The sequence below is a fragment of the Psittacula echo genome, assembly GCF_963264785.1.
Source record: "Psittacula echo genome assembly, chromosome: 8".
NCBI lineage: Eukaryota > Metazoa > Chordata > Aves > Psittaciformes > Psittacidae > Psittacula > Psittacula echo.
This window is the reverse complement of record NC_137744.1, coordinates 1,209,282-1,279,216: the sequence shown is the minus strand read 5'-3', so window position 1 is coordinate 1,279,216 and position 69,935 is coordinate 1,209,282. Positions and strand designations below refer to the sequence as shown.

The following is a 69,935-nucleotide window of genomic DNA, read 5'->3' as shown; positions in this document are numbered from 1 at the left end:
CCCAGTTGGAATTGAACTTGGCTAGGGATTTGAAGGATAACAGGAAGGGATTCTATAGTACATAGCGAATGAAAGACAGACTAGGGGCAACATAGGCCCCCTCCGGAAGATATCGGGAGAACTGGCTACCCTGGATTTGGAGAAGGCTGAGGTTCTTAATGATTTCTTTGCCTCGGTCTTCACTGGCAACGTCTCTGACCACACCACCCAAGTCTTGGAAGGCGGACGCATGGACTGTGAGAATGAAGGCCCTAGGCCCACTGTAGGACAGGATCTGGTTCGAGACCATCTTAAAAACCTAAACATGGGACCTGACGAAATCCATCCGTGGGTCCTGAAGGAGCTGGCGAATGAAGTTGCTAAGACACTGGCCATCGTATTTGAAAAATCATGGCAGTCAGGTGAAGTTCCCGACGACTGGAAGAAGGGAAATATAACCCCCATTTTCAAGAAGGGGAAAATGGATGACCCGGGGAATTACAGACCAGTCAGTCTCACCTCCGTGCCTGGCAAAGTCTTGGAGCCGATTCTCCTGGAAGGCATGCTAAGGCACATGAAAAACAACAAGGTGCTTGGTGACAGCCAGCATGGCTTCACTAAAGGGAAATCCTGCCTGACCAATTTGGTGGCCTTCTATGATGGGGCTATGAAACTGATGGACGGGGGCAGAGCAGTTGATGTCATCTACCTGGACTTGTGCAAAGCGTTCGACACTGTCCCACACGACATCCATCAATTTGATGGATGGACCACTCGGTGGCTAAAGAACTGGCTGGATGGCCGCACGCAAAGAGTTGTGGTCAATGGCTCGGTGTCCGGCTGGAGACCGGTAACGAGTGGTGTCCCTCAGGGATGGGTGTTGGGACCGGTCTTGTTCAACATCTTTGTCGGTGACATGGACAGTGGGATTGAGTGCACCTTCAGCAAGTTTGCCGATGACACCAAGCTGTGTGGTTCGGTTGATACACCGGAGGGAAGGGATGCCATCCAGAGGGACCTTGAAATGCTTGTGAGGTGGGCTGATGCCAACCTTATGAAGTTTAACCATGCCAAGTGCAAGGTCCTACACCTGGGTCGCAGCAATCCCAGGCACAGCTACAGGTTGGGCAGAGAAGAGATTCAGAGCAGCCCTGCGGAGAAGGACTTGGGGGTGTTGGTCGATGAGAAAATGAACATGAGCCGGCTGCAGTGTGTGCTCGCAGCCCAGAAAGCAACCGTATCCTGGGCTGCATCAAGAGCAGCGTGACCAGCAGGTCGAAGGAGGTGATCCTGCCCCTCTACTCTGCTCTCATGAGACCTCACTCGGAGTATTGTTCTGGTGTCCCCGACATAAAAAGGACATGGAACTGTTGGGACACGTGCAGAGGAGGCCACAAGGATGATCAGGGGACTGGAGCACCTCCTGTATGAAGACAGGCTGAGAAAGTTGGGGCTGTTGAGCCTGGGGAAGAGAAGGCTGCGTGGAGACCTCAGAGCAGCCTTCCAGTACCTGAAGGGGTCTATAGGGATGCTGGGAATGGACTGTTCATCAGGGACTGTAGTGACAGGACAAGGAGTAACGGGTTCAAACTTAAACAGGGGAAGTTTAGATTGGATCTAAGGAAGAAATTCTTTACTGAGAGGGTGATGAGGCACTGGAATGGGTTGCCCAGGGAGGTTGTGAATGCTCCATTCCTGGCGGTGTTCAAGGCCAGGTTGGATGAGGCCTTGGGTGGCATGGTTTAGTGTGGGGTGTCCCTGCCCATGGCAGCGGGGTTGGAACTTGATGATCTTAAGGTCCTTTCCAACCCTAACTATTTTATGATTCTATGATCTAGATGAGAGGGTCAAGTGCCCTCTCAGTAAGTTTGTGGAGGACACCAAGTTGAGTGGGAGTGTTGATCTGCCGTAGGGCAGGAAGCTCTGCAGAGGGATCTGGACAAGCTGCATCAATGGGCTGTGGCCAGTGGTATGAGGTTCAACAAGGCAAAATGCTGGGTCCTGAACTTGGCTGGGAGCATCCTGGCCTGTATCAGCACCGGTGTGGCCAGCAGGACCAGAGCAATGATTGCCCCCCTGTACTGGGCTGCCCCTCGAGACCTGTGTTCAGACCTGGGCTCCCGCTACAGGAGGGTCATTGAGGTGCTGGAGCTGGGCCAGAGAAGGGCAAAGGATCTGGTGAAGGGCCTGGAGCACAGGTGTGATAAGGAAAGGCAGAAGGACTAGAGGAGGTTTAGTCTGGAGAAGAGAAGGATCAAGGGGGACCTTATTGCCCTCTACAGCTACCTGAAAGGAGGCTGGAGCCAGGAGGTGCCTGGTCTCCTCTCCCAAGGAACAAGGGATAGAACAAGAAGAAATGGCCTCAAGCTGAGCAAGGGGAGGTTTAGACTGGAGATCAGGAGATCACTTCAGGTGTAGTCAGGCATTGGAACAGGCTGTCCAGGGCAGTGCTGGAGTCGCCCTTCCTGGAATGTTCACATGCTGTGTAGACGAGGCCCTCAGTGCCATGGGTCAGTGGTGGCCTTGGCAGTGCTGGGGAACGTTTGGACTTGATGATCTGAAAGGTCTTTTCCAACCCGGTTGACTCTACGACTGCCTGGAGCAGCCCTGGTGTGCCCAGTGCTCATTGACACAATGGAAACGTCTTCCCGACCCCACAGAGATGCTGACGGCCGGGCGGCGGGTGCAGGAGGGAGCAAGCTGAGCCCCCCGTGCCGTGCCCCGCAGGCTGCTCGGGCATGCCGCAGGGGCTCTGGGCAGTGGCCGTGGGCTGCGGGTGGCCAGCCCTCTCCCCAGCCGGCTCTGGGAGCAGGTGGCAGCCGCCTGTGGGGCTGAGTCCTGCCCTGGGGCTGGCAGGGGAGCCCAACTGCCTGAGCTCAGCCAGCTGGGATGCGGGCGCAAGGGACACCATCACACAGCCTCTCTGCTCGGCTTCTTTTGCAGATGGGCAGCCTTGGGCACCGAGTGGTGCTGTCCAGCACCAGCGGGTTGAGACAGGAGCAGACACTCCATCTGTCACCATTGGTGACAATGGCACCCCGGCCGCCACCTTCGCTCAGGGAGAGCAGTCAGCAGCTGCTGCAGGCTGCCACCTATAACACCAGCAGCCTCTGCGGCTTCTGGCAATGTGAGCAACTCGGCTGTTGGCAGCGCAAGCAGCAACCAACAGCAGCTTCTCAAAACTGCTGCCCAGCTGTGCCGTGTCCCCCGTTACGGCAGCAGAGATACATGGCCAGAGACCTGTCAGCCTGCTCTAGGCAGGTCCAAAGCCTCTGCTCCCACAACTAAGAACTCAGGCAGCACGAGCACAGTGCCGCACAGGTACAGCACTGGGAGCCAGGGACCCCACCAGCAGCCAGTTGCATGCCAGGAGCCAGCACAAGGCAGGGCTGCAGGGACACAAGCAAGAAGAGACACTATTCGTGCAGCCGACAGCAGCAGGGCCCCAGTCACTCAGCCCACACTGAGAAACACTGGGCGAGCAGCAGAGCACCTGCCAGCAATTCAAGCGGCACGCATCGCTATGTGCAACAACAACAACCTCCTCAGTGTGCACTCCAGGCCTGTTGCACAGCATCTGCTCTCTCTGCCCAGCAAGATCAGGCCTTTGGAGTAGATGAACAGGAGCTGCCTGGTCAGAGCTCCTGAGAAAGAGAAGCACCAGGCACATCTCATTCCCATGGCACCGGCACGGGCTTCTAATAACATTGGCAAGAAGGAGGCAGCACCAGAGAGACAGAGACATGCACCTGACCTACAGAACGTCGAAGTCAGGGACGCAGCTGTGCAGGTCACGTCCACGTTCAAAAAGATGAAGCCACTGCTCCCGCCTGTGGCTGTGGTCCAGAGAACCACCAAGAAGCAGGAGGAACAGCAAGAGAGAAGCCAAAGATTGAATGTGGCGATGGCAGCGTTGTCACATGCAGCACTTAAGGACATGGAGACTCCTATGGCTGCAGAGCCTCGAGGAAAGCCCAGCTCAGCCCCTTTCGCCCCAGCAGCAGATGAGGCTGGAGAAGACACGGTGTCTCCCGTGTCTGGAGACCATCAACAGGAGGCCAGCAGAGCCATTGTCTCCCCAGCACAACATGAGGAGGAAGTTCTGGCTTCAATGACAATGATCCCTGGGGCAGAGTCTGGGATACCTCACCTTGCGCCTGGAGCCCATGATGAAGGTGAAGCAGCAGCTTCACCTTTGACTCAGGGCTCTCAGCCCCAGGTGAGTGACACCCATGTGGCTGGCACTGGGGATCCCAAGGTGCTGGAGGCAGCCGCGGATCCCAAAACGCATGTGCCAGGGACATTGCTGGTGCTCCCTGTGCCATCCCGCTGACATTCCCTCCCTCCCCTGCCTGTGCTCTTGCTCTCCCATCTGGCACCCCTCCTCTGGAGCAAAGGCACTGAAGGAGAGCAGCCCGGGAGGGACCTCCCCAGTCAGCAGCCACCAGCAGCAGCCCCAGAGCCCAGGTGATGGGCCAATGCACCACCCAGCCCTGGTGCTGGTCACAGGGCAGCAGGGGAGAAAGCAGCCCACGGCACAGCACCCACACAGCTACCTGCAGCCCTGGGAGGGACTGGGCTGGGGAGAGCTGTCAGCTCCTGAAGTTCTGCTGTGTGTTTACAGGAGGAGCCAGCAGCCTTCCCTGAGGAGAAAGATGAGGAGGTGAAGGAGGAGTTGGAATGTGTTAGTGACAAAGAGCTACCCCAAGGGGAAGCCGTCACCATGTACAACATCTGCATCAGCCCTTTGGTGCCAGAGCTCTTCCAGGACCCCCGAGCGGACATCCAGGTGGGATCCAGCATCCGCAGCAATGTGGGCACAGATGCGACATCAGAGGCAGCTGGAGACCTGCAGAGCGTGCCTCCTGTCCTGGCCGGTCCCACGGACACCGAGCTGGCAGCTCCTCCCCTGGCTGGAGCTGATGAGGAAGAGCAGCGCCGCGCACCTTTCGCTTCCGTGGAACAAGAGCAGAAGGAGGCACCGGCACCACCTTCCCCTGGCTTTGGCGAGCAGGAGGCAGAAGCAGAGGCCCGGAGAAAGTCATTTGCTCTGCTCAGCCCCACTGCCTACGAGCTCTTTATGCAGGAAACAGCCAGGCGCTTTGTGATGGACGTTGTCCTCAAAGCTATGTCTGCCATGCAAGAAACAGATGAGCAGCCTCAGGAGAAGGAGGATGTGGCCCAAAGCCATGTGGATGTGTCAAAGACACCAGTGATGCCACTAACACTTGAGGACATGGAGACTCCTATGGCTATAGAGCCTCGAGGAGAGCCCAGCTCAGCCCCTTTCGCCCCAGCAGCAGATGAGGCTGGAGAAGACACGGTGTCTCCCGTGTCTGGAGACCATCAACAGGAGGCCAGCAGAGCCGTTGTCTCCCCAGCACAACATGAGGAGGAAGTTCTGGCTTCAATGACAATGATCCCTGGGGCAGAGTCTGGGATACCTCACCTTGCGCCTGGAGCCCATGATGAAGGTGAAGCAGCAGCTTCACCTTTGACTCAGGGCTCTCAGCCCCAGGTGAGTGACACCCATGTGGCCGGCACTGGGGATCCCAAGGTGCTGGAGGCAGTCCCAGATCCCAAAATGCATGTGCCAGGGACATTGCTGGTGCTCCCTGTGCCATCGTGCTGACATTCCCTCCCTCCCCTGCCTGTGCTCTTGCTCTCCCATCTGGCACCCCTCCTCTGGAGCAAAGGCACTGAAGGAGAGCAGCCCGGGAGGGACCTCCCCAGTCAGCAGCCAACAGCAGCAGCCCCAGGGCCCAGGTGACGGGCCAATGCACCACCCAGCCCTGGTGCTGGTCACAGGGCAGCAGGGGAGAAAGCAGCCCACGGCACAGCACCCACACAGCTACCTGCAGCCCTGGGAGGGACAGGGCTGGGGAGAGCTGGCAGCTCCTGAAGTTCTGCTGTGTGTTTACAGGAGGAGCCAGCAGCCTTCCCTGAGGAGAAGGATGAGGAGGTGAAGGAGGAGTTGGAATGTGTTAGTGACAAAGAGCTACCCCAAGGGGAAGCCGTCACCACGTACAGCATCTGCGTCAGTTCTTTGGTGCCAGAGCTCTTCCAGGATCCCCGAGCGGACATCCAGGTGGGATCCAGCATCCGCAGCAATGTGGGCACAGATGCGACATCAGAGGCAGCTGAAGACCTGCAGAGCGTGCCTCCTGTCCTGGCCGGTCCCACGGACACCGAGCTGGCAGCTCCTCCCCTGGCTGGAGCTGATGAGGAAGAGCAGCACCGCGCACCTCTCGCTTCCGTGGAACAAGAGCAGAAGGAGGCACCGGCACCACCCTCCCCTGGCTTTGGCGAGCAAGAGGCAGAAGCAGAGGCCCAGGGAAAGTCATTTGCTCTGCTCAGCCCCACTGCCTACGAGCTCTTTATGCAGGAAACAGCCAGGCGCTTTGTGAGGGACATTGTCTGCAAAGCTATGTCTGCCATGCAGGAAACAGATGAGCAGCCTCAGGAGAAGGAGGATGTGGCCCAAAGCCATGTGGATGTGTCAAAGACACCAGTGATGCCACTAACACTTGAGGACATGGAGACTCCTATGGCTATAGAGCCTCGAGGACAGCCCAGCTCAGCCCCTTTCGGCCTGGCAGCAGATGAGGCTGGAGAAGGCACGGTGTCTCCCGTGTCTGGAGACCAAAAGGAAGCCAGAAGAGCCCTTATATCTCTGGCAGAAGACAAGCAGGAAGAAGCAGCTGCCTTGACACAGATCCCTGGGGCAGAGGGTGAGAAACCCCACCTTGCCGCAGGAACAGATGAACAGACAACATCTGTGGCACAAGAGCAGAAGGAGGCACTGGCATCAGCCTCCCCTGGCTTTGACGAGCAGGAGGCAGAAGCAGAGGCACAGAGAAAGCCGTTTAGCCTGCTCAGCCCTACTGCCTCTGAGCTGATACAACCGGAAACAGCCAGGAGCTTTGTGAGAGGCGTCCTGCGCAAGCCTTTGGCTGTCATCCACGAAACGGAGGAGCAGCCCCTGGAGCAGCAGGACATTGATGAAAACCATGTGGGTGCACCAATGGCAGCAACGAGGCCTGCAGCAGTTGTGGACACGGAGTCTTCCGCGGCTGCAGAGCTTCAGGCAGAGCCCGGCACAGCCCCTCTTGTCCCAGCAGCAGGTGAGGCTGGAGAAGACATGGTGTCCACCGTGTCTAGAGAACATCAAGAAGAGCCTGTAAAGGCAGATGTCTGTCCAGCTGCTGAGGAAGGGAAGCATCACGCACCTCTCGCTGCCGTGGCAAAAGAGAAGCCACCGGCACGAGCTTCCCATGGCTTTAGCGAGCAGAAGGAAGAAGAGGAATCCCAGAGTACGATACTTTCTCTGCTCAGCCCCATAGCCTCTGATTTGGTTCCACAGGAAGTAGCCAGCCACTTCGCAAGGGACATCATTCGCAGGAATTTTGCTATGATCGAGGAAACTATCCAGTAACGTCTGGAAGAGCAGAACATGGCTGAAGCAGTGCATGTGTCAATGGCAGCAAGGAGACCTGCAGAAGTTCAGCACACCAAGTCTCCTGTGCCAACACTAGCACAGGCCCAGAGAGAGACATCAGCACAGGCCAGGCGCCTGCGCACAGACAGGAAGGGACCAGGGCAGGCCTGGGCACAAGGACCAGTACCGAGCTGGAGCCAGCAACCACCACAGGCCCCGAGACAGGACCCACAAAGTGTCTTAGTTGTTGACAGAGCTCTGCAAGTTGTATTCAGGCGCAAAAAGAGGAAAACACCTGAAGAGCATCAAGGAGAGGCCAGCAGAACCTTTGCCTCCCCGCGATTCTACAGGGATGAAGAGGCAGTGCCTGCAGCAGCTCAGGACACCAAGGAGGAGCCAACTACATCCTCGACTCGAGTGGCACCCAGGCCAGGCTGGTGGCACCGTTTGCGCAAGTTCAACAGTGCCAGGGCCTCCCCTACCTGGGAGAGGACTGAAAGCCAGCAGTGGAAAACCCCCATGAAAATGCAGAAGTGGCAGCCGCAAACACAACGTAACCTGCTACCCGTCTATCCCCGCTCCACCAGCCATACTTGGGGAACCGCCAACCCAAACGAAGCATTGTATGACACCAGTGAGAAACACGTCCAAGAGCAACAACTATCCCGCTTCAGAAGGGCGCTGAAGGCTCTGCGCAGGGCTTTCCGCAGATCCTGAATCAGCCCCCAAGTGGAGACATAGTGCCCCACTGCCAGCTGCAGGCGCGAGGGAGCTGCGCTGAGGACATCGTGCTGCAGCCTGCGCTCACTGTGGACCCTTTCTCTGAACAATAAACCAGATCCCTTTCCCCGCAGTGCTCGCCTCTGCCTGCTCCAGCTTTTCCCTTGTGTCAGTAGCAGAGAAGCCTGCGGAGCGACCTCTTTCCTTGCAGCACTTCCCAGCTGCTGAGCTTGCAGTCCTGCTGGCTCTTGGCAGCGCATGCTGCCCATGTAGGAAAAGTGCATCCCGATGGGATGAAACAGTGTGTGATGCAGTGGCTCCCACGTCAGCTGGCTTTTGAAGCCCCGTGCATGCTGCAGCCTGGTGCCCGCAATGAGACGGGTGTAGTAGGGATGGGAGGAATAAGGAGCGAGGCTTGGAGTTGCTAAGGCCAGAGATAAGGGACGAGAGATTGTGATTCTCCTGCTCCTCCTGCTCGCGCAAGCACTGGAGCAATTCAGTGAGAAGCTGGCAGTGTTTCTAGAAGCAGAACTGTAAATGGGCAGCAGATGGGTGACCCCGCTCAATCCCCCCTGTCCCCATCCTACAGCTTCCGACCAACCAAGCGCGGGGGGTCTTGCAGCTGCCCTGAGTGCGAGCCCCTGGGTCACTCTCTCCACACCAAACACCCCCATTGGCAGACTGGTGATCTCTCCATTTCTCTGCCTCCCCACCATCCCCCTTTCTCTCTCTCTCTCTCTCTCTCTCTTTTTTGAAAGCTGCTGAGTAACACAAGGCCCACCTCGATTTCTCATGAAGCCGCAGAGCTCAGGTGGAGTCTAACTGGGAGAGGGTGACCATTTACAGAATATTTGTTCCATTAAAGCTGGTGTTTATGGAGGGACCTCGGGTGTTATCTCAGCTGAATCCACGCAGAGGGGCTTTTGAGGGAGACTCTCATTAAGACATTAGGCAGAAGCGCTTTCCTGTGAGGGTGCTGAGTCGCTGGCACAGGGTGCCCAGAGAAGCTGTGGCTTCCCCATCCCTGGCAGTGTTCAAGGCCAGGTTGGACACAGGGGCTTGGAGTCAGCTGCTCTAGTGGAAGGTGTCCCTGCCCGTTGCCAGGGGCTGGAACTGGATGAGCTTTAAGGTCCCTTCCAGCCCTGGTCTCTTCCACCAGAAGGGATGGAGTATTTTAATTTGTAGAAGTCATTAGGAACTCGCCAACAAAGTTTATGTTGACAAGCAGGTATTCTTTATTGCAGTGCTGGGAGACATAGGGGAGATCTCCTCCTAACGTGTCCAGTCTGAGCATCAAATAGACCATGATTTTATTGTTGCTTAACATACATATTCATTACATTTCTGGTAAACATCATTCATATTCAGTAGTTTTCCAAGAACCGTTTTGCATAATTTTGGGCTGTTTTTGCATGCGCAGTAGATAAATGCTTATGCCAACTTAATCGGTTCAGTAACACTGCTGACATAAGTGAATGACTTTACAGATTCATAGAATCATAGAATAGTTAGAGTTGGAAAGGACCTTAAGTGGTCCTTAAGAGATTCAGATTAGACATCAGCCAGAAGTTCTTCCTTGTGAGGGTGCTGAGGCACTGGCACAGGGTGCCCAGGGAAGCTGTGTCTGCCCCATCCCTGGCAGTTTTCAAGGCCAGGCTGGCCACAGGGGTTGGAGCAACCTGCTCTAGTGGAAGATGTCCCTGCCCGTGGCAGGAGCTTGGAACTGCAGGAGCTTTAAGGTTCCTTCCATCCCAAGCCAGGCTGAGATCCAATGATTCATGAATCAATATCTTGTTGAGGAGGGGATGCCCTGGAAGGGAGGATTGAAAGGGAACTCCCAGGCTTTTCCAGAGCACACAGAGCATCTCCCAGTCTGAAATATAGGTAATATTGGACCAAGACCATACAGCCAAAGGGAGGCAGAGCAGTGCTGATGGGCTGCAGGTACAGGGCACACCAGCACTCCCAGGACCAGGTGTCTGTCCAGTGGGGATGGTGCCTCCTTCCAGAACCATCAGCCCAGCCACAAGCACTCAGCCCACATGGCTTCTGGAGGAAACCAGGCGAGGTCAGGAGCTCTGGAGCACAACAGTCACATCCAGCCCTGCCAGGGATGTGCTCGGTGCCAGGGGAGGAGCAGGACAGCACAGGAACAGCCCAATCTGGGGGTTTTACACAACAATATTCGTGGGGTTCAGCCCTTGAGCAATTCAGAGGTGAGCCCAGAAGAGGATGGCCAGCATCAGTCGTCCGGCGCTCTGCAGGCAGCACCCACCATCAGCGGAAGGCAGCAAGGGCCCAGCTCTTCAAGCTCTCTACCTGCAAGGAGAAGAGACATCTCCATCCAAGGCATCTCCTGGGTGCAGATCCATTCACTCAGATCCCATTGGTGACTTCCCAGCACTGCAGTGCTGGCACTGGCAGTGCTGGGAAGGTCTGGGCTTGTGCTCTACTCCAAATTCCAGGGGCTACCTTGGCCAGCTTGTCTCCATGAGAAGTTACCTACGACCTGGCTGCACAAGACAACTGAGAGCTCTGATTTTCAACTAGCCATGGTGTGGTTTTCCATCCTTAGGGGATCACACCCTTGTCCTTACTCTCAGCCCGAGTTTGCTGTGGTCACAGAGAGCGAGCACAACCCGAGAAGGTTTCGAGACTCACTTCCCAGAAACCTCCAGAGCCCTTTGGAGAGTTCAAAGCAACCCACCCAATAAGGAGCATTTTTCAGAGTGGGTCTGCTCATGCTCTGCATCTGCTGCACCCTGGAGGCAGCTTTCTTCCTGCCACTCTGGCAAGTGTTAGTGGAAACCAGAGTGTGGCCTCTTTGGGAAGTGGAATGCTTCCCCTCCAGGCAAGGTTCCACTCTCCCCAAAACCACAGCACGAGCTGATGACTACTTTTGCAATAGCAGGAACTGGGACAGGACCATCACTTCCCCCAGCACATCCCGCTGCAGAAAATGCACAACAGGAATTAAAAAGCCAGCACTGATGGACAGCAGGTGATGGAGCAAAGGGGTGATGGGCTGGCAGCAGCTCAAAGGTTCCCCCCTGCAGAGGTGCTCAGCAGAGGCTGCTGGTGTCACAGGAGACAGCCTGCAAGAGGCCTGTAGTGCACACCAAGGAACTTGCTGTTGAGGCAGGAATTGACGGTTGCTGCCGGCATTGCTGGCAGGTGCTCTGCTGCTTGCCCCATGTTCCTGCTCTGAGAAGCACCGCTGCTGCCATGGGTGTGAGAATGACGTGTCGGCTGAGTGGCTGGGGCCTTGCGGCTGTCGGCCACCAGGATAGTGTCTGTTATTGTTCCTGTCACTGCAGCCCTGCTTTGTGCTGGCTCCTGCTGAGCTGCAGGCTGCTGGCAGGGCCCCTGGCTCACCGTCACAGGAGGCAGCCTGCAGCACCTGCTGACAGTTCTCTTTGAGTGAGGTGGCGGCCGGGGTACCATTGCCAACAGACAGAGTACCTGCTCCTGCATTGTCACGCTGCTGCGGGGCAGCACCACTCTGTGTCCCACTTCCAGAGACAGTGATTCCACTGCTGCCTTGGACAGCCTGTTCCAATGCCTGACTACACCTGAACTGAATAAATGATTCCTAAACTCCAGTCTAGACCTCCCTCGGCTCAGCTTGAGGCCATTTCTTCTTGTCCTATACCTTGTTCCTTAGGAGAGGAAACCAGGCACCTCCTGTCTCCAGCCTCTTGTCAGGTAGCTGTAGAGGGCCATAAGGTCCCCCTAAGCCTTCTGTTCTCCAGACTAAACCCCACCTGACCTGGTCCCTCAGCCGTTCCTCATCACACCTGTGCTCCAGGCCCTTCTCCAGCTCCATTGCCCTTCTGTGGCCCCACTGCAGCACCTCAATGACTCATCTGTAGTTGGAGCCCAGGTCTGAGCACAGGATTCAAGGGGCGGCCACACCAGTGCCCAGTACAGGGGGACAATCAATGCCCTGGTTCTGCTGGCCACACCAGTGTTGATACAGACCAGGATGCTCCCAACCAAGTTCAGGACCCAGCACTTTGCCTTGTTGAACCTCATACCACTGGCCACAGCCCATTGATGCAGCCTGTCCAGATCCCTCTGCAGAGCTTCCTGCCCTACAGCAGATCAACACTCCCGCCCAACTTGGTGTCCTCCACAAACTTACTGAGGGTGCACTTGATCCCCTCATCCAGATCATCAGTGATCTGGTTCTGTGTTTCTATGATTCCTATGACGATATTAAGCAACACTGATCCCAATACCAAGCCTTAGGGGACACCAGTAGTGATGAGTCGCCAACTAGATGTGATAAAATTCACCGCTGTTCTTGGGGCTCAGCCATCCAGCCACTGTCCAACCGAGAAAAGAATAAACCTCTCCTGGTCACGAGATGGCTGTATGGCCAAAAGCACCACAACAGAGGAACAACCTGCTCCCGCACCAAGGAAGAGGAAAACTGCTAGTGCAGCCAAGAACCAGTGGCAGTGGATAGCAGTAGGAGATTCTACTTTGAAAGGCACAAGAACTGCAACAGCTTGCCCACAGAACTGGTAAATGTTTTGTCCCTTCCTGTGGAAGAGACCAGGGTTGGAAGGGACCTTAAAGCTCCTGCAGCTCCAACCCCCTGGCAATGGGCAGGGACACCTTCCACTAGAGCAGCTTGCTCCAAGCCCCTGTGTCCAACCTGGCCTTGAACACTGCCAGGGATGGGGCAGCCACAGCTTCTCTGGGCACCCTGTGCCAGCCCCTCAGCACGCTCACAGGGAAGCGCTTCTGCCTAATGTCTTCATGTGAGTCTCCCTCAAAAGCCCCTCTGCGTGGATTCAGCTGAGATAACACCCGAGGTCCCTCCATAAACACCAGCTTTAATGGAACAGATATTCCGTAAATGGTCACCCTCTCCCAGTTAGACTCCACCTGAGCTCTGCGGCTTCATGAGAAATCGAGGTAGGCCTTGTGTTACTCAGCAGCTTTCAAAAAAGAGAGGAAGAGAGAAAGGGGGGTGGTGGGGCGGCAGAGAAACGGAGAGATCACCAGTCTGCCAATGGGGGTGTTTGGTGTGGAGAGAGTGCCCCAGGGGCTCGCACATGCCCCTGTTTATTGGCCCCGGTTCCTGCACTTCTGGAAGCTTCTCTCGCCCAGTTCCAGGAGTGACTGACACAGCAGTCAGTCAAGAGAAGCTGCTCCAGGCCCCTCCCCATGACTTCCCTTTCTGCCTTTGGGGACCTTCTGTCGATGCATTCTGTCTCTGCCTTCACAGCCACAGAGCCCGAGCGAGGAAATAGCCGGGCATATGAGGGCAGGGAGGGAAGCGAAGGCCATGCGCGAGCTCACGCTACAGCTTCCCAGACGCAGTCTTTAGAGCTGGTTTCCAGGATGCAGGGGTGTCGGTGGGCACTGCACCGGGGCAGCAGCGACAGCGGTCCGGCCCGGCCCTTCCCGAATCTCCACGCTCATTCCGGGGCCTCGGTGGTGGCCAGGCCCCCTTCCCCTTCCCGTTGACACCAGCCTGGGTCCATGGCACGGGCAGCGGAGACTGGCGGCTGTGGCAGCACCACCGTTACTGAGATCGGTGCTGCCGAGCCAGAGAACTCCAGCCTGACGCTGAATCTGTGCAAGCGGAAGCTGGGCAAGAAGGTGGAGTGGTCAAGTGACACCGTGGACAACGAGCACCTGTGCCGCTGTTCCTCCAAGGGCTGCTGTGTGGGGGTTGGAATGTATTGAGACTGCCAGAGACCAGGCAGAAGGGGATGTAGAGTGCTTGAAAGCGCTCGCCATGCCTGTCCTTTTACAAGCAAATGGGGCAGCGGAATGGGAAGGATTCCAATGGAGCCTGATTAAGGAGATTCGACGTGGTGTAAAGGAGTCTGGGCTCCACTCACCATAAATGAAAGGTCTCATTCAGTCAGTTTTTAATACCATCTTGATGCTTCCCAATGCCTGATGCACTTTGGCGCAGATAATATTAACCCCGACTCAACATATGATGTAGCAGCAGGCTTGGAGGGATACCTGTGAGCGTGTTGCCACAGAAGATGTGGGGCGCCAGCAGGGGGATCCCCGATAAGGTATCGGGCCCAATGTTCTACTGGGTGAGGGACCCTTTCGTGAGCATAATGTACAGTTGTGGATTGTTAGAGAGGCTCTGGTCCACGGACAGAATGAAGCGTTGAAAGCCATGTTTAGCCTTCCTGAGGGACATGGGGGTGATTCAAAGTCCTTCGCCACTATAAAACAAGAAGCTACCAAACCATATATGAGGTTTATTGACCGGCTAAATGATGTGTTAGAGTGACAGACTGAACACCCTGAAGCCCGTCAAGTTCTTTTAAAGAAACTTGTGGTAGCCAACACTAATGTCGATTGCAAAAAGATCCTTGATTCGCTACCAGCGGCTAATCCTGATGCAAATATCCCCCAGGTGGTGGAGGCTTGTAATGTAGTGGGAACCCAGACGTGGCAAATGCAAACTGTGACCCAAGCCTTTGCCGCTTGTCAAGTACAGGGGGCTTGTTCTTCCTGCAGCCAGATGGGCCATATGAGATGGGACTGCCCAAAGGGCCCCCGAATATCCCCAAGGCGCGGAAAAGGCAGGCACTATGCCAATCACTGCAGGTCAAGGTACGACAAGGAGGGGAAATTCCTACCAGAATCCCTGGTGTAGGGAAACTTGACACCGAAGCACCAAGGGGAAGGGCGCGAGGATACCAAGTGTTCCCCAGGGCCCCCAGGGCGCGTGGATAGGGGTGACAGCAACCAACTCAGGGCAGCCAGCCGAAGCAGTGCCAGGTTGGACTTGGCCCCTCCCAGTCTACACACTTAGTAGATTCAAAGCCTGTAGCTATACCCACTGGAGTACAAGGGCCCCTGTCGGAAGGACAAGCCCCGCTCCTGGGACGCTCCTCCACCACCCTTATGGGCCTGTTCGTGCTGCCAGGGGTAATTGATGCGGACTATAAAGGGGAAATAAAAATTACGGTGTGGACCCCTCAACCCCTGTGTTTTATACCAGTGGGATCCCAAATCGCCCAGCTCATCCCGTTTTTTGCGATGCAGGATGAGAATCAAAAAACTTTGACTGATTCCCAAAGACTAGAGAAAGGTTTCGGCTCCACCGGGGTCCCAATGGTTTATTGGACTGAGGACTTAAAACCAAAAAGACCAATGTTCAGCTGTAAGGTCTGTAATTCCGTCAATCAGGAAATAACTGTCAATGGTCTGATAGATACAGGCGCGGATGTTACCATCATTGCGGTCCAAGATTGGCCTCTGCATTGGGATTCGGAGCCGGCCCAGACCTCGGTGACTGGGATAGGCGGCCACATAAGTCCCTACCAGAGCAAATCTCTGATACTAATTGTAGGTCCTGAGAACCGAGCGGCAACGCTTAAGCCTCTGCTCCTCCCAATTCCGGTGACACTGTGGGGACGAGAGGCACTATCCCAATGGAACGTGCGGCTACAGAATTTTATCTAGGAGCCACTGATGAGCAGCTTACCCTAAAACTGACATGGCTTACGGCTACACCTGTCTGGGTTGATCAGTGGCCTCTGACTGCAGAAAAGCTGTGACATCTCAACGATCCTGTGAATGAGCAACTGCGGATGGGACATACAGTTCCAACTCAAAGCCCTTGGAACACACCGATCTTTGCTATCCAGAAAAAGTCAGGAAAGTGGAGGCTTTTGCAGGACCTCTGGGCAGTAAATGCTGTTCTGGAAGACATGGGCCCTTTGCAGCAAGCCTGCCCTCACCCACTGCTATTCCTCAGGACTGGCCGCTCATTGTTATAGATTTAAAAGATTGGTTTTTTACAATTCCACTGCACCCTGACGATGCTCCGCTTTTTGCCTTTTCTGTCCTGTCAATAAATATGGCTGAGCCTAGCAAAACTGTATCACTGGACAGTTCTACACCAGGGAATGAAAAACAGCCTAGTAAGGCTGTTATATATATAAATATACTTCGAGAGCTCTGCAATCTTCAGCTCTGGAGTGGAGAAGCAGGTGGGGCAGCCACAGCTCCAGTGTTGAGAAAGCATGGAGGAAAATCACAGGTCTTCGATAAGGAAAGCTCCCCGAGTCTGTGTCTCCCCAGTGGTGCCACATTTCTGTGCATTTGAGACCAAAGCGCTGTTAAATCCTGCTAGGTTGAGACCTGCCCTCCAGGAATGGATGACCAGGACAGGGTGCTCTGTGTGGCTTCACATCTTAATGCTTGGAAGGTTTTGCCCTTGAATTGAGGAGTCGTTACAGATCTCCCTCTGAGAAATGGTCCCATGATCTCCAGGCAAAGATTAACCCTGGTTGGATTCTCTTCCGTGCTGGTGGTGTCCTTCAGCGGCAGCAGAGATCCTCCTCGTCCTCCTCCTCAGTGTTTTGGTGCTCTTCTAGAACTGACCTAATCCCTGGATTCCTCCAGTTCCTGTGCCTCTACCCAAGGTCACTTTCCCTCTGTCCTATAGCTCTGTAGTTCTGGCCAGGAATGGGGAATTCAAAGTGGGGAGGCCAGAGAGAGGCCAAGACCTGCAGCAGATGAGGCTTTGGCAGCACGTTGCAGTCCCTTCTGGAATTGCTTTGCCTGGTAAATCCTGGGCGTTCATTTGTTTCCCAGGACTGTTTTCTGCTGTGATTTGTGGGAGTCACAAAGCAGGAGACACCCTGTGTCTGTTGCTGCTGCATTGGATGGGCTGAGGTTGGTGAGAGAGCTCCCTGAGCCCCTGACAGTTCATTGCTGTCGGTGAGTGATGGGCAGGAGCTGGGGGCAAGCAGGGCTCACGTGCAGCACCAGCTTCCCTCCTGCTCCTCTCCTGCCCTTATCCCAGAAAGGGGGGGAGGCCAACAAGAGAGAAGAGCCTGAAAATGGGCCTCCCAGCTCTCATCAGCCTTTCCTTTGATCCCACCCACTTCTCCTCTCCTCAGTGCACGAGCTCTCTCTCACCTCTTGTGTCCATCAGTGGTGATTGTGGGGATGAGTCCAGCTTTCCCAGAGTGCTGCCAGTGCCTGGCATGGGGATGTGGGGCTGGGGGCCAGGCTGGGCAGCAGCAGCAACCCCCGTGTGTGTGTGTCCCTGTGTGTGTGTCACCCCCTGTGTGTCACCAGTGTCACCAGTTCTGTCCCATCTCTCCCAGCAGCTCAGGATGTGGCGTCAGAGGCTGGTGGGGCTTCTCCGGCTGTGTGGCAGCTCCAGCCCTGCCTTGCTGCGGCCGCCCGGTGACACCAGGCCCGTCCTCGCTGCTGGCACTCGCTGCCACCACACGGTGCCAGAGTCCCTCAAGTGTGCCTGGCAGTTACACCACGACCACCTCGGTACGTGCTGGCTCCCGTGTCCCTGCTCCCAGCCAGTCCCTGGGAGTGATTTCAGTTACCTGTGTTCTTCTGAAATGGGCTGTGCTAGAGGGGTGCACGCTGGTCTCTGTGTTCCATGTTCCTTCTGGGAATTCCCAAAGGCAGGACTGACTTTTGTCCTGGGTTTGGAGGTGACTTGGCAACCGAGGCACAGATTTCCCCGGGACCTGTTTGGTCTGGTCCAGCCTCTGTCTGCTGAGGCCAGTTAGATGTTGGTACTTGGGTCACTCAGAAGCAAGGGGAGTTGTTTGTTCTTTTATCCCACACAGTGTCCCCAAGAAAGGATATTGTTGCTTTCCCACTGCAAAGTGACCTTGGATACTTGGATTCAGAGCTGAGTGGGACTCGAGCAGGAAGCGCTCTCCTCTTTTCCCTGCTGGCTCCCCCTTCTGAAGGGCTTTGAGCATTCCCAAGCTGTCCTGGAATGGAACGAGGAGGAGAGGCTTTAACACTAAATGGATATCAAGGCCTTGCCTCAAGGTCTTGGTGGGGTTTGTAGCCTTTGTGTAGCTTGGATGTTGGGGTGATTATTTGTTTGACTCTTACCTGTATTACTGTACTGGGATCTGCAGCTAGGTTATGTACAGCTCTGAATTTACTACTTGCAGAGAAATGAAAGAGGTAATTACGTGAGCAGCATGTTAGCTCTACTCCTTCCTGCTGCAGGGTGAGCTAGGTAAGAAGGGAGCCCATGGTGAGCTCAGTGACAGCCAGGCCTTCCATGAAGACACTGCGTAGTGTGACAAACCAGCTGTGCATCCCCTGTCAGTCAGTGGGATCCTAACCTGTGGGCTCAGTTCTGGGTGATGGTTCCGCCTGTTGGCACCAGTGCAGCTCTGAGCCCGGCCTCCTCTGCAGAGCTCAGGTACGCCAACACACTGATGCGGTTGGACTTTGTGTGGCTGCGGGACCACTGCTGCTCCGGCTCCTGCTACAATGCCAAGACCAACCAGCGCAGCCTGGACACAGCCAGCGTGGACCTGGCCATCAAACCTAAGGCTGTGCGAGTGGATGAGACCACGCTCTTCCTCACCTGTAGGTAGCAAAGCGCCTGCTCCATGGGTTCTGGGCCACCAGCCCTGCTTGGAGGGAGCCTCGGTGATGGATCCTGGTCTTAGGTGTGCTGGGAGAGGACAGCCTTGTCTCTAAATCAGTAGCTGTTTTGGGAAGAGATCTGGCCCTAAGCAGATTTTAAACAGTTGGGGTTGCTGTAACATGTCTCGGTCTTAAATGTGTGGCTGTGTTTTCCTCCCCCTCCTCGCCAGCCATTTTTGGGTAGAGATGTGAGTATCTTCAGTGTCTGGTGTTTCACTGGTTGGTTTGAACCCAGCAGCAATGCAGGGAGTGAGCAGACTGGTCAAGAAACGGTTGGGTTCCTTTTTCCTGCTGTTTGAGCGGGTATCCCTGGTCAGAACTCACGTTTTCTGTCCGTCCTTCTCAGTTGCTCTCTCCCTTCTGTTGTAACTTACCCTTAGTTATGGGCTGGTCTTCAGTGCTCAACTTCCTCATGGAGTTCTGTCAGCAAAGCCCAGAACCACTGAAGTTGAGGCCCTTGGCTCTGAATTTGGCTCCTTGCAGCAACAGTGATGCTTTCAGGACTTGTAGCCTGAACCAGACATTAGTGTGGGTGGCATCAGGGTGCAAAGAGTCTGTCACCAGACAAATTAACAGGGTGAGGACTGTCTGAGGCTGGGGGGTGTGCTGATCATGACCTGGGGCTGTGGCATGCACTGGTGGTGACTGTGACTCTGGTCCCTCGCCTCAGGGCCGGATGGGCACGTGACGCGCTATGGGCTGGCGTGGCTGGTGAAGAACAGCTACGAGGGGCAGAAGCAGCAGGTGATGCAGCCCCGCATCCTCTGGAATGCTGAAATCTACCGGCAGGCCCAGGTGCCCTCCGTGGACCGCCGGAGCTTCCTGGAGACAGATGCGGGGCTGAAGGAATTCCTGCAGAACTTCCTGCTTTATGGCATCGCTTTTGTGGAGAATGTTGCGCCCACCAAAGAGGACACAGAAATCGTGGCAGAAAGGATCAGCTTGATCAGGTAACAGGGGCTGCCCTGGGAATGCCAGTGACAGCTTTGTCAGGAGCTGTGAAGGGCAGACTGCTCAGCTGGTTGGGAAGGTGCTGCTGCCTTGTCCTGTGTGTCGTGCAGTGTGGCCTGGTTTGCAAAGCAAACATCTGCGTCTTCCACAGCCTTGGCCACTGTGCTGGAACCGAGCTGGAGTGTTGCACTGTGGGATCTGCCTCTTCCTGGGTGAGAGCTGGATCATGAGGCTGTGCAGCTGCCTCGGGAGCGTGTGGTGACTTTTGTGACAGTGGGGCTGTGCACAGAGAGGAGGAACTGGAGGAAGTGGCCTGTTTGGGAAGAGCAGAGCTTTGCCCAGAGAAGCATTTCCTGTTATGACTTGGAAGGTCAGGAGGGCAGCCGTGGCCCTGGGAGCCAGGGAGATCAGAACCAGTTTGTAGCTCTCACTGAAGAAAATCAGTGAGAAATGTTTCTGCTGTGTTTAAAACAGCCCAACAGCATGGCAGGACAGGGTTTGTGTTTCAACTCTTGTCCAAGCTGCAGAAACACTTTGACTTGCCTTACGCCGCTGGGAGAGGAGGGATTGCTTCTAATGAGTAGAAATAAATAGAAATGAGGGGTTCCAAGGAATATGCAGGCAGCTTTTTGCTCCAGGTACCCTCCCCCTTAGCCCCTGAGCACAGTTTGTCCCTCTGTCTGTCTCCTTCTGTGCATGTTGTAGGGGGGAAGGTGGCAGAAAACACAAGATCCTGAGAACAGAAGCAGGCTTGGTGGTGGGTGGGTGCAGGCAGGGGCTGGCTGTGCCCTGGCAGCTCCTGGTGCTGCTCAGGGGCTTCCTTGGTTTGACAGTTCCCATCAGTCTTTTGGGGAGGAGAGTGAGAAGTTGAACACTGGAGGAGGCACAAGAAGCACCAGCTCTTGGCAGTGTGAATGTTGTTGTTCTGCTTTAATTTCCTCTGTGCAGAGGCTGGAGGGGAGTGACCTCAAAGCAGGAGGGGATCTGCTTTCCCACCCGCTGCTCCCTCAGCCCATGCTGTAACTGCCTGTCCCTTTTGCAGGGAGACCATTTATGGTAGGATGTGGTACTTCACCTCGGACTTCTCCCGGGGAGACACTGCCTACACCAAGCTGGCTCTGGATCGTCACACAGACACAACCTACTTCCAGGAGCCCTGTGGGTGAGTGCTTCTGCTGGGGCTGTGCTGTCTCCAGTGCTGATGCTGGGATGTACTTTGATTCAGAGACAACTCCAGGAACAAACTTGCCAACAAAGTTTTCAAGTTGACAAGCAGGTGTGTGATGTACTCTAGGTTACCCTGCTCTTGCAGGGGGCTTGGACTAGATGATCTTTTGAGGTCCCTTCCAACCCTCGGGATTCTGGGATTCTGTGATTCTTTATTGCGGCGCCGGCAGACACGGGGGATAGCTCCCCCTAACGCGTGTCCCTGTATTGCTGCACAAGCCGTCCTTATACAGCCACTGGGCATACATACATATTCATGAGGCTACGGATGGATTACATCGTTTTCTAAAAAGTTCCCCACATGCATACAAAAATGTGGTGGTGGTCTCTGAGGGTCGTTTATTTCTTCCAAGAATCTTCATCACTTCTGGCAGCCTTTGAAGCACCCAGTAGATGTTTATACCAGCTTAATTGGTTTGTTAGCACCAGAGACACAATAGTCCTCCTATCCTCCTACTTACCACTTAGTTTAACTGCAGCCCATCCTGGAAACCTGCCATTCCCAGATACTCCTTATCCTTGTGTCCTGTTCTTCTAGCCTGTTTTTCTTACACTCATTTTGTACTAAGGTCATAGGGCCTAAAACTACGTCAACTACAGCGGTTTATCTTACACAAGAATTCTCAGTATGTTCTCTAGCTGTACGCTATTTTTTTTCTGTGTGTCATGCACCTCAGTAATTTTCCATTGCTACTGTTACAAAGCCGTCAAACTTAACATTACTTAAAACTGATTCTAAACGTTTATATGTTTCATTTTGTAATTTTGTGCCCCCCTTGTCTCAACTTGCACTGGTCACTCAGCAATTCCAGGTCGTGTCTGATCCCTGTGCAGTGGCGGAAGTCTGTAGGTCACTTTTCCCTATGCTTGGAACTTCTGGGGCTTCCAGAATGCAGGCAGTGAAGGACTTGGCTGTTAGATAGTGACTGCAGCTTGGTATTGCTGTGGTTCAAGTAGCCCTTGTAGTCACAAAGGCGGCTGAATGCTGTGGTCGTTCCTGTGCTACCCTGAAGCTTCTCTCACAGTCTCTTCTCAGAGCCTCTGAGGTGCCACACAGCATTTGTGGGGGTGAGCAGCTGGGTTGAGGTGTCTTTTGGGTACATGTGGCAAAGCAGAGCTTCCCCTGCAGCAAGCGCCCCTCATGAGCTGTTGAACAAAGCTGCTGCTGGACAGGTTTGCTTTGCCTTACCCCTGCTGATTGGGGCGAACCCTCCTCACCCTCATCGGGCCAGCTGTGCGGGCTGAGGAGCTTCGGGAGAGGAGGGAGAGCAGCTCCCCTTGGCACAGCGTGGAGAGGTACCTCAGAGGCCCTGCTCACCTTGCTCTGCACCAGTTCACACAGGTTGGGGGCTGCATTTTGGCAGGGTTGCAGCCCTGCAGGTGGGCAGAAGCCAGGCTCCCCCAGCTCACACCCTTCTGTGCTTTAAAAAGCGTTTTGTAGCTGCAGCATTGGTTCACAAATGCTGTTCTGCAAACTGCTCTTCTGGTACAGCCTTTGGGTGCGAGTTTGATACGCAGCTGGAGGCGGAAAGGCAGCAGATCAGGGGGAAGTGCAAGAGACTTCAGGCTTAATTTCTAGCCTGAGTAGTGTTTTTGTCTGCTTTTATCTGAGTCAAGAGGGGAAATAGCCTGGGGGAGATGTGTGGAGGTAATGTGATCTCCTGCAAATGAGGCTGCAAAGAGAAGTCACCCAATCCACACCTCCTGCCCCGGGGCAGGATCAGCTCTTCCCAAGTGAGGCTGTAACTTGCTAAACACTCCCTGCAGTGCAGAGCTGGGAAAGCAGAGGGGGACTAAGGGGGGAGATGTGTTGACTGCAGGTGGATCTCAGAGCAGCCTGAGCCCTGTCTGTGCCCTGCCGGGCAGGAAGCTTTTGGGAAGCAGCTCGATGTCAGGAGCAAAGTCAGTGGATTTGATTGTGCTCTGTGCAGCTGACGTACACAGAGCACAGGTGCTGCCCCACACTGCATGTGGTTGGCTTCTCTGTTTCCAGTTAACAGCTGAGTGCAGAACCCATGGTTTGCAGAGACCTGCCTGGTGTGACCTGCTTGGCTGACTTGGTTTAGGAGCTCACAAAATCTCCCCCAACATCAAATAAGACCAGCACTTCAGCCTTCAAAAGGGCTTTGATGTGACTGCTCGGTGCCAGAACTATAGAGCTCATTAGCTCTTTTTGTATCTTTCCTTTCCACTTGGAAGGGTTCCTTTCAGGTAGGGAACCTTCCATCTGCAGCCAGCTGAAGTGCATCAAGCAAGGGCAACATGGGCTTAATTAGTAGAGCTAACCATTGATGCTTGTAGTTCTGCAAAGCCAGAGTTGTGCAGGAAGAACATGAATTTTTGGCTTTCCTGATCCCCCATCTCTGCCAGAAATCCTTTCTTCCCAGCCTCTTCCAGACTTGCTGCCAAAACGCTTGAGTCTTTGACCTGCTTCTGAGTGAAATGAGGTGTTTTTCAAGAAAGATGGGTTCATTTCAATGTCTGCTTCCTCCCCAGTGCTTTGGCTGAGACCTGACAAGTCTCAGGTTAAGTTATTACAAAGGGTAGAGGATAGAAAATCCCCAAGCTATGGGAAAGACTGCAGCTTATTATCCAGCTCCTCAGGTACCAAAGAGCCTGCCCAGAGAAGAGGCTTCTTCAGAGCCCTGAGCTGCAGGAGGAGGTTGTTGCCTTTGAGGCACAGAGTGGCCTTTGCTCCAGTGCTCCTGCACTGACTTTGTAAAGGGTGAATAGAGCACCCAGGTGAAAAGGTGTTGGTGAGTGTGGAGCTGGGAGCTGCTGCCCCATCCCCTGCTGTGGGACTGGGTTCAGAGGCCCTGAAGGGAGAGCAGAAGGTAAAGGCTTTCCCAGAAGGTAACAGTTCATTTTCTAACAAGGGGAGGTGGCTGGAGGCAGCTCCTGGGTGTTTGCTCCTAACAGCGCAGTGCCCACCTTGCTTGGACAGAGGAAAAGGGAAGCTTCGGAGAAGTAATGGAAGGACAGAAGCTGAGTTGGATGGTTTCCCACTAGGGAGGGATGTGCCTGTAGGTAAGATGCTCGCTGGGGACTCCTCCAGGCTTTCCAAAGGGTCTTTAATGTGTTGCCTTGTGGGAGACCATAATGTTTGTGCCTTTGAATGAGAGTCACCCTGGACACCCTCGTACTTCCTGACAACTCCAAGAGTACAACCAGCATTTCTTCACTGTCCTCTTGTTCTGAGTTGGTGTAGATTAGGCCTTAAGAACCGGCAGGCACAGCTGTTAATTGCTGGTCTGTCTCCATTCCCTGGCAGGCCTCAGTGAAACCAGAAGGGTGGCTGCATCCACCTACACCTGATGGGGAGCACTTTGGCCACGGGACAGGCAGCCAAGGGGTCTTCATGCTCTGGTTTCTCTTGCTCATGCAGCATCCAAGTGTTCCACTGCCTGAAGCACGAGGGCACGGGTGGGCGGACGCTGCTGGTGGATGGTTTCTATGCGGCAGAGTGGGTTCTCCAGCGTGCCCCAGACCAATTTGAGCTGCTCACCAAGGTCCCGCTGAAGCACGAGTATGTGGAGAATGTGGGAGACTGCCACAACCACATGATTGGAATTGGGCCAGTTCTCAGTGTCTACCCCTGGAACAATGAGCTTTATCTCATCAGGTAACACCCATGTGAGGCCTCTTGCTAATGGGGAGGCGAGGGGATTGTGGTAGACAGGGGAGGGGTTTCAAGAGGTATCCTAAACTGACACCTTCTAATGGAAGGTGCCCCTGCCCAGGACAGGGCTTGGAACTGGATGAGATTTAAGGTGCTTTCCAACCCAAACCAGCCTGTGGTTCCATGAAAAACCAATCTATACCTGAGGGGCAGGGGTGAAGCCACAGGGACAGCCCATGTTTCCTCCTGGGCTGTACACTGCTGCTTTAGAGAAGGTGTCAGAACCACCCAGACAAGGATGGGTGTCAGTGCTGCGCTCTGGCTTTTCACTCCTCTCATCCTCCCTTCAGCTCCATGCCCCCATCTCTTTTCATTTGAGAGGCAGTAGGATTCAGCCCTTCTTTGAAAAAGCCTCTAGGAATCAGCCTGGCATACAGGGAGAGTGTGGACTGCGCCACTTCCAAAGGAAATTTGGGCTGCTTTCTGGAACGCCAGCCTGGCTGAGTGCAGGAGCCTGTCCAGCACTGCTTTGCACTCTTATTCTGACAGCCTGTGGCCTCGTCCTGTGCTGCGGCACATCCTTCCATAGGACACCAGCAAGAACAGTTTTACACTTGATAGTAAACTCCTTGCTCCCAGTGCTGGGTATTCTCCTGCCAGTCCTGCACTTGCAGTGTAACCTCTCATGTCATCTCTCTGGCCTCCCTTAAATACTGCCTGGTCCCCCAGGCTCCTGCGGTTCCCTGTGCGAATACCTGGCTGTGCTCGTGGAGCCATATGGGCTGTCTGTGGCCTCTTCTTTGCTTGTAGATACAACAACTATGATCGTGCTGTCATCAACACGGTGCCGTACGACGTTGTGCACCGCTGGTACGCTGCTCACCGCACCCTCACCACTGAGCTCCGGAGGCCAGAGAACGAGCTCTGGGTCAAACTGAAGCCAGGCAAGGTAGGGCTTGGAGCTGGGAGACTCGCCTGGGTTTTGTGCAGGGAGGGAAGCATGGTCCTTTGGATGTGCTTGCTGCCACTAAGGTGACTGCTTCAGGCAAGCTCCACATACTGCAGCTTTCTTTGCAACTCTTCTAAGGTGACCTGTGTTACAGTGCTGGCATCTGTTGCGGGGGGATGTGTTCCTCCCATTCTAAAAGAATATGAGCTTCCAGGTAAGGTGAAAATGTTTAGTTCAAACCCTGCCTCAGGGCAAAGTTGGGCCCAGCTAGAGGAGAGGAGAAAGATCTTCTCAGTCACTGCAGTGAGGATCCTCAGAAGCAGAGGGGCTGGGAACACCTGGTGTTCAACCTCAGACTTCTTCCAGAAGAAACTTCCAGTGTGATGGAAATACAGAGGTGTAGGAAGCTGAGTTTACTTCAGCTCTGAGGTTATCTTTGAACCCTCACATTGGCAGTGAGTCACAGGAGAGCTGGGCAGGCAGTGTCCCAGAAGCAGCTAAGATGCCTTAGCACACCTTGGTATTGGAAGGAAAAAGCTCTGCCCTGTGCTTTGAAAGGCTGATGCTGGGTTCAGCATTGGAAGAGCTTGAAGAGCTGGAGCCAAGGTTGTAGACCTGAAGGTGTTGCAGTGCATAGCTTCTTCATTCAGCTGTGTGTGCTTGAAGGGGTTTTATTCCTTCAGGCCTAGATTCAGCCTGAGCCCAGGGCCCCAGAAATGAGAGGATCCAGCAGGGAAACGGATGATCTTAGAACCGCCCCCCCCTTCTGTTCCTGTTGATGCTGGGGGGAAGTGACACTCTAGAGGCAGGAGATGGCCCCTCTGTTGCTGATGAACTACTGCCCAGCCTCTCCAGTAGAAAAGCAAAGAAACAGCCCGGAATGTGACTCTGTGCTTTGCTAGCCCTTGTGTTTTAACTCCTGGTGAGCAGCAGAGCAGAACTGCTGCTTCAGGTAGAGAGCTGTGCTAGATCCCATGAAACATCTGGCTGTGGTCTTGTGCTGTGTGACAGTGATGAGCAGGAGTGGACATGCCCACCCTGGCAAACCCTCACCTGCTCTTCCAGTCTTGAGGGGCCTCCAGCTTTCAGACCTGTCCTGCCAGAGGGTGCTGGCCGTGGTGGCTGCCCTGCTGATGGCCTCCTCTCTGCTCCTGCAGGCCCTGTTCATAGACAACTGGCGTGTCCTGCACGGGCGGGAGGCGTTCACCGGGTACCGCCAGCTCTGCGGCTGCTACCTGACGAGGGACGATGTGCTCAACACCGCGCGCCTGCTGGGACTGCAGGCTTAGCCCGGCCACGTGCACGGGGCCCTGCTGCTGTCACCCCGGCGATGTTGCACATACCTCAAAGCCCTCCACCCTCTCTGAGCCATTCCCGGTGCCTGCTCAGGAGAGGGAGCAAGTGGAAGCCAAAGGAAGTTGTGGGAGCTCTGCGGGACCCTGTTCTGCCTTTGAGCACAGCCACCTCTTGCTGTCTGCAGCCAGCCTGCTTGCTCCAGCCCCTCAGACTGTCTTGGCTCTGCCCAGGAAGGGCTAATCACTCCACGGGAAGTGCTCCTCCAACCAAGTGCCTTCAGGATCTGGACTCTGCATTTATCCCTGCTGTTCAGCCTACTGCCAGCTGGAGTTCCAGGTTTCTGGGTTGTTTTCTTCAGCAGAGCAGAATGGAAATCTCTGGGACTTTGTCTCACCCCAGGCTGGACTTCAGCCCTTCTAGAGAAAAGGAAAACCTGGCCCCTGTTTGATGTGAACGTGCCACTACTCAAACTGAGGGGTGCTGGCAAATTTCAGTGGCTTCTTAAACATACCACATACCCCAAGAGCAGTGACTGATACAAGCCATGCTGCTGGAGAGGTGGCCTGCAAAGGGAGAACCCCCTCTTGGGAGGGTTTTTCTGAAGAGCTTTAGGTTAGAAGGAACAGGGGAAGTAGCAAGAGCTGCATGTTGGGAAGGAGAGCTGTGTTAGATGAGGGATGTAGGTCTCATGTTTCCTTGACTTCCAGTAACGCCGTATGTGTGTTCTTGTGCTTGAATTGAGGGCGAAGGCTCAGCAGCCACAGGATTTGCTGTCAGATCTCCCCCTGTGCCTGCTCCTTCACCTTTCCTGAAGAAAGGCTTTGTGTAAGGTTGTCATTTCACCAGCTGCTGGATGGGGCTGACCAGTTTGGGTGGTGTTTTCACCAGATCCTCCTGCGTATGGAGGCAGTGAACACAGAGGTGCCTTTTGGCTCCGGCCAGTTGGGGGATAAACTGGTCTAGCACATCAGAGGGATTCAGTGTAAAGAAAAAGGGCAGATCCTCCTGTTATTAGCGGAATGCTAGAAACATGGGAATTTAAGAACCAAGAGGGGATTTTAGGATTTGTGTCTTTGGAGGTGTCTGCTCTGCTATACTAGACCTTAAACCAGGGCTGGTCCCTTTCACCCCTGGCCCTCCTGTGCAAGCAGGATGCTCTTGTGTCCAGGGTACAAGTGCTGCCTTTGCTGCCTTCATTTAATCTAAACACTGACTGTATAGATTCTAGTGCTGAGAGACCCATGCAAGTGTGGCCTGAGCTGCCTGAGGCTGACTTTCACAGTATTTCCCAGTGCCGCAGGCACCAGGAGCTTCCCAGTGAAGGCTTGGCAGGGAGCTGTGGATCAGAGGGTAGAGGGGTGAGGAGGGGAAACATGAGCCATGGTGGCTGGTAACAGCAGCCTGAAGTGAGCTGGTTCTGTGAGGTTCATCTCTCCAGGATGGGTTCCCATCTCTGTGAACAGCAGCCTCGGGCACAGTCAGGAATTGAGTATTCCTCTAGGCTGAGGCAGTGAATTCCCTGAGCAGGCTGCAGCATCCAGTCTGTTACTTTCTTTGCCAGGTTCTCCTTGGGTGCCAGTTACACCAGCGCAATGCAGCTGGGGCGTTTCACACATCTTCATTGATGGTGTGGAAGTAGCAGCAAACCCAGTGGTTCCATACACGGTCCCACTCTGGTGCTCCGGGGGTGGCTTTCCCCTGTGCTGCTGGGTGAATCCATGGCTGGGAGTGTGGTGGTGACAGCAAACCATCTCTGTGTTCTGAACCAAAGGATCTCTATTGGAAAGCCTGGAGTGGTGGGGTCCTCTCACAAGTTATTTGGTGGTACCGAGGGTTCCTGAGCTCTTTTTGCCTCCGTGTGCCTCCAGGATATGAGGGGAATACTGTGGACATCAGCTTTACCTGCCGCTGCCCTGAGCTGGAGCGGGCAGGTCTGGGGCTGGCACAAGTGTGTTGGTGACGGGTCATGGTGACATAGGTGCCTTCCTGCCAGGGAACGTGGTGGCTGTCATTGGTCACCCTGCTGCTGCCGAGGGCTGTGCTCTTCAGACGTCAGCCTCCTCTTAAGAGCCGAGCCCAGGCCACACTCCTTGGGGGGCTGGAGTAACCTCTCTGGGGGCAATTGCTTATGGTGAATGTAGAAGAACACATTTCCTCATCGGTGTTACTCTAATGTAGCCACTCCAGCACTAAACCATGGAGTGGAGAGGGCTTTGTTTCAATCCTGAGCTCCATCTCCCCCTACTTCCCATGAGGGCTAAATTCTCCCTGTGCAGCTTTTTCTGGAGGCCCAGGGCTTTTTGGCAGTCAGTGCCTGGTGAGCCGGGCACTTGCTGTGCGTGTCAGGGAACAGGCCCTCTCTGCTCTAATGCTACCGGATCAGGTTTTGTAATCGAGTTCTTTCAGCCAATAAATGATGAACTGCTTCCTTCTCCTTCCCCTTCCCTGGTGATCCAATGGATGTGTTTAAGGCCTTTTCCAAAGCTAAGCACCAAGTCTCTAGATAAATTATTTATAAAGTGATCATCTTAACAAAATACCCATTTCAAGCAATTAGGAGCTTGAAACTAAGTCTGTATTGCCCATCAACGTGGAATAAACGTGAGGAGCAGTAACCACGGCAGCTCGGTTGCATTCTCATCGTTCGTTCTTGCATCGGCCACAAGGTGGCAGAAGAGGCACGAAATTGTCCTCCTGACGTGGGTTTGGGATTAGCGGTGCCCCTTTGAATCCCAGCCTGGTTTGGGAGGAAGGGACCTTAAAGCCCATCCAGTTCAGCCCCAGCACTGGTGTTTTGTCTCCTCCGGATGCCCTTGGGACCCCTCCCTCTTGGCTGTGCAGCCAGCCCCTCATTCAGCGCTCGGTGCTCCCAGAGTGCTCGATGTGGTGAAACCAGAGCCCCCCATTTACGTGCTGGTCACATCAGGAACCCCATTTGCCCCCAGTACACCTCAGAGCTTCCTGTTCCCCCACAGTGTGCCCCAGAGCCCCCAGCTCCCCTGCGGGTCACAGGGCTGCGCTGGTGCATCCCCCACCTCAGTCCTCCCCGTTAGCTCTTGGGTCCCACTGAAGGCTTTCCGTGGGGAAGAGAAGCACAGGGGGCTGTGCACAAAAGGAATGGGAGGTGAGGGGGTTGGGAAGGGGTGTCTTTGTGAGCAGTGAGAGCTCACTGGGCTCTCTGATGGGGTGGGGGATTTTTGAGGAGGAAGCCAGCAGGAGCCTGCTGCCTGTCCCATTTACGTGCTCCTCATAGGAAAAGGTACCATTGTTAGCTTTGATTGCTGGCTGTTTCCAGGCTCAAAGGAAAAGGAAGGGACTTCACTCTTTCTGGTTTGTCCTTCCCCAAAACTGGGTGTTTTTTGAGACCTTCAGCTTTCCCTGAGCAGGGAAAATCCTATGGAGCCATGGAGGTGCCCAGGGGTTGTTCTGCCCACCCTGAGCTGCATCCTGCATCCTGAGAGAGGAAGATGCCTGGTGCTGGCTCCCAGCTCCTTCCCGGGCCCTGCAGAGCAGCTTCCACCCTTGTGACTGTGCCCTGGGCCAGGAGATGTGGGCACTTCCCACGGGGATGGCCGCTTGCTCCATCCCACTCCTCCCCAGTAAGCCCAGGAGGGTCTGAGCGCAGGGCTGGGGACCAAAGGGTGCTGAGAAGAGGGTGGGTGTTCAAAGAGGCCTCTCTGCAGCACCTGTGCCCTGGGGTTTGGGGGCTATTCCTGGGCATGGGAAGGGAGGCATTTCCTGCTGGGAAGAGTTCTCTTGTGCTGTGCTTTCATGAAAGCAAGCACCTCACTGGCTGTTTGCCTTTAGGTATTAGAGAAGTGGGTGGTTTCCCTGAGCTGGAGGAAAGATGGATTGGTTTTGGCCATGCAAAGCTCTTCCCTGAGAACAGGTCCCTTCTGCTGCTCACAGACAGCGTCACCTTCAGGTGCAAACCCAGACAGGACACATCATCCAGCCAAGTGCAGGCGACGTGAGTGGAGGCAGCAGTAATTGGGCTGACAGCGATGGCCCTGGCCATGCTCATGGGCAGGAAGGAAGGGGTGAGAGCTGGGACGTGTTGTGTTCGCCTGTAGGTGATGGGCTCTGCTATGAAGGTTGGTGATTCACGGTGTCATGGGCATTGCTTATATAGTTGCATTTTACCATTTATGCACTTTTAATCCCTGTTTGTTACTCTTGGTGCTTTGCAAATCCTCATCACAGTTCTCTTAGGGCTTCTGAAGCCCTGCTGGAGCTGGAGGAATGCTTAAATCCTTCATCTTCCACTTCCCAATGAGCCTTGTCCTGCCTTGGCTGCAGGTGCTCAAGGTCCCCATCTCAGAGCCGGGGGGAGGCTTCCCCTGCTGCTGATGGGTGATGCTGCTTTAGCAGCGCTGAGCCCTGGTGCTCTCACCTCCTGCCCTGGTGTCACTCGAGGCTCTAAAATAAGATCACAGAAGGGTCACAGACCCTCCCCCTCTTCCCCAGGTCCCACCACCAGCAGTTGTAGCAGCCCCTGAGCTGAGGCAGGAAGAAAAGCTGGGCCCACAACGAACCACTGCGCTGCACCAGGGCCCGAGGAAGAGTCGCCAGCTTCCTCCCTGGCTGAGCTGACAGCCCTGGCACCAAGCAGAGGTGTGGTGACCATCAGCCCGAGCTTCAGCTCCTCTGCTGTGACCCAGAGATGCTGTCGTCCGGCCGGCACTGATGGAGCCTCGGCTCCATCCTGCTGCTCCTTGGTGAGGCTGGGCTGGGCCAGGGATCCCATGGGATGGGCTGTGCTGCCGGGAGCAGCCCAGCGGAGGGGTGACGCTGGTGGGGCTCCTTGGCTGGGTGACAGCGACAGCTCAGTGGTGACCCCAAGACTGCCATTCCCATGAGGTTTGCCCTTAGGGACCTGCCCTGGCTTCAGTCCCAGCAGGGTCATGGTGGCAGCGGCTGCTCCATCCACTGGTAGATGAAGAGCAGGAGCGGGGTTTGCTTTTGCCTTCCCACTTCCTGTTGGAGCACAAGGACTGAGAGCTCCTTCACGTGTAGGTGGCCAGAGGGGCAAACCTGGCTGTGGAATGGTGCAGTGCAGTGCCAGGGGACAGATAACACTGAGAGTGTTGAATGATCAGAGCTTGTCTCTCAGCCCTCTCTGGGGCACTGCTATGGTTCACAGCCAGCTCCCTGCAAGCCCTGAAGAGGCAGACCCCTTTGCTGCCAGAGCTTGGGTCCCCTATAAAGCATCGAACCACAGGGTGGTTTGTGTTGGAAGGGACCTTCAAGCTCCTTCAGCTCCAACCCCTGCCATGGGCAGGGACCCCTTCCACTAGAGCAGCTTGCTCCAAGCCCCTGTGTCCAACCTGGCCTTGAACACTGCCAGGGATGGGGCAGCCACAGCTTCTCTGGGCACCCTGTGCCAGCGCCTCAGCACCCTCACAGGGAAGAGCTTCTGCCTCAGAGCTCATCCCTCTCTGCTTCCCGGTCTCATGAATTCGTGTGAAGCACTCCCTCCAGGCTGGGTGTACCTGATGGGCTGAGCCGGTTTTGCATCCATGGGGTGCTGGCACCAGTGTTCCCCCACCACTATGGTGGGTAAAGCCATCTGGGCTTTACGCAGCTGCTGCCTCTGCCAGCTCTTTGTTGCATGCAGACGGTCAGCAGCTCTGGACCCCTCCTGATCCCAATACGACCTCTGGAGAAGTCCCACCTTTGGTGTTTTCTTTGTACTTCTCTAGGCCTTGCATGTGGAGGAGTCTCACGTGGAAAGCATGGAGGTGGAGGATGTGGTGAGCATTTGCATCCGAATTGGAGGCAGTGTTGACCAGCCGCAGCTGAGGGTGACACCAGAGGTCATGTATGCACCCATCAAGGCATCCTGATCCACCAGAACCAGGCACTGGACCTCCCACCTCCTGCTGTGACTGTGGGAGCTGCCTCGAGCAGGAGCCTTGCAGAGCATCCTTGTGCCTCCAAGCAGAGAGGATGTCTTTGTTGCTGATGCTGCACCCCCACGGCTCCCCCTCCAGCAGCTACACATGCTGAGCCTTGGCTGGAAAGGATTTGGAGCAACAGGAATGCATTAGTTTGCCTGGAAAGTCCCTCTCGAATTTGAAGGATGAGCTGGTTTCAGCTTCTCCTTGAGACTTCCTGGGAATACAGAGTCACCCAAAGGAAAAGAAAGATGCTGAAGGCAAATCAATGGGAGCTTGCTGCCATAGACTCCCCTTAGTTACAGGGTAACAGAGAATATTACATGGATTTTAATCATGAGTCCCGGGTTCACTACCCCAAGCCTTGTCATTAAAAGAATATATGAAGATCCTTTGTCCTGAGAAGTTGTCTGTATTTTTGTAAGTATGTGAGTAATTGCTGAGTAATGCAGTTTGCTTGAGTTCACAATCCCGGGGCAACAGTTCCTCTGTTGTTCTGAAATGTCCCCATTGTAGCACAAGCAGATGGGGCTTTCTGTGCAGTGGAGTTCCTGGCACATAATGCCACTTGCTCAGAAGGGTGGGATGCACGTGTGGAAGGCAGCTGAGCCACGTATTTCCAGTTTAAAGGGCTGCATCTCCCTCAGCAGCACCAGGATTTTCAGGCATCTTTAAAAATGCAGGGAGGGCACACATGGAGTTTTGTTTCCCTCTGGCTTTCAGGGAAAGCCAGGCACTATGTACCCTGCATGCTATGGAAGGGTGAGAGCCTTGGGCATCTCCTGACCACAGCTGCTCTTGGCACATGCCGTGATGGAGAGGGCTGATGGGCACAGGTTACTGCTGGGGAGGTCCCAGCTGGACACAAGAGGAACGTGTTTCACCATGAGAACTATCAGCCATTGAATCATCTCCCCAGGGAAGTGGTGAAATTCCCAGGGGAACTGGACCCTGCTGAGATCCTGCTGGACAGGGTGCTGGGCCAAGCCGCGCTCCAGATAGCAGCGTTGGTGGCATCATGCTCTCGCAATGCTGCACTTGGGGCTGTAGTTCAGCCTGGGGAGGAGCAGCTCTGGCGCAGCTGAGGCCGGGAAGCGCTCTCAGGGAGCCGCAGGGCTGCAGCCGGGCTCTCGCCTCCCTGCGCACGGAGCAGGGAGGAGCCTGCAGGACTTAATCTGGATGGAAGAGGTGAGAGGAGCCGAGGCTGCCCCATGTTCTCCACAGCGCTCCCTGGTCCCTCCTGCTTCCACCTTCTCTTCTCCACTTCTCTGCCCACCCCCCCGGCTCCCACCTGTGTGTTTAACCCAGGCTGCAGCCATACCAGCTGCCTCTGCTCTGTCACTTCCTTCCCTGAGCAGCTCCTTGCAGGGCTTGCCCTGCCCTGGCCCTTCTTTGCTCTTTGGAGCTCTTAAAAGTCAGTGTGGCTTTCCTTGTGGCTGCAAATGGCTCAGTGCTGGTGGAGATCAGGCCCTCTCTGGCTGCATCTCAAAGCAATCTCCCTCTCTGGAGAACTGTAGCTTTGTATCTGAGACCTCAAGTGTCACCCTGGTTCTCTCATGGCCTTGCTGCTTGTCATTGTTTATTCCTCCCCATTCATCCATCCGTCCATCCCAGGTGCCTGAATATCATCCTTTGAAACTAGTGCTGAATGGGGGGGAGACCTGGAGACAAAGGACGTGGTCAAGGCACCCCATGTCTTCACCTCGGCTTTTACCAGCGAGACTGGCCTTCAGAGAGCACCCACAGCATGGAGAGCTCCCTCAGTAGGACGGGATCAGGTCAGGATCAGCAGAGGACATGCCAGTGGGCCCTGAGGGGATGTGCCCCTCGGTGCTGAGGGAGCTGACAGCACCGTGAGACCGCTCCTGGTAACCTCTGAAAGGAGGTGGGAGACACTCAGGGGCTGCAGCAGCGTGGGAGGGGGAAGAGAGAAGGGCTCACGCTCATCAGCTTCACATCTGCTGATGGTCACCTGCCCCTCTCACCTCTCCCCAACCACAAGAAGCTGCTGGCCCCAAGCAGCAGGCGAGCAAACGCTTTCTGGCAGCTGCTGTGAGCAGGTTGGTGCTGCTTTATCTGTTGTTGGTTGGGTTCTCCCGGCCCCTCAGAAGGTGCAACACAAGAGCCAGGAAAGCTTTTAATGTACTTGTGAGAGGAGTTAACCACGAGCAGGAACCTGCCCTGGTCTGGCTTGTAGCTCTTCTGAGATGAAGAGAGAACATGGTCTTAGAGTTTCCTTCCAGCAGCCTGGAAGGATTAACGTGGCCGGAGCGGCCTGACTGACAGAAACTGCTCCTTGGAGCAGTCAAATTAAGAGGGGGACATGGGTGATGGCAACATGGTGGGTGGGCAGCGCTCATCTACGCCAGCTCATCCTGCCTGCAAGCAAGTGAACGATGAGCCTGGAGAGCCAAAGCTTCACCCTTCAGTGTCTTTCTGAAGACATCTCTGAGTGAATGCTTACCCTGAACGTTGCTGTTGCTCGGTGGTGCATCCATTGCTGCTGCCAAGGGATACCCAAGAAATGTGCTACTTCCAGGGAGGGGACAGGGCTGTTCCTTTTCACATGTCCTACTCGTGTGCCCAACTTCCAGTTGCTTTTAGCTCAGTTACTGCATGCAGAACGTGACATGTGATATGATCCTGCAAGAACCTGGCACTGCACTGAGGAACTACGTGCATGGGAATAGAGAACCTGCTGGGCACGGGGAGAAGGGGAGGTTAAAACAGAAATGAGAGTGCCCAGCTGGCCACAGCCAAGGGGAGAGGCAGGGTCTGAGTGGAGCATCCTCCCCTTTAACACCAACCCCCCTTCCAAAAAAGTGTTGCCCTCTTTGTACTGGGCCAATTGCAAGCTCCACTCACCTTAAAGGTCATTGTCCTTCCACCAGTGGCTGCAGCTGGGGCTGCAGGTGATGCAGTGGCTGCCTCACGCCAAGCAGCCTGGCAAGGGACTAGGAGCCTACTGAGACACAGATGTGGCAGGTTAGGGGGGTAGACACAATATAAATACCTGAAGGAACTCACTTGGTGTGAGAACAGCTTAGAAAAATGGAAGTATAAAGTTTAACCATCAAAACTTAACCATTGCTCTAATGACACACTAATCTCTTACAGAGTTTGGGTTTGTGCTTAATGTCCCTCATCTGTGGCCATGGCCCCATCCTGAAGTGGGACAGCCCTCCAGGTGCTGGGCATATGGGATTTCTATTTTAAGTGCCCATGAATGCAAGCAGAATGAGGCCCTGGTCACCTTTCTGCCTCTTCTCTTAAGCCTCTCATCTGTCTAGAAATATGTAATGGGGTCAGTATTGCTGTAGACATCAGCTCCTTGGTTCTTCACCGTAGCAGTGTCACAGCCTGATGCACTACAGCTGAGAGACAACCTTAAATTAGTTAAACACTGCACTCTTCCAGAGAGATTTTGTTCTTTATCTAGCCTTAAATAGATGTTCAGTAGCCATTAAATAGCAGGAGCTGTCTCGACTCAGGAGCCTGCAGGGAAATGCTGGTGTGCTCTTTATGGGGGCTATAGCCCAAAGCTAAGACAACTCAATAGGAAGATCAAACTTCTGGGATCTGCTGCTCTTTGTTCTGCACAGGGGGAAGGTAAATAAATAAGTTCTCTATGACCCAGGTTCCAGCTTTACCACAAAACCAGGTTCTGGAAAAGAACCTTCTCCATAAAGAAAAAGCTTGAACAGGGCAGTGCTGTAAACCTGCAAAGCTTTATGCGGGGGTAGAGAGAAGCTTATTGATGTAGAGTTGGTTGTGACACACTCACGTGTGGCAAAGAGGGGTTTGTGCTCTGAGAATGAGCTGCTGCGAAGCTTCCTCTTTGCCAGTGGTTTTTCCTCTATTTTGTTGTGCTTGGGCAACTTGTGGATGTTATTCTAGAAAAGCCATGAAATGAGGGCTGTGAATGGAGTTTTCCTTTGCTACCCCCCACCTCATCCTGATGAAATCCAAGAAGATTAAAGGCAAATATCAGCACTTTCAGCACATGAGACTTCCTCTGAGCCCTGTTTACCTGTGCAGAGTGGTAGAGGTGAAGAAGACAACTCCTGCAGGCTGCTCATTCCTAGCACAAAACCAGTCACAGTCAGGCTCAGTTTGAATAAAGCAAATCTATTCCAGCACCATGACATTTTATTAAACTGCACTGTCAAAATCACATTGATGGCAGGGAGAATACTGCTATCAGTGCATATTTCCTGTACTAAGATGCATTCAGAGCATCCAAAACTTGCTGAGGAAAAGGACACTGGAACAGAATCCTTCATAACCAAAGAGACAGTAGAAAACTCTGCCACAAAACCCAGGGCAGGTGGGAGCTGGCTGGAAAAGGGAACACTTCAAGTCAGATCAAGCAGGGAGGGTTATTGTTAAAAAGCACACTTTTAACTGGTATTTAACTTTTCATCTGAGTTAAGATGCTGCTGAACGGCAGGTTTTAAATAGCAGCCCCTCTCCCTGCAACTGCCTGTTCACAAACTCAAATACTGTGTACTGTTCCTTCATTTGTGAACAATGACACACACTGACCACAACAGCTTGAGATGTTACTATAGTTATAAAACCCTGCTTTGTTTTCTAGAACAAACAATAAAAAGGAGCAGGAACACATTCTATACAGAAGTAAAAAAAGAAAAAAAAGAATTCAAACCAAAAACCAGTTGAGTTTCAGACAGTTGAGAGAACATGAGGTTGAGTTTGAAAAGCCACTTCTAAAGTCTCTATAACTAGTTCTAGTCTCCCCAAGCTGCTGCTGCTGCTGCGGAACAACACAGCGATAGCTCCAAGCTGGAGCAACAAAAGGAAGAGTAACGCAGATGGCACAGGTAGTGTAAGAACAACTCAGGATACCAAGCCTCTTAAGGTGTCCTTAGAGTTGTTAGACAGACAGAAGGGAATCAGCTGCAGGGGTGCACATAGAGGACCTTCACACGGACCTGCTGACCACTGCTGGGTTCTGGGAATTTGGCTGCTTGGCACCTGCAGATCCGACTCCAAGCTCCAACTACTCCTTATGGACTCCAAGAAGCGGATGCTGGTCCTGGCCAGGTTGGGCATGCTGTGCCTCACCTCCTCTGAAACCAAGAGCAAATTCTCTGTTGCTGCTTCTGGTAGCAATGGGTTAGGCCCTCTTTTAAAAAAAATACATGCTTAAAAGTAGACAAGTACCACAGAACACCAGGTTGGAAGGGACCTCAAGGGTCATCTGGTCCAACCATTAATCATTGGTGTGTAACTAATCCTAGAATCCCAGACTGGTTTGGATTGAAGGGACTTGAAAGCCCATCTGGTTCCAGGGCCCTGCCACAGGCAGGGACACTTTCCACTGGAGCAGCTTGCTCCAAGCCCCATCCAACCTGGCCTTGAACACTGCCAGGGATGAGGCAGCCACAGCTTCTCTGGGCACCCTGGGCCAGCGCCTCAGCACCCTCACAGGGAAGAGCTTCTGCCTAAGAGCTCATCAGAATCTCTGCTCTGGCAGGTTAAAGCCATTTCCTCTTGGCCTGTCCATACAGGCCCTTCTCCAAAGCCCCTCTCCAGGCTTCTTGTAGCCCCTTTAGACACTGGAGCTGCTCTTAAGTCTCCCCTTAAGAAGCCTGCTCCAAGCTGAACCAGCCCAGCTCTCTCAGCCTGGCTCCAGAGCAGAGCTGCTCCAGCCCTCATTCACGTACCAAATTAAAGTTTAGCATCCTCCCTGCCCGCATTGCTCAGTGCAGGTACCTCACTTCATCCTTTCGGGAAAAATTGCAGCACCAATTCGATTTGTATTCCAAGCCCCTCGCCCGTTCCGGAGGGCAGTGCACCATGTTTTGGAGAGGGGCAGGGAAAGAGAAACCGCTGTACAAACGACCCTCCAGGGAAGCAGCGGGTGCGCCCCAGCACGCTGATACCCCCGGGGATAACCGCAGGCAGTTACCGCGGTCCGGTCGTTCAAACCATGCCCCAAGCTCCGCCACACGCCGCTCCAGGGCCAACTGCAGTGAGCGCAGAAACGACGGCCTTTACCACCCCCCACTCCTTTCCCCGCACGCCAGCAGCCGCTCTCCGAGCTCCCCAAGCCCCGCTGATACCGAACAAGGCCTCCCACCGCCGGCCCGGCCCAGGGAGCCTCCAGCCACCCTCCCACCTCCACGACTCCCGCCCTCCCGGAGCCAGCCCCTCAGTCAGTGCCGGCCCCGCCGCGGCCGGTCGCAGCCAGAGAAAGCCGAGACAGAGCCGCACGCTGCGAGACCACCAGCCAGCTCTGCCGCGAGCCCCCGTTCCCCCTCGCAGGTCCCGGCCCCGCCACCGGCAGCAGCAGAAGCCGCTCCCTCAGCCCCACCGCCCGCCGAGGAGACCCGACGTGGGCGTCACTTCCGGCGGGATGGCACCGCGCTGCCTGATGGGACCTGTAGTGAGGAGGGCGGGAGAGAACGGAACGGGACGGGAGTCGGCCCTAGTCCGCCGGCGGCCTCTGCTTTTCTGCGGCAGCGGCAGCGGCAGCCAGAGCTCCCCTGAGCTGGGCCACTCAGGCTGGGCCCGCTGGGTAGGAGTTTGCCGGCGCTGGGATAAATTGCGACAGTGAGAATAGATCCAAGAGAAAGGGGACCTTGAAGCTCTTCCAGTTCCAACCCCTGCCACGGGCAGGGACACCTTCCACTAGAGCAGCTTGCTCCAAGCCCCTGTGTCCAACCTGGCCTTGAGCACTGCCAGGGATGGGGCAGCCACAGCTTCTCTGGGCACCCTGTGCCAGCGCCTCAGCACCCTCACAGGGAAGAGCTTCTGCCTAAGATCCCCTCTCAGCCTCCCCTCTGGCAGGATCGCTCAGCACTGTGTAACGTCAGGCCTTTGGGTGGCTTTGCCAGCAGCGGCTTCGTCTTCTTTCTTTTCACCCCATTCCTTCAGGCCGCTGAGTCCCGCTCCAGAGCCGCTGCAGCAGCACGAGGCAGTAGATGGCACTGCCCTGCAGGAAAACTGCTGCGGGCTGCCCGCTGGCACTTCCCTAAGTCACAGCGACAGCGAAAGCTGGCACAGGAGCATCGGGTGCTCCCTGCGCCTGTTTCTGGGAACCGGGCAGAGCTGAGCTCCAGGGCAGCCAGATAGGAGGAAAGTGGTCTCCCACTCCAGGGGCTGACTGCTGGCATTGTGGGTTCATTACACGTGGGCTCAGCAGCCTGAGGCTCGCCAGTAGCTTCTCCAGGCTCCTCCTAGGTGTGTGAATTTGGGCTTATAGTTGGTTTTGAAGTGGGATAAGCTTTCCCTGCTGACAGCCGGCACGCGTCCCTGGGGAGTTTTTGACTGTCCCTCTCATTGCTGTCTAGCCCTGGGCTGGTGGCAGGACCTGGAATCACACCAACCTGAACAGTCACAGCTTTTTTTCCACCATAGGCCCTGAAGCTGCAGCATTCTTTGGGCTCCTCTTCTCTCCTGTGAGGAGCAAGGGTGCACAGGCACTTTGATAACCAGGGGGAGGTTTCTCTGAGCTCGATAATTTTGCCGCCTTCCCTCCTCTGTGAAGTTGCTCTTGGTCACACTCCAGCACTTGAGACATGAGCCACAGCAATGGGCCAGCCAGAGCTACAAGTCCTGTGCTGAAGCTGAGCACAGCTGTGGATTTTTCACCCTGGGGCTGGTGTTCAGAGAACCTTACAGCATCTCTTCCCTCCCCATTCATGGCAGGTCCAGGCAGATGGGAACTGCGTCACGTTTGCATTGCCTGATGAGGACCACACACTTGGCAATGCTCTCCGATACATGGTCATGAAGAAGTAAGTGGAGTCTCCACAGTGCCTGGTACCGCTGGGGGTTCCTCTGTCTCCTATTCTGCCCTTCTCCTCACTAAGTTGCACCTCAGTTGCTGCTGGAAAAAGGCAAAACTACCTCTGTGCATGCCTGTTGGAGTATTTATATTGGAGCTGGTGCCAGAGGATCCTTATCTACCCCCTCTCTTAGCAGGATTCACTTTCTCCTTGTGCTGTTAGTCCCGAGAGTGCTAATAGGCCTTGATGAGTCTGAACAGCCTCACCTGGGGCCTCCACACACACCCTGCCCACAGGCTCAGGAGCCCCATTTAAGCTCAGCTCAGGGCTTTCAGTCTCTCCTGAGCTATGTTGTATGAATATGGGTCTTTAGCTCAGCCTGTACTGGGCTGTTGGATGCTGACCCATGGACTGACTTCCTGACCCGACATCAGCCTCTGCTCATTGTTGTACATTGTACATCTGCTTGGTGGTCATAGGTTTTGTCTGACCCTCATTACCCTCAGCTGACCTGCAGATTGTCTTCCTGGCCTGGCCTCAGGCCTGTTTCACCCCCACAAACCTGCCTGGTGACCTGGACCCTTGGCTGGCCCCGGCTACCACCTTTGCACCCGCCTTACTCCCTTGCTTGGATGCTGAGGGACAGGGCTGGCCAGTGAGTTCTCTGCCCTATTGGCTGGCTTACAGTTCATGCTTCCAGCTCCCATCCCTTAAGGAACAGCCAACCCTCACTGCGCTTATGGTTAGTTACAGAGGAAATGGAATGACAGACATGTGACAGACTTCTGAATGTCTTACGTGGCTCTGGGTAAAATGATGTGCGACTCTGTAAGTACAGGTGGTCAGGCAGTATCTATGTCACCTCTGGGACAAGTGCTGTCAGAAAAGAGGGTAGGAACAGCCAGTATTAAGCAAATTGATCATCTTTAATGCTTCCATAAAGATGCAGGAATTGATGCTGGAAATTAATAATCCTGCTGCCCCCATTAAAGTATACAAATGGCTTCACTCTGATTTTATTGAGCTGGGAGGCACTGGGGGTTTGTGAATACTCACTGGTAAGGCTCAGAAGAATTCCAGCAGGAAGTTCAATGCTTCATCTCAAATGACAGCTGCATTGCAAATATCATGTGAATTCCTCTGATAGATCACCATGACAAGAAAAAGAGCAGCCTTCTTGTGAGGGGTGTGCTTTCTGCTGTGTGCACAAATGTTCTACCAACCTCCTCGGCTTGTGAAGGCAGATGTCGTGCAGTCTGCAAACATCTTGTGGTGCCCTAGACCTGTCTGCCTCCTCTGCCCAGCAGAACTGCAACAGGTCTGTGCAGAGGGAGGTTTCCAAGCAGCCAGGATCCCCTGTTTGAGCAGGATGCCAGCCAGGTCTTTCCCCTGCAGAGTTCCAGCTGCAGCTCAGAGATAGATGGAAGGGTGTGAATAAGGTTATATGGGTAGTGTCCTTTCAGCATATCCCTCCTATAAGACCCTCAGTCATGTCAGAAACATTGAGCCCCAGCGGGTCTGAGGTGGCCCAAGCCCCTGACTTCCCTGAGATTTGCTGTGGATTGGCCTGGTTTTCACTGCTCTCTTCTCCTCTCGCCCTTCCTGCAGCCCTGATGTGGAGTTCTGTGGCTACTGCATCACTCAGCCCTCTGAAAGCAAGATCAACTTCCGAATACAGACCAGAGGTATGGGATGTGCACTGTTTTCATGTTCAGGGCCCTTCTTTTGTGGAATCTCCTCTGCTCATGTCAGGTTTCCACCATGAGTCATTTCAGTAAAGAAAACCGCTCTTCTCCCTCTTCTCTGCAGGCACAGTACTGTAGTGCTGGGGTAAGGTAGATCTGCTACATCCTGTCAGAGGTGATTGATGGGTGCTTCATGTGCCCCTAAATCAGCAGAAGTTTTGGAAAGCCAACCCAAAGTGTGCTGGCATACGTAGCTGCAATGAGATAATTTGCTTCTGCTTCTCCTTCTTGCTTGTCTGGAAGCTTTGGTCATCAGGTTGTGAACCAAAGCTCTCTTGAAAGGCCACATCAGTCTGTGCTGTCTTTTGACTTGCCTCCCAGAGGGGTCTGTGTTCCCTGTTAATAGGCAGCACTGACAACTCTGAGCCTCTGGCCATCACTCACTCCTCTCAGCACACCAACCCCTTCAGCTCAGTCCACTGCCCTTCATTTAGGCTCCACAGCTTTGTTTGCTGCCGCAGGAGGTCAGCGTTATTTCATTCCTTCCTTATGGGGCTGTTCCCCCGAGTATCTAGTTTGTGCTTGCTGACTCTTTAATGTCCTAAAAATGAGTAGTGCTGAGGCTCTTCTTGTCAAGGGAACCCCTTCTCTGTGGGGCTACCTGCAGGATTTGGCTCTGCCCTTCCTGCACCATAGCCTGGGCCTGAGCTCAGCTCTCAGGGTGCTGATGGTGGGCTGGTAGGAGGGAAGTGTGTGGCATGTGCCTGGTGTAAGAGCCTGTTCCCATCACGGGGGAGCAACCACACTGCCCAGAGTGGTGAGGGAAAGGGCCACCAACCCCTTTGGAAACCACTGACCCATCTTCTTTCCCAAAGGGGCCCTTCCTGCTGTTGAGCCAGTCCAGAAAGGGCTGAACGACCTGATCGGTGTTTGCTAACATGTGCTCAACGCCTTTGAGGTGAGACTATTCCTGAAGAGTTCAGGGGGCTTTTCTGTCTCTTGGTCTCAGAGGTGAGAGGAAGGGGCTGACAGCTGTGTTGTAGGCATAAAGAACCTACAGTTATCTCAGACCTTCTCTGCGTGACCTGCGGCATGGCCTGGCTTCCTGTTCCTTGGAGTGAATGTAAAGCTCAGTCACTTCTGAAGGTATCTGGAGCTCTGTTGGAGCTGCTCAGGGTCCTCTGTGCTGGACAGAGAAGTCACAGCACAGAGCAGGGTGGTGGCATGGGATGTATGAGCCGCTCAGGTATATGCTGTCAACATTTGCTCTTTGCTCTTGCTTGCAGAGGAGCATGAAGGAGTACAGGGCCCAGAGGGAGGAAGAGATGCAGTAGCATTTAGGAATGGCAGTCTCCATGGACGTGTGTAATGTCTGTGTGTTGAATTCCCTGTGCCAAGTATTTCTGGTTGTGTGTTTGTCCTAGGTTTGTCGCGGAATGGACCCAGTTGGAAATCAATGTGATCAGACAAAGCCATTTATTCTAGAAAACTAACTCTTTATATACTATTTCTTAAAGTTGTTTTCACTAACTTGGCACATTGTGATTGGATACATATCTGTGAGGCCCTTAACAACTAACATATAATTGGTTAAGCACAGGTGGGAGAACCTGACCTTCAAAGTTTTCCAACAGTCCTCAATTTAGCAACTCAGTAAATTCCAGCTCCTTCTTATCTTGCTGGGATTCTCACTCCCAGTGCCTCGCTCCCATCCTCCTTCACCTTTTGTTGTTCCTTGGTTCATGTCGAACTCAACGTAGGCTCTTGCTGATCTGGGTACATGGCCGTTCTTTACCAGAAAGTCATCCACATGGGTTCAGCAGTAGCAGTCGTTTTTTGTCCTTCTTAGTAGCTGATGCAGTGCTGGACACCTGACCCAAACTAGCCAAACAGATATTCCATACCACAGCACGTCATGCCCACTATATAAACTGGGGGAGTTACCCAGAAGCGTTGGATCACTGCTCAGTCGGGCTGAGTATCAGTCAGTGGGTGGTGAGCGGTTGTATTCTCTTCCCTTATTTATTTCCTTTATCATCATTATTATTATTGGTGGTAGCAGTGGGGGTTTTGTGTTATACCTTAGTTACTGGGCTGTTCTTATCTCAATCCGTGAGAGTTACATTCTTTCCATTCTCCTCCCCATCCCTCCGGGAGTGGGGGGGGAGGAAGGGGGGGAGTGAGAGAGACTGCGTGGCTGACTGAGTTTAAACCATGGCAGTGTTTTAAGACTGCTTTGATGCAAACCTGTATTTTCTCTAATAATAAAGATTATGGAGGCTGATGTTGCAGAGGTGACACTGTGTTCAGCTCAGCAGTGTATGAAAAATGATAGAAGGCAGTTCTTCCACTCTTCTGTCTTATTTCTCTTTCCAAGTGTCGTTGCTGTTTCCTGCCCAGGATTTCACAGTTCTCAGGTAGCCTTGTGCACAGAACTAGTCTGCCCCACGTCCACAGAGAGCAGAGGGGATCATCACTGTGAAAAGTCCAGCTTTTAGAGAGGCAGCACCCTCTCCCAGTTTCAGTCTTTCTGTTGCAGGCACCACTGCAGTTGACTTCAACAGATACAACCGGCCTTCCTTTTTAAACAGAGCGTTATTCACTTGCAGCCCAGAACCCCCCATGTGTTGGGCTGCATCCCCAGAGTGTGAGCAGCAGTCCAGGGAGGCGATTCTCCCCCTCTGCTGTGCTGAGGGGAGACCCCCCCTGCAGTCCTGATCCAGCTCTGGGGCAACAGCACAAGAGGGACGTGGAGCTGCTGGAGTGAGTGCAGAGGAGGCCACAGAGATGCTGTGAGGGTTCTGGAGACAGGCTGAGAAACCTGGAGAGGGGCTTTTTACAAGGCAATGTAGGGACAGGACAAGGGGGAATGGCTTTAACCTGACCAAGGGGAGATTGCTGCTTAATAAGAAACACTCAGGAGAAAGAAAGTCTCCTTTCAAACACCACCATGTTTTATTAACATACAGAGGAATAAGAGGGAGTGTAAGAGAAACAGTGTTGTTTTCACATAATTGGGGATGGGGCTTTGCAAGATTAAGGCTTTCCAATATTAAGATTTTTCAATACTGGGGCTGGGGCTGTTACTCAGGGAACAAAACAAAGGGTTTGAGATACCATAACTTAGAAAGACACACTCTGTGGTTAAAGACAATATCATCTCTGGATGAAAGATACACTCTGTGGTTAAAAAGAATACTATCTTTGTACAACCTGTGACTAAGCAGGTGCAGGTTGGTTAAACATAAGTCGGGGTACCACATGTCTGCCAGAGAGTTATGAAATCGAACCATAAAAAGAGATATATAAATGAGAGGAAGGGGCATACAAAATTGAGTAAGGAGAGATGTAACCAGAGGTGGGACAGTTGGCATGTAGATTATATGTGTTGGATAGTCTGTAAAGCTTGGCGTACCCAACCAATGGGGAAACAAGGGAGGGAACTTGCAGATGGGATAGGAAATATAAATCATTGTTCTGCCTTTGCTGTGTGTGCCTACTTGCCAGGACACCCGTTTTTGCAATAACATTAATAAACAGCTGCTTCACTGCTGTGTCTACCCTGAGCTTTTAGAAGAAAAGTTTTTTTCTCAGAGTCTCCTCCAGAGCCCAATGTCCCCACCCAGAACCACTTTACAGCTCTGCAGGGGGCTAACAGAGTGAAGAGGGAAACTGCTAGTGCAGCCAAGAACCAGTGGCAGTGGATAGCAGTAGGAGATTCTGCTTTGAAAGGCAGAAGAACTGCAACAGCTTGCCCAAAGAAGTGCTAAAGGCTCCGTCCCTTTCAGATGAAGAGACCAGGGTTAGAAGGGACCTTAAAACTCATCCAGTTCTAACCTCAGCCACAGCCAGGGGCACGGCCAGGCACACCAGGCACGCGCGGGAGTTGCTGTGAGTGGACCTGCCCTCGGCACAGCTCACCTATGAGAATGGGAGAGTGACCAAGATTTGCAAATCATATATTCACAGATTCCCAGACTGGTTTGGGTTGGGAGGCTCATCTAATTCCTACCCCCTGCCATGGGCAGGGACACCTTCCACTAGAGCATTTTTCTCACAGCACTGTCCAAACTGGCTAGGAGGGGAATTGCCTGCAAGATTATAAGCAAAATCATTAAAAAAAGATATCCTTTTACTAAAGTGTCTGCACTGGGAGTTTTCAGTCTTCATAATTTTTCTTCATTAACTTTGTTTGTCCTCCAACACAACGCAGCCAGCTCTGGGGCAGAGCACATCAGCAGCGCTGCGGCATGGACACAGCCACATCTGCTCCTCTGGGTGGGCTGGGTTATGGAAAGGTATTGGTCTGGCTACTCGTCAGCCATTCTGCTTTCCTTGAAACACATTAATCTTTCAGAAATATCATTTGTTTGTAAAACATTTACATTTCGGTGAAAGCAAAGCTAAAAAAAACCAACACCTGTAAAATGTTTTGCTTTATTTGCAAGTGTGCTCCCTTTTGTCCTCTCTTTGGTTTTTCCCTTGGCAACATGAAAAGGGGAGTGAAGAAAAGAAAGAGAGAGAGGTAAAAGAGAGAAGGGAAAAACAACAACAGTAATAAAAACTTGGTAAGTAGAACTTTCTCATACAGGTTTTAAAGTTTTGGCGAGATATGCAAGCATAATTTTTTAGATAAACACACTGGGAAAGCACTTGGAAATTAATTAAATAATAAATTTGTGAACGCTCTTTGCCATATTTTAGTTAGCTCTAGCAGCTCTTTTAGCTGAGATTGGACCTCCTCTGTTGCCTTTTCCACCGCAGTTTGACCATGAGAATGAGCAGCAGTGTCACCCTCACAAATGGATGAACCTGGTGTCATGGTGCTGTGGCCAAGAGACATCAGGGTCCAGCTCTGCTGCCCCTTTGGAGCTTGGCCTCATTGGCAGCAGCAAAATGCCCCTTCTTTCCCTTCAGAGCTGTGCTCTTGCAGGCAATCCCCCTCTCTAGAGCCAGTGGCTGAACGAGTCTGTGGACTTTCCAGCTGCTGAAGACCGCAGCAACTGAAGGCTGGATGCTTTTCTGGAAGGGCCCAGCTCCTGGATCCTCTCCCTTGCATCCTGTGGCAGGCAGAGAATTAGCTGCTGCCAGGTTCAGCAGAGGGCAGAAAAGGTGAGAGCTGGTTCCTTGGTTGCAGCCTCATTCACATTTGAGCCTTCTTTTTCCTGGGCTTACACACTCTTCCCTGAAGGACAGCCCCTCGGGCCAGCAGCCGTGTCCGGCTAGCAGGAGCTCCCCTGCCCTGGGGAGGGGGAAGATGGAGCTGATAGAAAGCCACTAGCTTCCACCAAGGGTATCTGCTCCTCTAAGCCATGCGGTCCCATACAATCCCTTTCTTGTGCCATACACAGGTGGGTTGAGCATCATCCTTGGGTGGGGAGCCTGGGGAAGAAGTGAATTGGGGAGGACTTTTAGTGCTCCTTGGGTCAGGTTTGTCACTGAAGCAGTGACAAACAGTGAAGCAAAGTTACTGCCCATCTCTCCCTACCATGAGCAAGAGGAGATTCTACACAGTCAATGGATCTACCAGACATGCAAAGGGCCAGGATCTTATCTCGGCTCTCTGTGCAGGGACAAACTGTCCCAGTCACAGAGGGAGATGATAAGGAATGTTACCAAACCTTTTCTTTGGCTTTTTCAGCTGGAAATTGTCACTCATGGTCCTTTCCCTCTCCTCCTCATCCCACATTCATCTCAATGTGACCACATCTCAACCTTCCTTTCCTTTTCTAACACATTTCCCGACCCCACATTTCCAACCAAGACAAATGGCCATAAGTCATTTGCTTTTCCTGCAAGGAAATGAAAAATCGTGTGAGGATCTGCATCCTCTTCCCTCTCCTCCAGAAGTGGCTCAGACCAGGGGATGGATCAGAATGGTACAGAGCCTGTGTTCAGAGCTAGTCCCAGGGGTCTAGTGAAATGCTGAGTGCAGCTCCTTCCAGGTGGGTTATCACATGAAGACAAAAATTGTTCAGGCCCAGCCAGGAAACAGCCATGTGAGAGTAATGGAGGAGTCCTGCCATCCTGGCACAGAGCCTTCTCCTCTTGGCCCTGCCAGAGGCAGGGGTTTAGGAAGAGCTGTACTTGTTACTCAAGCGGGAGCTGCTCTGGTCCACTCCAAGCTCCTGCCCGTTGGCTTTCCACTTCCCAACAGAGCCCTTGTCATCTGTCGGTGTGATGCTCAGTGTGGATCTCTGGCACCAGCAGCACAGGCAGGACTGCGAGGAGACAAAAGTGGGGAGAGAGAGGTTTCAGGTGTGGGCTACAGGGTAAAACAGGAGGAAATACTCCCTTACTGATGGTGGCAAGTCAACCTGCACAGTGCCAGGCTGCGGATCACAGCCTGCATTTCTGAACTTTGCTGTCCTGCAGATCAGGGAGCAGGTTTTCCATGGTAGGGCTGGTGTGGATTGGAAACAAAGACATCAAAATCTTGGGTACTTTTTGCAATTGTGTTTTCTTATCCTTGGGGGACAGAAACCACAGGTAATGCTTAGCTGGGCTCAGCTGGTTTTGACACAGCATCTAGGAAGTGATTCCCTTCCCATCCATTTCTATCCCTTCTCATCTCATCCCCTTCCTTTCTCAGGGCTCCACTACTCCTGAAAATGATCTCTGAATAACTTGGGCTCAACGTTTAAAGAACCCCCTGTTTCTGGTCTAGTGGTTTGTGGGAATGTTTCTGATTCAGAATGAGAGGGACTTTTTTTGCTTGTCCTACACTGGCAAAAGCATCCCCATCCAGGGCATACTGGAAGCTTCAAAGAGAGGCACCTAGCAAGGGGAAAAACTGGGAGAAGTATGATCAGTACATGAACAAATGGGAGAACCCTGTGGGCTGATGGCAGCTCCTTTCCACTCATCTCAGGAGCACAGAAGTCTACTGCAATGGGGGTGCCTCTGTCTGCACCGTGTCTAGTCTATGGGAGCTTATGCCGGTGTCTGGGAATGGTCACTGTAGCCAGGAGCTCTGGAGGGATCAATCCTACCTGGAAGCAGTTCTTGAATTTCCGGCTGACAAAGTAGAGAGCCACAGGGTTGATGCAGGAGTTGAGGGAGGCCATATTGATCCCGAAGTAATCCATCACAAGGAGGAAACTAAGGCCAGAGGGGAAAGAAGAAGGTAGGCATGTTGGAAGCTCACAGAGCAGAGAACTGAGGCAGGGTTTCCAAACTGCCTGCACATTGCCTGGCCCAGAGGCCTGCTTCCATGGAGGGCTGGTGACTGATAACATACAGCTCAGCACAAAACAGTCCCTCCCACAAGTGGGCAACTGCTCCATGCTTTTTCTTGCGAGGAGCATTTCCTAAGGAAACCAAAAGCATGAGATCTGATTTCCCCTGATGACTTTGACATTCTCAAACTCAAGCAAACTCAAGTAGCCATGTCTGGTCTGAACTGGATTTTGGTGTGATGGGTACAGAGGAGAGGGGAAGACAGGTACCTACCATGTGTCAGAAAGTGTGCACAGCCCTCAGATGTGCTGCCTCCCCTGTAGCCCTGCAGGGAGTATTTCTCTGCCCAGGAGCCCTCTTTAACCCGTAGCTTTATAGAAACATTTCAAATTTTAATTTCTCCTCTTATAATGGACCCCCACGCCCTTTGCTTCTGCCTGGGAGAGCAATGCCTTCTAGAATAGGAGCTACTGAAACGAAGTGTTTGGAAGGCAACTCCAACAGCCTGCCGTGAGAGCCCACAAAGCCTCGGCCAGTGCCCATCAGGACTACCAGCCTGGTGCCCTCTTGCTGCTGTCCTTACCTGAGCAGTTCACATCTGTTGGGGTCTGTCTGGTCATAAATGGTCTTCTTGAGGATGCGGCTGAGGTGGAGCGGAAGCCAGCAGAGCGCAAAGATCACCACGAGGCAGAACACTGTCTTGGCCACCTCCCGGCGCTGCGAAGAGAAGGTGGTGGGGGAGAAGGGATCTGGCTGAGCATTAGAGTGCAGAAGCAGCAAAGCACCATCTCCCCATGCTGAGCAAGGGCCCTTCAAGTAATTTCTGTAGTCTGATGATGCTGGTTACCCATTTTGAGTCCAAAGAACAATCTGCAGGTTCCAAATCCTGTATCATGAAGAAGACTCTGAGGTCCAGGCTGCAGTAGTGTGTAGGATATGAGCAGCACAATATGGACCAGACTCACGCCATTGCTCTTGGTGACTTTGCTGGGGTGACACTTCCCGGAACATGGGGAGTATATCATAATCCAGGGGAATATCCATCATCCATTCACTCTTCACTCTATATTACTGTGACGACCAGCTGGTCTGCCTCAAGGGATCACTCTGCAAGGGGTAGGAGGGGACAGTAAACTACTCTTTTTCCCTGGACCCCTTGTCTGTGATAAGGCATGTTCAGCATTCAGTCCAGTTTGGTGTGATCTGGGCTGGCATAGCATAACCAAGGATAAATTACCTTACGAAGCTGAAAATCAAGCTGGTCTATGGTCATAAGGCTAGTGGTTTGGGATGTCTTTGAAGCTGGGCACTGTAAAGCTGAAGGCCTATCTCCCTTAATCCAGTGTGCCAATATCTGTTGACCACCCTCAGTCTATGTTAGCTCATAGAACCACAGAATCACAGAATGGTTTGGATTAGAAGGGACCTTAAAGCTCCTCCAGTTCCAAGCCCCACCAGCCATGGGCAGAGACACCTTCCACTCAAGCAGCTTGCTCCAAGCCCCTGTGTCCAACCTGGCCTTGAACACTGCCAGGGATGAGGCAGCCACAGCTTCCCTGTGCTCGTACATGTCCTTCACAGGCACGTGTTCCCTTCAATAGCTCTCCCTCCTGTTTGGAAGACACCAGTTTCTGCCTTCTTGTTTTTCTTACCCGTTTCATGTGGTCATTCAGAGCCGTTCTCATGCCGTTTCTCTTGCTCAACATCTCACATGACATGAGGGTGTAGAAGATGCCAGTGCATACCAAGGGGAGGCAGAAATAGAAGCCAAAAAGCCACCAATCCTTCACATCACGGTAGAACTACAGGGAAAATAAAAAGCAACTGGAAAGTGGGGAAAGGTGGGGGGGATAAATGGGGCATGAGATGACCCAGGCCCTGATGGTGATGCTGGCCCAAATCAGACACTTCTGATGTGTGGAAGTATGTCAGCTCCTGTGCTAAGTGCACATATCTTCCCGCAAGACACATGTTCTAACATAAAGCAGTAAAGGCTGGTTTACATCTGGCTGACAGTCCCATTTAGCACTCTTGTGCAAGAACCAGTTGCAAGGAGCTTTTGTGTATAAGGGTTTTCATTCCCTTGCTTGCCCTTAGGTGGCCCTGTGATAAAGGTTACCCGTGCAGATTGGTTGTGGAGACCCTTTTTGGCCTGCTGGGACAGTGAAACAGGTTCTGAAGCTTCCTGAGATGTGTCAGGACCTTCTGATGTGGATGGTGAAGACATGATATAGCTTAAGGATGATAAGGTCTGTGTTCTGGCCCCATATTCAAAGCAAGTCTGCCCCTTGCCACTACAGTCCTTTGTCTGATACTGCTCTCCCTGTGCTCACCCTGATGGCTAGAAGAAGCCATCTGCAGAAGCATCTGATCCTCTAACCAAAGAGAGAAGGTGCTTCTGTTGCCTGTGCTTCCCTCCCTCTTGCACTGCAGCTGGGGTGTAACAGAGTACATACCATCATGAAGCTGGATTTCTGTTCAGAGGCAAGCATGCACACCCACAGGTGTTGTTCCCAGTAGCTGAGCTCCACCATGTCAAAGGCTATAGCTTCAGGCACTGCAAGCACAATGGCCACTGCCCAGATCAGCATCACCTCCACTGCCTTCCACATGGGGATTCCTATCCCCTGGATCCGACTCCAGGATGCCACTGCTCGGTACCTGCCCAGCATGGGGAAACACAGCAGGAGTAGATTAGAGTGGGAAAAGCAACTGTCAGGAAGGGGCTGAGAAGGTGCGGATCAGAGTTGTTCCTGAAGGCCCTTCCCTTATGCCTTCCTTCTCCACCCTTGAACCTTCCCTTTCAGTGGAATGGGAAAGATCAGACAAAAGGGCTTGATGGCAGCTATCTTAGGCCAACATCGACTTGCCACTGGGGAGATGCCACCCTTCCCCACCACCCCAGCAGTTGTTCCAGCAGATCATGACCCTCCCCTCAACCTTTTCCAGCAGGATATAAACTGTCACCAGAGTCAGTTCCTGCTGGATTTCAGCTCTACGTGATAGCACCTTGTGCCCACCTCTGAATTTGTCCCAGGACAAAACTGCCCTCCACTCTGCCTTTTAGTTACAGAGAGGGTGCCTGCTTACAGGTCAGGCTGGGCAGTGCAGCTACAGAAGTGCTTCTCACCTGTCGATGCTGAGAGCACAAAGGCTGAGGACTGTAATGCCCACCGAAGCCTTCTGGATGAAGGGGACCAGCTTGCACACCTGCACGCCAAAGGGCCAGTCCTTTGCCAAGAGCTGGGGAAGAACCACAGCATTAACAAGCTGCTTCAGGAAAACACATCCGGCTTTCTGGCTGAGCAGGTGATTACCCACCAGGTGTGAGAAGCCCACAAAGAGCAGCTGAAAGCCCTCTGAGGCTCCCTCACTGGGATTACGCAGTGTGTGCTGTCCAGTGTTTTGTGTTGAACTGGGAACCGTTCATTTCCCCAGGGTCTCATTGTGAGGTGTGTTGACAGTTAGACAGAAGGATGGTCCAGACACCAGGACCTGACCCCAGACTCTGAATGGATCTGTATCCTAAATGCTTCAATGGGCTTTGGGTTGCAAGTCAGCTTCTTTTGGTTGGCTTTCAAAGCCACTCTTACCATACTCTGGCCCTCTGCCACACTTAGATTCCTTATAGAACGCATCCTGGGGCCCCAGGCTGAGCTGGGGCAAGCAGTGGGTGTCAGTGGGGACAAGATGCTCTGAAGGCAGAAGAAATCACCTCATAAGGGTGAGAGTGAGCCTGGGTTCACAACCTGACACCTGGTGCCCACCCCAAGGTTATCCCTACTCAGAACCAAGCTCTTTAGTTTGGCCTCAGCAGCAAGACAAATCAATCAGGAGAATGTGCCTGTTTCGAGCTAAAAAACCTATATAGTTTTCAGTCCATTTTCACTTGAAGGGTATCTACTCACAGTGATTTCAGACCCTCTGACAGCCACATCTGGTTGTTCTCAACTTCTTCCTACTTCAAATTTCTCTGCCTTCTCCCCCCAGCATCCAGCCAGCTTGATTCAGAACTCCTCTGGCACTCTGTTTCCACTTTCAAGGCCAACGTGGAGCTCCAGCTCCATCTCACAGCATCTCTTCCAACCCTTCATAGAAATCTATGGCTCCAAAAACTCAAGCAGTAGGTGAGAAAGAGCTGTAATAGCTGAGATGCATCTCACAGATATTGTAACATGACTTCTGCTCTATACCAAGGTCTCGTTCAGGTCTAGTGCAGAACTCAGGTTCCCCTGCTTCTATTTTGCGCCTCTTCTCTCAAGTTTAGGAGGCAGTGCTCCTGCAAGAAGCCCCTGGTTTATAATACAGCTCTCTTCCTTGTTTCAGGAAGAGTCTCCACATTTATCTAAAATAAAAACTATATTTGCTTGAGGCTGATTAACTGAACTGTACGTTGAGAAGTCTGCCCAGTGCACAAGAACAAGAATTTTTGCTCAGCTGAAATTAACATTGTGTTGTAATGTCAGAAGACTGCAAATGATTCTTTTCTTGTAATTTTAGATGAGACTTAAAAGATCTGGAGGGTTGTATGCTTGTGTGTCCGCATAACACAGCTGTAGCTGGGAACACCTCTGCTTTCCCAGGAATGTACTCTGAGATTTTTGTCTGTTTATGTCTTTCTCATCCTTTCGAGAACAGAAACACCCTCCCTGCCTCCCTTGCCAAAATGTAATGCAATAAGGAGCAGGCTCATTTTGATGCCTCCGTCCCCAGGGCACAGAGGCAGGTGGGAGGGTGGGAGCAGATCATAGAATCACAGACTGGTTTGTAATGGAGGGGACCTTCAAGCTTATCCAGTTCCAAGCACCTGCCATGGGCAGGAACACCTTCCACTCAAGCAGCTTGCTCCAAGCCCGTCCAACCCGGCCTTGAACACTGCGAGGGATGGGGCAACCACAGCTTCTCTGGGCAACCTCTGCCACATGCCTCTGCTGCAATTGCCAGGCTGCTGCAGCACTCATGCCGCATGGAACCTACCTTATACACATTGATGGGTAGAGCAATGAGGATGTAGAGCAGGTCTCCAAGTGCCAAGCTGGCAATGAGGACATTTGGCCCATTCCTCATGCACTTGTTCTTGTAAATGATCCTCAGGAGTGTGGAGTTGCCGATGATCCCCACTATGAAGATGGTGCAGGACACAATGGTGTTGATGTATTTGAAGATGTGTCTGATATCTGCGGGCTTCACACACACAGGCAGCAGAGGTGGCTCAGAGCTGGTGCTCCCAGAGACACTCTCCGAGTGGTTCGACTGCCTGTTATCCTGGAACAGGCTTGGCTGGACCAGGCTGTAAACCTGTTCCTGGCTAAGCACCTCAAAGGGGATGGTGCTCTCCTGGAAAGCCCTTGGAGTCTGACTGTGTGCCCCAGGGAAGAGGCAAGCCAGGAAAATGGCCAGAGTGGTGGGAGCTGGGATTTTTGCCATTGAGGACTGAACATCAAAGCTGGCTGCAAGAGTCCTCATAATGCTCGTGGGATGCCTTTGCATGGGTCTCAATTGGATCTGCAGGTGGAGAGAGGGACAACGGAGAGAACAGGATGAGCAAGGGAAGGAGGAAGGAGATGAGAAAGTCCATCATCACAATGAGCAGAAATAACTCCAGATTAGATCCCATCTGGGCAAAGCGAGACCCCTGCATGTGGGAGTCTTTGCTCCTAAAACTAAACATGCCTGCTCAGTAAAACAAACTACAAGGAAAACAGTCTTTTATGCCTCTTACCCAGTATTTCAGCAGATGAGGGCACTGCCTTTTCTGAAATCAGCTCCTGCACCTTCTGATCTTGGTATTGCTGCTCACATGGCAAATCTGGCTTCTCTTTTATGCCCACCCCACACTTCTCGTTCAGTTCTGACTGTCTGAAGGAGCAGTTCTGGGGCACCTAACCTGTCAACACCAGCATATCTGGGCAATTCCACAAACCCCATCCCGGGGTGCACAGACCCTTTTCTTCCAGTTTGTGCCATGGGAAGTCTGGAGCCACACTAACAGCAGAGCCCATGGGCTACCACAGACCACCTTCCAGTGCAAAGTGGAAAGACCCAGCACAGCCTTGCTGGGAACGGTGATGGGAAAACACTACCAGAGTTTTTCCAGAAATGCCCTATTGATACCTGACATCTTACTCCAATTTATGTGCAAGCAGTACAGCCCCTCCTTCCCCATCCTCATCATTGTTAGTTGAACCACTTCCTTTCCAAATCCACTGTGTCCATTCAACTCAATACTCAGGGATATAAATTTCCCTGTGCTGTTTGCAGCTTTGACTGCTGAGCACAGTAAAAAGTCTCCCAAGCTCACCAAGGCTGGAGCACTGCTGATAATTATCACCAGAGTGGGTTCTGCTTTGTAAATCTCAGCCAGTACCTTCTGGCAGGACTAGCTAAACTGCTGCTCCACAACCACAGGAGGAAGCTGGGGAGGCTGTAGCACTGTCCTGGCATGATGCAAATTTGTGGAAGGGGCTTCTGGATGATCCAGATATGATCACCTGTGGGAAGTGAGCCCAGAGAGGGAGTGGAAGATGTCAGCACCCTGTCAGTGTGTGCCCCAGACAGGGAGAGATCTTGGGTGCCCTGGTTGCAGTGGGTGAAGAACTGTTTCTCAAGCTATGAAACTTTACAGCTTTGAAGGGAGGAAAGTTTGCTGTGCTAGGCTAGAAACAGGAGCCTTTTTGGGCTCCCCTGAGATGTGCTGTCCTCTGGAGGAGCCAGTTAGGCAGGAATTGGGGTACCTGCATGGGATTAGAGATGGGACTTCCATCTTCCCTCTGACTCCACCCGCCAGAGTTGGGATCTGAGCCCAATCAGCTGTACCCCAGGGATCTGCTCCCCAGAACCATTCAGCCAAGGCACTCCTGAGCTGTAGCACAATTCCCCCCACCCAGGACCAGGGAGACCCCAGGACCAGCAATGTGGGTATGGTGGGAGGATGCTATTCCCACCTTGGGAAGGCTTGGCCAAACCAGCCACCAGTCCCATCAGGTAAAACCACAGCTTCTCTAGATAAGCTGTGCATGCATTGTGTGTTGTGGCCTCAGGCCGGGCTTTTTAAAAATGCCTGGGCATACAGGTAGCTGCATGCTGGGAGAAGAAAGGAAGGGAGAGAATGGGTAAATAACCTGATGGAGCACAAACCCAGCTCATTGGAGACCTGGGTGCAAATTCCTGCTCTGACTTGGTGCAGGGACTTTAGTCTGCACTCTTGCTAAGGTCCTCAGCTCTCTGTCCTGCCCCAGGCTACACCAAGGGCAGTTGTCTCATGGGTAGATGCCCTGACTGATGCTCTCCTCTCCTCCCCACCATGCCCACAGGATTGCAGCTTATCAGAGAGGGCACCCAGCTCAGAACTCCTGCCTGGGATCCTTGAGGGTCTGGGCAGCTCACAGCAAACACCTTTGGATGGCACAGACAAGTGTCTGCCACTCAGGGCTGTCGGGGGGGTTGGAGAAAGCTCCTCGAGTCAGCAGCCATCAGAGTGCTACCACAGCACCCCTGGAAAGTTGTGTCCTGTGCCCTCTGCAGCAGTGGCTGCTGTTATCTGTGCCCCTGATGCAGGACTACAGAGCCTGGCAGGGCTGTTCAGCCCCTGGGTATTTAGCAGAAAAGCTCATGTGAGTGTCACAGGATACGGCTCACTGGACCCTGCCCGTCCCCTTCACAGTGCAGCGCAGCACTTCCCCCCTCCCAATCTTGACTTAAAATCCAGCAATTCAGTAAAAGAGAAGCATTGTTTTCTCCTGCTCAGCAGCCCATCTACTTCTTGCCCTCCACACTCTCGCATCTCGGAGTGCTTAGCAGCATAACCCTTCCTCAGTTGGGGGGGAAACTGAGGCACGACAGAGCATCAAGAAGACAGTTCAGTGCCTAGATGTGAAGACAATGCCAGCATCACTTGACCCCAAATCCTCTGGACTTTGCTCATGTTACTGATCATCTGGGGGAGCAACTAGGTGCCTGAAGAGGCCATCCCCATCCCATCTGCCTGGCTGGGGTTCTTCTGTTAGCAAGCAGCTTAGACACATGGAAGTGGAAATGCCCTTTATGTTGTGCTGAGTTCAAACTGCAGCTGAAACCACTGGAGTCAGGATATGGACATTGCAGAATGATTCCCAGAGAGGAGATGAGACTGACAAACATTGCCATAGCCCTGCACAGCTTCTGCCTGAAAGGTGCCATGGGCAGGCTGTGGGGGCTTAGGTCTTCTCTTGCCTGGGAGCCCTCCACATCCCAGGCAGCATCCTCATCTCAAGCCACCCTCTCCACCCCAACACACAGGGCAGGCTGCCATCAAGAACAGCTCTGCTTGTGCTCTTCTGCCAGACTAACCTCGCCAAACCCAAACCAGACCTTTTCTGCAAGAAAAAGCATTTATTGCAGCAAAAATGCCATGGGTGGGGGAAAGGAAGGAGAAAGGCAGATGACAACACCACATCCCCAGCTGCTTCCCTGACCTGACCCCCATCTGGTTCGTAAGCAGAAGGACCTTCCCCCCGGCCGAGGTGTGCTGGATTTCTTCTTGTCCATCCTCTCCGTTTCCCTGCTCAGGCACCATGATCCAAGTTTGGGAGCTGAGGGGGGAGGGTATCTGACGAACATGCAAAAACTCACCCTGACACGAGAAATCACCTTGTTTGCAAATCAGCACACACAGAACAGCAAAGTTTCTCAACGGAGTTCAGTCACTTTCCTCTTGACCACAAACTTTAGGTGCTTCTGGGATCAGCTTCTTTCCTTCTCACAGCTCCTTCGCACTTCGCAGGCTGCTGGGCATGTCCTGCAGGCCCCGGGAGAACTGCAGTGTTGTAGATCCTGGGGCTTGCTGTTGCATATGGGCTCGTGCTCAGGGGAATGTTTCTTCCCTCATGACTTGCTGAGGTCTCTCTGAACGGAGGGGTTGGTTATATACAAAATCATAGGGCTCCCCCCGAGCCCAGCCCCTGTGACCAATGGGCGAAGCGCGGGACAGGGATGGAGGAGGGTGAAGCAGGAGAACCGCGGTGCTGCCCTGGGAAGGAGGCGAAAACAGTCAACAAGTAGAGTTCGAGGGGGAGGGAGGCAGCGGGGGAAGCTGCCGGCCGCAGAGCAGCCCCGAGGCTGAGCTTTGGGGAAGGAACCTGCATCCCCGACCGCCTTTGGAGAACAGAGACATCAAAGCCTTCTCTGCTCAGGGTTTATGGAGGCAGCTGCTCCACCTGGAGCTTGTGAGGGAATGCTGGGGAGCAAGGAAGGCAGAGGGGACTCGTGGTTTCCATTCAGCAGACAGCAGAGTGTAACAAGTCCTTCCTGAGGTGCTGAGGAAAGACAAGCCTCACTTTTCCCTCTGTCGGTCTCCCCGAGCCCTGCTCTAGGTGAAGCAGGCTGGGAATAGGTTTCAGACCATGCTCTTATCTGCAAGCAGCTGCACTGTTGTCTTTTCACATGGCAGCTCTGGGGTCTTTGCTGTGGTTCCTGAGCGCCCTGAGCTGTCTGAAGAGCAGCGTCTGATGGCTCAGGATGCAGGGCAGGACCTGAGCACTGGTGCTGCTGTAGGGTCACACCAGCCTTCCCCATCCACCACACATCCAGTTCGGGCTCGGGGCACCACCCTGGCTCAAAGACTCCTCTCTGCTCTCCACCTGCCTTTGAACAGGAGATCATGAGCAGTGCCTTCATGAGATTCCTCTTGTCGTTCTCCAAACCACATGATCCTGCAGACAAACCTGCTCCCAGCCTCCTGGGCTGGTGTCTTTAAAGGGCATCAGGAGGTGACCTCCCACCATTCCCTAAGGGAGTCTACCCCTCTGCACCCTTACACTCCCAGACAGGTCAGGAAATATGCACCTCAAATAGCCCATCCCCACCCAGGGCAGAAGTCACGGCATCTCAGGCGGTGCCTCCTTTAATCCTTTGGCTGGTTTGGAGGGCTGCAGCTTTTCCTTAGCTCTTTCCCCAGAGTTCATGAGCCCACATGGCACCCCTCCTGCTGACCCCACTGGAGAGGTATCCTGCAGCCCTATTTTGGGACAGTCATGTTTCTACATGTGACAGGGGAATGAATGGGCCTTTCTTTTCTGCTGGATTCAAAGGAGGGCTCCAGCCCCCTTCAGAGACCCCCAGAAAAACAGCAGTTTCTTATACAGAGTCAAATAGTGCCCTTGAAACACAACTCAGCTTCAAGGCTGATGTCAAGAGTCACTTAAATTATCAGAATGAAGAAAGTAATCTGAAGCAAGTCACCGTTCAATCCAGCAGCAACCAGCAACACAGCTCCGTGAAGGCAGGCAACAGCTCATGAAGTCTGTTTTGCACAGACTGCCCTTAGGCTTTGAAGACACATCAAGTATAATTAACTTGGTTTTCTGCTGCCAGCCGGGTTGCAATTCCCATGCAAGCAGCACAGAAGATGGCTTGGCAAGACTGGCAAGTCCCAAGCATGGCAAGCTCAGAGGAGCCGTAGCTCAGGAAAACACCAACTCCTCATTGATATATTAGATGAGGAGACTGATCCTTTGTCTTCACACTACCTTTAAGCCTGGTCAATTGATTTGCGGCTTGGAGCTAAGATTTCAAACATACTCTCAAGTCCTTGAGAGAGCATCTGGATGAGATTCTGCTAAAGACCATCATCCATCTGTCAGTGTCTCCTGCTAATGCGTCAGTCATACTTGTTGAGAAGATGAACAGATCTGCATTGCAATGAAATACCACAAACTTATATCACAAGAAAGAGCAGACAGCTTTTGATTGGAGCTACTGGAAGGATGTGTTCTGAAAACTTACCTTTACAGGCAAACTGCAATGGCTTCTACAGTTTATTTTGTATACAAGCAGCTGAGGTGGAAACATCACATTTTTACACTGAGTGTAGCTGTCTCAAGTACCTCATTCATCTCTATGTCCAGTGCTCATCCTCTTACATGCTTTTGTTCCCCTTAGCATAGGCTTTGGATCAGCTTGTGGCCATCTCCTTCCCTAGTCCTACCTGACCTATCATTGTGATTCTTCAGTATCACAAGAAAAAGAGCTAATAGGTAAAACCTAAGAAGCATGAATTCCTTACGTCACAGCAAAGATCTTGTGAATCAATGCAACTAAGAGTGCTACCATGATGGAAGAGGTCAGATGAAGTGAATGGCAATCAAGATTTGGGCTGTTTGTGCACTCTGGGACTGTCTTGGAGCAGCAACTTTAGGTCTAGCATTCCCAGTTTGGAATACTCATCGGAACTAGTTCTCCAAAGTTCTGAGCTAAAGTGGAGTTAGTTCCTGGCCTGTGGTCTGCAGCCCTCCTGCTCATCTTGTAGTAAATCATCCCATGCATGACTTTGCCTGGGAGCTAAGGTTTAACTGTTCAAAGCTGCAACACCAAAGTAAAGCCAAGTCCCATGATACTGTGTCACAGCAAGAAATCAGCTTCCTGGTGTGATCAGCGTATCTCTGTGGTCCAGAGAGAGGCACAGATCGGGCCATCCATCCCTTTTGCCAACTGTGGGAAGATGTTGATGGCTTTTGAGTCAAAGCCACTGGAACAGCAGTCCTTAAAGCTTTGAGAAAAAAACAACCCCTTCTGCTTCAAGGCTGAATCAATGCATTTAACACGCAGGCAAGTAAGTTTGGAACTGTCCCACAAAGAATCAGTTGTGCTCTGTTTTTTGTGTGTGTGATCATGTGAGAGGAATCAGATCACACAGGTGTGGTCCTACAGCAGACAGATATCTGGAAGAATTGTTTAAGAGGTTCATTTTAGACCCTGCTAATTTATGGACACATTCACACTCTTTCGCCCTCCTGCAAAATGAATGCAGATGTTTATTCAGGCCTGGGCTGAAGGTGGCTATCAGAACCCTGAGGGTGCTGACTGATTTTAATGGCCCTGAGCAGCCTCACCCGGGTGCTCCACCCCACTCATGGGCCCTGGCATCCTATAACAGTTCAGCTCTAAAAGCCTTACTCTCCTCAGCCCTAGTTGTGCTCTGCTCAGCTCTGTTGAGCCATGCCCTGATCTCAAAATGTGCCTGTTGCTATGAGCTTACCCACTGATTTCAGCTCTTGGTTGGATCTGGCTGCCTTCTCTAGCCGTGCCCTGCTTGCCTTGATCAGGTACTGTGGGGCAGGTCCTGGCTGGTGGGGCTCTGTGTCACTGGCTGTGGTATCCCTTTGGCTCCCTGTCCTCAAGGTAGCTGCTGGTCTTTGGGGTTCCCTGGTGAGGGGATGGTGCTTGTGTGTGGTAGGGGTGCACCTCAAGGAGCAGGGATGTGGAGAAGAGTTTTGTGGCTAAGTTTGGGGTGTCGTGGAGGGAGATTATAGGGAGAAGCTATATCCAAGTTTGCCTCCTGAGCTCACCTTTAGGAAGGAATGGGAGTTACCACACGGACCATCCTGTTGCATGTTCCAGCTCCTTCCCATCCTCTCTTCTCTCCCATTTCCTTTGTCCTCCTGCCCTTCTGCAGTGCTTTGGTTGCCTCCACTCCTTAAATCTTGCAGCCAGCATTTCCTTTATGCTGCTGTTTCTGCCTGAGAGGTCTGGAGAGCTGCTCTGGCATCTCTCCAGGGGTGCTTTTCATTCTGGTCAGGCTCTCTATCTTTTTGCTGATTAACTTTCTCATATCCTTCACTCCCTTCAGGCTGGTTTCACCAGGTTTTAACCCCTGGCACAACCAGCATAGCAATGGACAATAAAGAGAGCGAATGATTGTGCGAACACCTGTCCTGCCCTTTACTTGTTTCCTTTCTTATGGGGAGTCTGAAGAGATGCTCTTTTTGCTCAGGAAAGCTTCAAAACAGTGGGATGAAAAGTCCCACTTTCCCCATATACTTGTCAATCATCCCTCCTGATCTGTAGCAGTCTAAAAGAAGCTACAGATAATCTTGCGTGTAGCCCCAACTACAAAACCTCCAGGAATTTCCAGGGTGGATCCCACCAAATTCTCCTGATGTGCTCCTTTGCAAAGGGCTAGAAAATAGCAATTGCTTGAGTACTTCCATCTGTTTGTGTGTATGATTCTGTGTTTGTTTGCAGCCACATCCCTTCCCACCAGTCAGGATGGGTGGTTGGAGGAATGGGTTGTTTAAAACACATGGGGTGCTGGGATTTTCCTTCCCATTTGAGGAGGGAATGTCTCAGAAAGCATCTCTGCACCGCAAAGCCAGATCACTATGGTTCCCATGAGTCCAAGATGACCCCACGTTCTGTTTCTTTTCTTGTAACTTCTCTTATCAGCTGGGGCCAACTGAAGTCAAGCTGTCTGGGGATGAGAGGGCATTTGCAGCCTGACTTCTGAGGCACAGAATGTTTCATGACAGTAGTCACAAATAGAAAGGAATGTTTGCCAGCTCCTTCTCTTTGAAGGTTGTCCGTTCTGTCTGAGGGTCCATGTGTGGACGTGAGTTTCTGCTTGCCATTTGATGAATTAGGGCTTTCAGTGAGCAGAAGCTGCTTGTCATCTTCAGATGCCTTAGAAGACAGCCCTGATTGGAAGCCATCAGAGTTCAGGATAACTATACTACTCATGGATGGAGAGAGCCTTGAAGGAAGTCTCTGAAACTGTGGACATCTATACTCCAATGAAGTTGCTGATACTAGTGTGAATGGAGGATGTTGATCCTGAACTTGATGGAAAGAAGACTTGTTCCTTCAGAAATCCCTCAAATCTTGAGGATTCTCCGGAAACAGAGAAGAAGCATCTACCAAGCTTAGAGTGGCGTTCAGACCAGCTTGGCACTATCGGTGGGATATGAAGGGCTGAGAAGAGTTTGGACAAATGGGTTATTGCTCCTGAAATAATTGGAGATAATTATGAAGATTAATGGCTTCTTCCTGAGGAGCCACCAATGCAAGCTTCATCTTCTACAAGTACTGTTGACCTTTCCAGGAAATGGGAATGGGGAAATACAGCAGGAGATAGATTGGGTAAACAATATGTAATTTACAGTCTTTATGAGGAGAGCAAGATTGACATGTGATTCCTTACATTCAATCGTATCACCCCCCTCACTGCCACTTGCAAGCAGTGTTAATTTGCTGCTTACCAGTGGTAAAGTGAGAAAGGGTAAAGTATAAAATGCCTTTAACTCTGGCATCTATCCTAAATGTCCCACTCGCTATGTTTGAGTGCGTGTTCCATGTGGAGTGGTCATCTTGTCCTTGCAGGCTTCATGCTGGAGGGGATGTGCTGGGAGAGGCAACATGAAACTCAACCAGAGTCTAGAGTGAGTCAAGTGATACGAGTGTATGGAAGGGCTCGGGGAAGGTTTTCATACTGCTGGACTGGAGCTGGGATAATACTAAAGGGGTAAGGAAAAGAAAAAATGCAGAAAGAGGAGTTGCCTTGTGTATCAAGGATGGCCGGGAGACAAAACCTGGTCACGCATGTTAGGACTGACTGATTTCATGTGAGGCTCGTCAATAGTGTCTCTGTGCGGAGGAGACACTGATCCTCTGTGGAGGGCTCTGTGTACCAGGAGAGCTGCTGGGTCACAAGCAGCACATGTGACTGGAGACTGCTCCCCCTGTGTGAGCCCCACCATGGCCAATCCATCTTGATGGTGGAGTTAAGGACAGTGGGTGTGGGACATCCTGTCTAGGGAAGCATCTTCCTGCTCCATTAACTCCCACAAGCAGAACAAAGAGGGAAAGAAAACTATTGGGTGGGAGGCTTCATGTTGAAAATACTCCCAATATCCCATCTCAGGCTCTTAAAATGCTTTCTGGGGAGCTTTATGTGCTCTTGCATGCAGCAGCTGTGCAACATGGTTCTTGCTCCTACGGATTGATGAGGAGAAAGCTTTTCTTATGGACACATCCCATTGGTCAACCCATAGACTTCCTTTAGGATTTAAGATAGGAAAATAGTGTATGGGCAGTAGCTGATTCCCTCTGATTATCTGCTAAACATATGATGATGGGAGGTTCCTTTATGCTGAGCTGTCTCTCCACCAATGAATGCATCGTGGACCCTGGAAACCACAGCAGGTGAGACAGTCCTGTGTGCTCTGCTGACAGCCTCTGGAGGGAAGGAGCTGGTTCAGTGTGCTGGGATGCCACAAAGAATCTCACCGTGCATCTGTCAGTAGATCAAAGATGGGAGAAGAGCACCAACAGAGAGCAGATGAAGTGACAATCAAGAGGAAAAAAGATGTTTTGATGCTATGATAAAAAGCTATAGGAGAAAACACCACTTCCTACAGAGCCAGGAGCTTTATCACAGTAAGAAAAGTACCCAGACCTTTCCAGACTCTTTTCTGTCTCCTTCATGTAAACGACCATCAGTCTTCCAGATCTTCCTCACGTGTAAGAAATTTGGTGGAATAAGGAATCCCAGAAAGCATCTAGTCCATCACTTCCTTCACCCACCATCAGCCCTACCCAACCCACTGGTCATGGCTTCAAGTCATCCTTCACAGGTGTTGATTGGTCAGAGCTTTCATTCTGAGCTTCCCTGGGATGTGTCAGCTATTCATGTATATCCCACAGAAATATTTGTGATTTACATCATCCATTTTGGGGTAACTTCAGGTGAGGTCATAGCCGTGCTTCTTAATTAAGGAGGGGAGTCTGAATCTACTGGCCCTGAATTGCCCTGTGGACACCCTACAGGTTCTTGAAGGCTGATTGACCAACAACTTCACGTGTGTGGACTAAGGTGGCGGGAACACCTTCCTCCCAACCACCCACCTAGACTCCAGTTTTAGGGAATGCTGCCTTAGCTGTGCCTGGTGTGTGCGGTGCTAATGCAGAGTAAAGGGATCTTGGTGGAGGGCTGAAATGAGCCCCCAGCACTTCCCACTTGAGGAGGTGAAAGCAAGAGTAGAATAACAATTGCAAAGCCCCAGGCACCTAGTTCACCCTCCTCAGCTTTGATGGGGCAGTGGCATTGCTCAAAGGGTAAGCTGGGTCCTGCCTGTTTATTTTAAGCTGAAAGCCAAAATGGTCATGCTAGTTACTTAAAAGTTTGTTTCTGTGTTCTGCTAATTATCAGCCTCTGAGAGCACCCAGAATCTCTCTGGGGCCCAAAGCATTGCAAAAACACAGAAAGGTTAATTGAAGACAATGGCAAAACAAGAATCCCAGCTTTAACCTTTCTGGTCTGCCCTTGTTATGCTAACAGCATGGTGCCGCAGATTTAATGACTCCTCATTACCCTGCTAGCTAATTAACCTTCTGCCCTGAAAAGCAGAAAGTCTAAAAAAGAACCTCTTGCCCAGGAGCCCCTTCTGCCAGCAGCCTGTAGAGTTGAAGGAGACATCTCCAGCGCTGTCAGGCTCAAATCCTGCATGGTTTCCAAATGATTCCCATTAAATCAGGTCAGTGGTTTGGTGTGTGTATTGGGATGGCTTCATGGCAGCTGGTGGTGCCAGTTGTAGGACAGTCTGTTTGCTCAGCATCCCTGATGCTGAGATGGAAGATGTGTGGCTCCTACAGAGAGAGCTGAGAACAGGCAGAAGTGTAACTCGTCATGGCAAGGATGCTTATGGGAGCAGTAGGAGTTGATGGAGGGTCAGAGAGATGGTCTAGGGAAGGCAGAGACCTGGAGAGCTGCACCTACAGCTGTGGGGGGTAAGGAGTGGAGATAGCACCTGGTCTTCCTAGCAATGACCTTCTCTGCTGGCAGTGGTTGCAGCTATCACTATAGATGCTGGGGATTGTCTTGTAAGGTAAGAGGGAGCTGTTGGTTGTCCTGGTTAATGGAGCAAAAAACATTACCCCTTGCTTCTGCTGGGTAAGGTTTTATTTCACTTATGTCACATATTGCTTGCAGGTGAAGTCAGGGACTGCCTCCTTTATTTCATCTCCCTGATGCCTGCTACTGGGCATTGAGGTTACAAATAACAGTTTGCCAGGTTCTCACCCAGCTCACACCTCTGGGGATCGAACCTGTGGCTACAACTGGTTTGAGTGTAATTAAGATATTTTCTGTGCCCTAATGAATCACTGACAGTCAGCTCTTCAGACATGAGCATGATGGTAGATGTGCTCACAATAGTGAAAGTTATGTCACCTGTGAGAAAGTTGAAACACCAAACATAAAGCCAATCCATGTATTTTTGGCTTTTGTTAGAGGAATTACAGTGTGCTTTCTTGATATCTCAGGCTGAGACAAGTCTATGAGCGCTAAGTATGGACAGAGCATATAACATTGTGACCATAGTCTTTGGCAGGACTGTTGAACTCATTGGTTTGCATTAGCTCTCCTTCTAGGAGGAGCTGGGCAACCATGGAACATTTGTGGAGTAGAGAAAGAATGAGCAGGAGCATCTCAGTGTGCCACAGCCATGTGATGGGAGAAAAATGCAGAAGCCAAAAGTGCAGTGGTCTGCAAGGCTTATCTCAGCTTTACTGGCAGTACACGAGTCTCTTTTGATGTGTCATTGACCTGCAGAGAAGAAAGGACTTTGTGGAATTCATTCCCCAGGACACTTGTGCAGAGTTTAACTGCTTTGCAAGCTGCTGGTTTGCTCATATCCTGCCTGTCTGTATGGAGAGATATGGGGTCATTGGCATAGGCTGTCCCAGACCACAGTAAGTCCCAGTATCCATATGGAATGTTCATGTGTGTGTGTTGGACACAGGGTACATGAGAAGGGTGATGCAATGACTCCTTGTGCTTTTCTTCTCTCCCCCTTCCTGGAAGTTACTAATATTGTTGAAGGTGAACAATGAGAAAATGACTCCCAGGGCCAGGTGCTTGGTGTGGGGGGGGTGGTGGCAATGGTGACATGCTAAAGGGACCCCTTCCACTGGAGCAGCTTGCTCCAAGCCCCTGTGTCCAACCTGGCCTTGAACACTGCCAGGGATGGGGCAGCCACAGCTTCTCTGGGCACCCTGTGCCAGCGCCTCAGCACCCTCACAGGGAAGAACTTCTGGCTAATGTCTTACCTAAATCTACCCAGCTGACTGCTCAGGGCAGGGGAGAAGGTTTCTTTTGGATACTGGGCACAGCTCTCCCTTCAGCTGGGCTGTCTCTGGCTCTGGTATTCAGCTCCTGCTGATGATGGAACCTTCCTTTTCCAAGTGTGTGGAAGTGAACAAAGCTAAGCATCTCCTCTGGGCTTCACCAGGCTGATTCCGGGCCAGGTTGGAGAGGGCTTGGAGCAAGCTGCTCTAGTGGAAGGTGTCCCTGCCCGTGGCAGGGGCTTGGAAGTGGAAGAGGTTTAAGGTCCCTTCAAACCAAACCATTCTATGATGAGTCCCTACAGCAGTACTAGGATGGAGCGAGCAGACCATTGGGTTACAAACCCAGATGATGCTGACTGCTGGGACCCTGCCTCAGGTCCCCAGCCTGGCTGGAGAAGGTCTGCAGTCCTGTGTGCTACCAGAACACCAGGAGCCAGCACAACACTTCCAGTATGAGCCTCCAGCTGCCTGCATCTGGCCGGGCCACTGGCTGCCGCCTGTGTTCATGCCTCAGGGCAAGGGGCTGGTGTTGGCCAGAAGATGGTGCTGGTAGGAAAGTGATTGAAGATCTGGCTCCGCTTCTGCTTGTAGAGGAGAGTTTAGATATTTTCTATCCCCCCCCCACCCCCTCTCCCCATAAGAAACACTGTAAAAATAACTCAGCATCTTTAATGGCCCCAGATCTACCATGCAGGGCCTATGGAGTTATTTATTGCATCCAGCAGGTTACTGAGAGCTAAACTGCAGTAACTCGAAACCTGTGAGGAGAAGGCTGCTTCTGGGCAGAGGATTCTCTGGGCAACTAATGGAAGCATAACCCTGATTGATAATGGTTTTAGGCTTATTTATTTTCCCCCAACATCTTTCTCATCCTCCTGAAGGGCTGGGCTAGGCCAGGCTACTCCACAGTGCGGTAACTCTGGGGATTCCCTCCAAAAAGTAGGAAAGGGGGGGGGGAGGAATGACCCCATCCTGGGGGAGGACTGTTTCGGGGTGGTGTTGCTCTGAACACGCAGGGGTTGTTCTCTCTGCTATAGTGCTGGGCATGCCTGTGCAGTGCTGCACATCACCCCTGCAGCAGGCTGAGGAGCCTCATGGGCATCTCTGGTCCCTCCAGCTGCTCATGCTGTGACTGGTGTTTGCTTCTGCTGCCCACACTGTCTGGTAGTATCTGTAGAGACCTCAGCATCTGGAGTAGGGGCTGACCTCCCCCTGTGCCAAGGTAAGAAGCAATAAAGCCATCAGCTATCACAGTGCAGGCTCCTTTCTTCCTGCATGCACTTGCCAGGAGCCCGGGGTGGTGACAACCCCATAGTCTTGTGAGCAGCAGAGACTGAGCCTATGATACTGCTGTTGTTTGGAGATGTCCTCCTGAAAGCTGCTTGGGATGAAAACAGCACCTTTTCCTGCACCAGATGCCAGTGCTGGAAGTGGGATATGTTCCCCACTTTCACAGTCATAGACTCACAGACTGGTTTGAGTTGGGAGGGACCTTAAAGCTGTTCCAGTCCCAATCCCCTGCCACAGGCAGGGACACCTTCCACTAGAGCAGCTTGCTCCAAGCCCCTGTGTCCAACCTGGCCTTGAACACTGCCAGGGATGGGGCAGCCACAGCTTCTCTGGGCACCCTGTGCCAGCGCCTCAGCACCCTCACAGGGAAGAGCTTCTGCCTAAGAGCTCATCTCAGTCTCCCCTCTGGCAGGTTAAAGCCATTCCCCTTGTCCTGTCCCTACATCCCTTGTCCAAAGCCCCTCTCTGTACTCGTCAGCTCCGGTTAGGCACTGGAAGGCTGTCAACAGCGCTGAAATTGCTGAAGTCCTTCCAGTTAACATCTGCAGCAGTGAGCTGAGCTCTGCTTCACTTGAGTCCGTTGTTGCTGTGCTGCATCCTCAGCCCACTACTGGTCCTCATGTGAGTATCGAGCAGCCCCTACCTAAGGCAGAGCTCGCTGTACTTGGAGCTGCGTGGCAAAAGCTGCTGCACAGCAGCCGGTTTCATGCTGGATTTGTTATTCCCCTCTTTCAGGCTGGGGCAATTTAAGTGAGCGATTTCCAGCAATTTAGGGGAGACTTTGAGTTTGGCGCATGTGGCTGAATGCCATGACCAGGAGGAAGCTACTCAAGTGCTAACCAGGGATGAAGGAGCTTGTCTCTGTGAGTGATGGTGGATCAGGGGCTTGGTGCTGAGCAAAATATTCCTGCCTCCTTCTGGGAACAGAAGCTTTTCCCTTTCCTGAAGGAAAAAGGAAGCAGATGAGGTGGTAGAAGCACCCTGTGCCTCTCATGCCCTTGGGACTCCTGTGCACATCGCTGAGGTGTGCTTGGATCTGCTGAAGGGCAGATTGGCGGAGGTTGCTCTGGGGCTCCATGCCCCAGGTTCCCAACCCACAGAACAGAGCAGTCAGGCTCTGTTCCTGGAGCAGATGAAGGGTTTGCATGTGCTAAGACAGCCCCATGTGCAGTGAGCCCTGGTCTCCAGGGCCAGAAGTTGTTGCTGTAACCCCATTAAGGGAGAGAGGAACCAGTACACAGTCTGGGATCATGATGGCAGTGAAAGGACCTTTCCCTTGGCATCCCTCCATTGAAATGAGGCTGCTGGGGGTCATGCAGCAGGATCAGAGCTGCTTGTGGGATGTGGTCTTGTTGCAGTAACAACCCAACAGTGACCACAGCTTGATCCTGGAGGCAAAAGGCTGAGCCAAGTTTGGTTTATATTCCCTGCAAATCCAAGAACCCTAATTCACAGAAGGGCAAAGGGCTTCTTGCCAGCATGAGTAATTCCCTTTGAATAGTGGGGTGCACCCTCAAACCTGCAGGGAAGACGGAGTGCAGTGGGCCAAGGGGGGCTGACTCCTTAAAGGGTGTTACAGGGTGGGAGAGGGGAGGACTGGAATTTATTCTGAGCTCATCAGAGAATTAAATCATTATCCTCCAGGATGAGGATTT

At 52.7% G+C, this 69,935-nt stretch overlaps 2 protein-coding genes and 1 pseudogene across 3 annotated transcripts; 2 read left to right on the top strand and 1 right to left on the bottom strand.

Annotated features, from left to right (window-relative positions):
- Window positions 1–13,633: 13,633 nt before the first annotated feature.
- Window positions 13,634–26,594, top strand: LOC308224698 (trimethyllysine dioxygenase, mitochondrial-like; the record flags this gene model as incomplete). Its single annotated transcript, XM_080624874.1, has 10 exons — window positions 13,634–13,819; window positions 14,642–14,737; window positions 15,317–15,475; window positions 17,248–17,425; window positions 18,323–18,499; window positions 19,230–19,509; window positions 20,553–20,672; window positions 24,123–24,359; window positions 25,167–25,305; window positions 26,463–26,594. The coding sequence occupies 10 exons, from the start codon at window positions 13,634–13,636 to the stop codon at window positions 26,592–26,594; spliced, it is 1,704 nt and encodes a 567-aa protein (XP_080481000.1).
- Window positions 26,595–38,877: 12,283 nt separating this feature from the next.
- Window positions 38,878–43,271, top strand: LOC308224697 (DNA-directed RNA polymerases I and III subunit RPAC2-like; annotated as a pseudogene). The gene is made up of 5 exons: window positions 38,878–39,039; window positions 40,173–40,261; window positions 41,861–41,937; window positions 42,813–42,895; window positions 43,224–43,271. The product of its transcript is annotated as a DNA-directed RNA polymerases I and III subunit RPAC2-like (transcript).
- Window positions 43,272–48,008: 4,737 nt separating this feature from the next.
- On the bottom strand, window positions 48,009–54,582 carry LOC308224715 (endothelin receptor type B-like; the record flags this gene model as incomplete). The annotated part of the gene is made up of 7 exons (XM_080624884.1): window positions 48,009–48,158; window positions 48,930–49,038; window positions 49,700–49,833; window positions 50,769–50,918; window positions 51,573–51,777; window positions 52,247–52,359; window positions 54,094–54,582. The coding sequence occupies 7 exons, from the start codon at window positions 54,580–54,582 to the stop codon at window positions 48,009–48,011; spliced, it is 1,350 nt and encodes a 449-aa protein (XP_080481010.1).
- Window positions 54,583–69,935: the final 15,353 nt, after the last annotated feature.